Raw genomic sequence first — 53,417 nt, forward strand, 5'->3', positions numbered from 1 at the left:
AAGTAAATGGACTTGCATTTGTATAGCTCCTTTCTAGGGTACCACCTGCCCATCATACTAAACTAATTCACATTCACACCAATGTGGAACAATTTGGGGCTCAGTGCTCAAGGACACTTCGACATGGACTGGAGTAGCCGGGGATCGAACCACTGATCTTTTGATTTGACTCTAATTTTGAGCAACATAAAAGAAGAATAAAATATCTGAAGATTAAACAAATAAGAGAAGAACAGACTTTAAAAGAAAGTAGTTTTTCTCTCATAGCAAAGAAGTTGTTTTTGCAAGTTTTTGATATGGCATTTGTCATATTCAAAACACTTTATTGTCCAGGATGATAGTTTTCGTAATTATATAGATATTTTGTCGAGTCGTTAGTCACGGGAATCGCGATTTTTTCCTAAACCCAACTCAGTGGTTTTGTTGCCTAAACCTAACTTCCTGTGACGACGGAAGTTTATTTTGACAAGGCACTATGATTGTAACAAGTGGAAACTGTTACACGCCTTCCATGCCACATCCAAAAATTACACTAGAGCGGATCAAGTCATAGTTTGAAGATTAGGGCCAATGACCAAAGCAGCAGTATTTGACGAGTTGGGAGTAAGAATTTGTTGTGTAATACAGTGTGGCGGCACTCCTCTGTGCATCTTTCAAATATCAAATACTCACTGATCATAAGCTTATTGATATAAATTATCATCAATTGGCAACCTGTAAGTTAAATTTGTAGCAAAAACAATCCATTTTTGAATACTGATATGTTCCCATATCTCAGTAAGCAACCCAGTCTCTGAGAAATGTCTATACTGTATATACAAAAATTGTTTTGTAAAATATATTTAGAAAGAAACGTAATTAATGCCTGGATGATAGTCACTTGCAGAAAAGGCAACATTTCTGTTTCACATGCAAGTTTTGAGGAAGTGGTTAAGGTGGAGGGTGCTGGAGACGGGCTCCACATCATCAGTGGTTAGGCTCAGGCAACCAAACCAAACCGTTAATGGACACATTCTGTTTTGTGCTTCAAGTAAGTGTTTTTTACGGAATTCAAAACAAATTCTTACGTTAACAGTGTTGTGAAAATGGGTAAAGAATATACACATTTTGTCATGTGACTCGTGTACTTCAGTAACGGCAGTCCGGAAGTTATTTTTACCCAAACCACAATCACTAAACCTTACCTAGTACCTTGTAGCCTTAACCTAACAGTTTCCTGTGAAGAACGTATGCATGCTGCATGTCATGGGACAACACACAAAGAATGAGGTGTAACTTTTCTGAAGAAATCATATGAACTGTTGTATGAGTATACATTGTGCTTTACACTCCATTCTATTATATGTGCTCCTTCAGTAATGCCTTGTAGGTCAAACACTTCATTGGACGATCACAGTCATCCCCGTGAAGATTTTTCTTAAGTGTGTAATTTGGAGGGTTGGGGTGAGTTGGGTGGGGGGCAGGAAGATTGGTAGGTTACCTTTCACAATTCACTAATTTGAATGATGCAGATGTCCCATGCTTGTATACATTATAAATTCCATTATATGCTGCAAGCAAATGTATGGAATGTTAAATGAAAAATCAATAAAAATTGCTAAACAAGAAAAGACAACAGACGAAGGCAATGGTTGTATTATTGCATTGCATTTTAAGGTATAGAAATAAGAAACTATGGAGTTTAAAAACGCTGTATAGCATTTTGGAAAATAACATTTGGTTTCATCTACTGTAAAAATATATGTAATAGTATTATTAGAAACTTCCTAAAGCTTTGTTTTTAAAGTCTAATGAGGAACAGCGTTAATCAAGATCCTGTTTATGATGAATCCCACTTTGTGTTTTAAACAAACTTAGTTTCTACAAGGCTCCATTGAAAGTATTGACTTTGGATAAGAACATTTTAAGAACTCAGCAGTGGAGCTGTTTGGCATTCAAGTTAGCTTAAATCAATAAGGTTCAGCATTGTTTATGATCCATGAACTGGATCTGGAAAACTGGCTCAGTTCAGCCGGGATTGATTTGGGTTTACAGTGGTCATCATGTTAATGCTAACAAATAGACACTATTACTGAGACTACTCTTCTCATAGGATCGATGGTCCAGTGAGGCAGACCAAAGGTGGTGCAAGCAGTTGGAACAAGGGTTGAATTGCTTCAAGAAAGACAAAGGTGTGGACTGAAAATCAATGTCCCCATGCCACTGTTGGATGCATCCAAATTTCCTACAGCAGCTTCATGGCTAGAACCGCTTCATAAGCAGCTCTAGTACCTCTGAAAACAGCTCTGCACAGCTCTGCAGTTCTGAATGGGGCTCAGTTGATGGATGATCCATCCAAAAGCTCTGGAACTGATTTACACCTGCTAAAAGTAGAAGTTGACTCAGAAAGGAAGCAAGAAAATACTTCAGAAAACTGCTTATATTAGCATGTATTCAGATGAGCTGACCTGGAGGAGAGCTGATTAAAGGGTGAGGAGTGGTTTCTGGGCAATGGTCTGAAAAGCTGTTACTACACACGCAAAATAGCCTTCAGTATAGAGTGGGGAGGCATGATGGCTCCATATTTTGAAAACATATAAATATTTGTCAGTTAGCGTGCCAGAATATGCAAGTTGATCTACAATTTGCAAGCTATCTGTTTTTTGAACCATGTATATTGGAAGAGTTCTCTTGCGTGAGAATCATAGAGCTAAGCTTCCCTGCTAGTCCTCCCACCTGTAAAGACGCTTACTCTAGAATCTCACAATTGTAAAATTCCCATCTGTATCACTTTGTGATATTCATTTAAATTTAAATTGTAGCTAAACGAAATGTTCAAAGGTAGCTTTAAGATTTGCGAGTTGATTGAATTTTCAGGTTTGGTGTGTAGGATTTGGTGGCATCTAGTGGTGTGGTTTAAAATTACAACCAGCTGAATACTCCTCCTCTCACTCCTCCCTTTATCAGACTGCAGTTACATGAGCTGTCGAGTGTAAAACCGTGGATATGCCGTTCCCCTGAGTCAGAGGTTATCCTTACCACAACAACACTACTTTAGCAGCAACGGAAGTCAGATGGCCTGTAAACCTTATTTTGTGAAAGCATGGTTTGAATTAAATAGCATTGCGACAAATGACAAATTAAGAATGCGAGTGCACAGATCAATATGTTTTTATTACCAGTGGATCATATGACTATGTTGTGAATAGGTACATTTGACTTAATAGGTCTTTAAAATGGGTGTCAATCCCCTTGAAAGCCTATCTGGTGACAATCATTTCATGTAGACAAAAGTGAGATTCTATTTCTTTTTGTCTGCCGTAGAATAAAAATAAATGTTCCGAAAGAAATAAGTAGTTTGACCCACACAGCTAATAAACCTGCTGTACACTACTTGTCCATCACTGAACAGCAGACATACTTGCTGGTACACACTGTTCTGGAGCCTGTCCTGGAGCCTGCGAAAGTCTACAAGCGGCAGAGCAAGTGGCAGCAGCAAGCGCAAGTGCTCTGCCGGAAAATTTCAAACCAGTCATGAAACACAGAAAAGTCACAAGATTGACGACTTGTAAAGGCTGGGAACTCATCCCCGATCTGGAGCGTCTGCCGGATCACTATCAAATTGGCCCCCTTGTACAAAGGCCCTTACATAGTGGATCAATTGATGTCAGACTTCAATTACAAATTTCCCTCAGACTAATCTAATGCTGGAGTTTACCATGAGCTCAGCCTCCTAGCCTTCTTCACATTGGGAGGTGATGCACAATCTTCACAAAATCCTTCACTAACAGCTGTTGAGTCAAGTGGCAGAATGGATGATGAGAAAGGAAAACATATATTTCACTCCTTTGGCAGTGAGGGAGACATTGAGGAGAGTGAGGAACCCATGGCAGCACCGGAGCAGTCTGGGATCCTTTGTGTCTCCCCAGGCAGCGACAGAGCCAGAGGAGCCAACACACTCGCTCCTCCTGATTCTCATTCAGGCCAAAACGTGCAATAAAGTGACCTCTAACTGGGCCTCTACTCATTGGTGCCACCCTCATTTTACAATTTTTTTGAGTTAAGGGCCTGTTCTTTCCTGTTTTTACATGGGTTCTTGTGTTTAGTTTGAATTAACTTCTACCGAGGAGCTCTACCTCGTCTCTATACTATGTCAACAAAGAGAAACTCTGATAACCAAACATACAGAGGAAGAGACTTCATTATCTGCTCATGAAACCATTACTTCACTATATCTTTACAGTTCAAATAATTGTTTGATGCTATATTAAGGCTCAGAATTTCAAAATGTTTAACCTTTAACAGATTAAAATGCCTTTTGCAACCACCTGATATAAAGCGAGAACAATGCCTTATTGAGGTTAATAAGTCCTTCATCTTGCAGTATGCACTTCATTATGTACACACTAATGCAACTAAGTTGAGTTGCATGGTAAAAAGGCCTCTGCAATGCACTTCAAACTCACCAGCAACAGTTGCAAAACTCTCAACTTAGTGAAACTAGTTTCACGCCACAGCCAATCAAAATGCCTATTACGTGTCAGATGATGATCCTTTTTAGGGGTGTTTAACTGATATTTGTATGACTTGAAGCCCTTTCTGGACAATACCAGAACCACCACTGAACACTTTATTTTACATATTTTATATCCATATCATTTTATGGGAGGAAGAGGGCAAACAGGATCACAGGGACATCAGTTCCAACAGTGTTCCAAGTACCAGTGACTCCAGCTTGACAACCCCTGAAGCACCAACACCAAAACAAAGAAGAAGAGCAGATAATAATAATAGAGAAAATGATGACACCACGAATGAAATGTATAGTAGCATACTCAGTTGTCTAGAGCAGCCAACAGTAGTATATCCAGCTGATACCTTTGACAAATATGTTGTTGAAACTCTGAGGTGAATGGCATTTTGGAACAGGAAATGTTGAAACATCTTTTTAATGACTTGGTTATGAGTGAAAGGTAAAGTTGACTGAGTAGAGCAGAAAACTCATCCAGGACCTCATCTGTCTCCCCTTCTGGAACACTAATAGGTTGCATGATCTCTGAGATCATTTGTTCTAATTTAACACTTTGTATTCTACTTTATTTATTAAATCATAATTTTTCCCAAATTCTGAATTATTTTTTTATTATTTTCCCTCCAACTGTGTTACCTGCATCCAATTATCAGCATAGCAAGTACTGACACAATTACACATTAATACAGCAAGAATTGTGAAAATTACAAAAAAATGATTGATTTTGAAAGTGCAACAATGCATTCCAAGGTTGACAGAGATTTTGTTAAAGTGGGTTAGTGTTAAAGGTTGGCAGGAGTCAACATCTATAATGAGAGATCAATATTCTCCACTAGTTTAATCTAAAAGTTATTGAGAAAGTCCTCACATCCCTCTGGAGCTGAATTAAACCTGAACATCTGAACATCAGACTTGGCAAGCGCATTCCTGGGATGTCTGTGAGTCCAAATACATCACTCGTCTCACTTCATTATCCACAATTCGTTGCAATAAGAACTTAATGTTGTATTTATTTTCAATTGCAGACTTATTATGAATGTGTAAAACAAGTACTTTATTAAAACATTTCTTGGATAATTTAGGCCAGTCATAATAATCAAACACATCATGACACAGAAGTAATCAAAATGAGTGAAACAGACTTGAGGGCTGTCTATCAGCAGCGTATATAGTCAAGAGTCTGGCGTCCTTGCAGATTTCACATGAAAACCCAATAAAAAGAAAAACCTGAATAAAAATAACGGAATATTTAAAATCCTGACTTGATCACTTGGGGCCCTGAGGGCCTCTTTTGTTATATATGCCTGTCTGCATTATAGGAAATTAGAATTATATATACTTTATCTATACATCTGTTCAACAAGCATGAACATGTAAACAAAAGAGAAACCTAATTCAGTCAGCTCTGTACCAAGTCTGTCATCCCCTGCCGCTATATTTACAGAAGAAGAGCTTGCACGATTGGCAAATAGCGAATTACAAACAAGCTTAAACAAAAGCTATCTGTCTATAGTCTAACTGTTTATCTTAGTTTGTTCTTGTAAACTTCTCTGCTGGCTGAGATAAAGCAGCCAGGAGGACAGAAGGAGAGAGGACTGAGGATAGAGGACAGGAGGTTAAAAGACAGAGGGCAGGATGAATGACTGATACTGACTGATGTCTGTTCTTCATTCTTTATTAACTTTACTCAGAAATAAAACAATTTTTTAACATTTTTGGGAATGAGATATTAATTACTTTATATAGAGACTTTGCTATTGTAAACATCACTGTTGGTGCTCTAGAAGCAATATTTAGTTATATATAAAATATAACTACATTCTTAACCTGTTCTGAATTTATTTGGTTTTTTTTGGAACTGAGTGCAATCCCATGAATGTCTGTGATGACTTCAACTCCATTACTTAGCCCTCTAAGGATAATCGGAACCTTTAGCTTTACATGTTGTGTACATGATTATTATTTTTTTTAAATTCTATATATGTTTTAAACCAATTATTTAGTTATAAAGAAGAACAGAGTATATATAAGAGTAGCTCCTAGTAGTAATATATTCCTAAAGTTAACTATCCCTTGCTGAAGACCTCCGTAAGTCTCTGATATGCTTGAAAAAGAGAGAGGTAAGCAGAGGGGTGTTTAGTTTGTAGTAAGCTTCAAATTCACCACTAAATGCCGCTAAATATGACACATAAACATTCAAATATAACAGTCAAATTAACAAATTAATTTGGGGAAAATAGAAGAAATTAGAAATACAAAAAACATGTTCTCTATTGTAGCTACATCTAGGTGTTAATGATATTCACCTTGAAAAAAATATGTTCATGGCACCCTAAGATTAGCAGCAGTTGCAGCGCAATACCCAACACTCAGTGAGCTACTGCTACTACATCTGGGGACTTTGCATCATGACCCTTTAACCTTTTTTACTCAAGGGATTTATATCAGAGTGACACGGACCAAGATACTGTATACTATCTTCAGCTTTTTTATCTGTTTTGACATGCATACTATTCTTAGTAAACTAAGCAACAGTGCTTGTGATACCTTTTAAGCGCAAAGAACAGAAAAAGAGATTGATTGTTACTGACACATCCTGCAGCATCTTGACTCAAGTCCACACTTACACACCTTAATATGACCCCTGTGGGTGCCTAACAGCATGTTCCATGGTGTGGCACCCATCCCACTCAATAGCTGGGTTTACAGAAACACTGAGGGATCTGAATGTCATATCTTCCCTGTAGGCAAACCTAAATATGGACGGTGGTCGCTCTCTGGGCCTAATGATCAGAGGTGGTGCGGAGTATGGACTGGGTATCTACATCACTGGAGTGGACCCTGGATCTGCTGCAGATGCTGGTGCACTAAAGGTAGGTTAATCGCATTGCTACATTACACCACAAAACCTTTCCCCATGTCCAATGTATGAGAATGCTTCATCTTTGAGATGGTGGCAAAACATCATTACCTAAGGTTATAAGATATCTATAAGAATAAGTGTTTCTAGGTTTCACTCAAGTCATTACTGTCTCCACCAGCATGTTTGGTCAGAACATTCCTACATCATCTAAAATTTTCAAATAGCTTAACTGATCAGTGCTTCCTGGGGTGTTGCATCACTGTAGAATGCTCCCTTGTATTTCATTAAACTACATTTAGTCAAAGTGCCGTGTTTTGATTCCTTGGGAAGTGGCATTCATTCTAAAGTTATGGACTCACGATAAAACATATTAGTGACTAATGCTGACTTGGACCCAAATCATAGGTATGATCAGAATCATTGGCCAAGTGTGTGTAAACATACAAGGAATAAGACTCGTTTTTTACTTTCTCTTTTGCCCTGTTCCAAGAACAATTTACAAGAATATATAAATAAACATACTGCTGCAAACAAGGACAACAAAGCAAATGCAATCAGAGAGGGATAGCTAAATACTGAGTACAACAGAAGCTGCCATCTGCTGCGCCATCTTAGTTACAAAAGATACTACTAAGCCTTCAGATTTTAACAACACTACCACCATGTCCACGCAAGAGGCATTAACATTAGCAGCATGTTAGCAAGTGGGCCCAAGCTTCAGTACTCGGTCTGTGTGAAAAAGCAGTTTCTGTTGTTGTGTAGCATTTACAGTAATGTATCCAACCTTTGGGATATTAATGTGTTAGCATGCAAAAATGTTAGGAAAATTTAAACTAAACACAAAGTACAGTGGAGTGCAGCTGATTGGGAATATCACACTGGTATTTAGAGATAATCCCAATGATGGACAACTTGAAATTTTGAATTGATGATGGTGCTTGATAAAAAATCCAAGAATTACTAATTTATCCAATTTATCCTCTGGGGACCAATAATATGTACATTTATAGTAATCCAACCAACTGTTTTTGGGTGATTCCAGTCTGATTTACAGACTGCCTCATATGCTATAGCCTTGTGGGGCTAAAATCTAAAGCTTCAGGGTGACAGGCCAATCCACCTATGCATTGCAATTTAGTTTTAACAAAAATATTGTAATAATCTTATCAGTGGATTGGCTGGTTACACCTAATTCATTTATGATTTTGTCATCATTTTTTTATATCAGTGATATCTGCCCAAGAGCTCGTCTCTTTCTGCCTAGAATGGAATCCAGCCTTCAACTTCTAAATGCCGTCAGAAGTGAAGTCAGTCTAGCCTTCGGATTCACAGCCAGTGTTGTCAGAAGAAAATACATGAAGTTAAGCTTTCAACTGTTAGTTCCCAACAGACAGAGGCAGAAAGAAAAACTCTATACATGAAGTGATGAATCGACAGAACAAACATAGTGTGTTTGAGGACACCTGCCAAGCATGAAATTGTATTTAATGTATCTTTACCTGAACCTCATTCAATATCTCATGCTCTTCCCAGCCGGTTAGGTGTCAGATCTGTAAAAGCTCTGAAAGACAGATGCTCTCTGTGAAACCAAGTTTTATACTCTTAATAGGCTTCGAGGAAAAATATCCACCACACTCTTCTTACTAATTTTATTTTTGAATGCTACAAACCATCATCTACTCTTCAAACAAAGTGTTTTACACTGTGATATGGTTTGCCTTCTTTTAATCAACCATTTGTTTTTGGATGAACTGGGAAACATCCCAATGAATATTACGCCTGCTATCTTTGTCTTCAAAGCTGCATTACTGCTGAATGGTAATGCAATTTGTAAGTGCAGACTGATTTTGAAATGTCTAAAAAACACTATCTAAAATATAAGAAGCAATGTAAGGTAATAAAACAACCTGAAACCTTAACAAACTCGTTGATGGCCCTTTAAATCTTAGTCCTAGATTTCATGAGTTGTTGAAGGGAAGATTTCTGGCTATATGCTAACATCTGATTCTGATGAACCTGGTAACATTCTAAAGCTGTTATCACTGCTAACATCTGCTACCTGCCTAACAGCTTAATTCAGGCAGCTGAATTCACTGGCATGGCAGGTCTACAGAAATGCTTTATTAGCCATGCTAAATCTCTGCTGCGTGCTTTCAGGTCAGCTTTCTGCCTCAACAAGCAGGCCACTCTCACTCTGTGCTATTTTCTTCAAACTGCCTGAGGGAAGAAGAACAGAAGCCTGTGTTTCCTATCTGTTAACAATATGACTGAAACTTCAATATGGCTTTCATGATAATATCACAATGTGTCCTACTTGGAGATGAAAATAAAACATCCAATTTATGGTTTGATTTCTTACCAAACCCATTGGGACACCTGGAAAAAAAATAGCCTTACATAGAGAGAAAAAAGATCAAAAAAGGCAAAACTTAAAAGGCATTCTACAAATTCAAATGTTGTCCCTTGACAGGTACCTTTTTACCTGAGAGAGATGAATAAGTACTTTTTTTAACCTGGAGGATTGGCTGGTCATGCTGCAGAGCTGGAGCTTTTGATCTGCTATGGAATAAATTCGGAAAGCAGGAACAATGGAGAAAGCAGAGATGGTGAAAGGTGCATATAAAAATAAACATACCGGATCTCCAAGTGTCATAGATATGCTTTCATTCACTGGTTGTGTGCAGCCATTCATTGTTTGTGGAAGAAAGCTGCTGTCCATGTGTACTTTGTGTGTGTGTTAGCTGGAGGTATCTGCCAGTGGAGCACACAGGAGAAGTTTGCCCTCAGGGCTTTCTGGCAGAAAGCCCACCCCTTTCATTCAGTAGCCAATAGAATCAAAAAGGCTTCAGTCAATGACGTGCAGTTTTGAAGTTTCGCTATGCTCTGGAGATCTTGGCTCCAACCTGTATCTGACCAACAATCCAGAGCTTGCTTCATTCATAAGTATTTAAATAATTGACGGTATATTTATCAGTCATCTAAAAAATACTTATTGCTCACTGTGTAGCTAAGCTACTATATCTGTTGATGCTTGAGAGAATCCAAAATCTGATATTAAGATTTAAAGTTAACAAGCTGGCTTACAAACTTCTCCCCGTTTGCTTGGGTAGCTCAAACTCGTTGTTATTGTAGCTAGAGGCAATAATTCAGGGCACCGCACAGAAAGCTTTCATTCACATGCCCCTTCCTGTGCACATGGGGAAAGATTGCCTCCAGGGCTTTCTGCCAAAAATATCTTTAGGCAACACACCTGCTTAGGTTAGGTTTGGCAAAATATCACGGTTTGTGATAAAATAAATCCTTTCTGGCAGAAAGTCCCGAAGGCAAACTTCGACCATGTGTGTGTGGTGGCAGTATGATGGAGGGTTGGCTAGACGCTGCAGCAGCTGATCACAACAAGGTAAAAGTAATGTATTTTTCATATAAATACATTACAGTTGGAGACCACTTAGCTTATTAGTTGTAATATCAAGTCATGTCTTAAGGATTTTCTATAATGGAAGTGAAGGGAGTAAGACCAACTTTGATTCAATGAACATTTTCAAAGATTCCATATTTATTTTGAACTAACATTCTGATACTGCTCTTTTCTGTTCGTTTACTATTAACTATAATACCAACCGTGTCTGAAATCAGAATGTGTAACTTTCTTAAACAGACAAAGATAATCCTTCCCACTCTATGCACTTCTTTTCCAGTTTAGTGGAGGTGTGAAAGAAGGTTGGTTTTAAACTTCTCTGACAAGTTTCTTTTCTTTTCTTTTTTAAAGGATAAGTTCAGTCACTTATAGCGTGTACAAGTGAATGCAAAACTATGAATTTGAATTATGAAGGCATGCGTTTTGACCCAACTTTGAGCATCGCCAGTTTGAACACGTATGAAGACCTTTGATTGAAATGTAGCAAGATCTTTAGGATGGTGATATTGGTTGGACAATAAATCAATTAGTCAATGCTGCTCCAGCCAGATGCCATTGAAATGTTGTGGAAATTCATGGTCCCAAAAAGATTATTCTGAATGTTTTTGTGACCCCCCCTGTCCTCCTGTCCTTATAATGCTACTGTTGGGCGGAACTCCTGCTTGTTCAAAAGAAATGCTGATAAATTTAATGGCCAGATTGCCTCAGGAATTTACTGAGCACGATGATGTTTCCCAGAGGTTGACCCCTTTTATATCTGGACACTACTTGTCATCTAGCACCACCTATAGGCCAAAAGGCCAAAACTACTAGTATACCGTATTTTCCGCACTATAGGGCGCACTGGATTATAAGGCGCACTGTCAATGAATGGTCTATTTTCGATCTTTTTTCATATATAAGGCGCACCGGACTATAAGGCGCATTAATCCAAACAAAACAGTCAGTCAGTCAAACTTCCTCCACTTCCGTACCATTGATTCATTAACGTTAAATTCTCTCGCAGCTCTATTCCCATGTTCTACTGCGTGACTGATAGCCTTGAGTTTGAAGTCCGCTGTCGTTAGCGTGTCTCTTGACAGGAGCCATGTAGTTTTAACATTTTTTTAAGCGAGAATGTAGGTCCTTATACACACACACTGTAATATTATGGTGAAGCACAGTATGTATTACTCCGCTGACAGCAGCCTGACTACGGTGGCTCGTCCAGATGCTGCTGCTCCGGTGCGTGGTTGTGGTTGCAGATTACTAAGTCTACTAAAACATGTTGACAGAAAAAAGCGGGTTGTGTTTTATATCAAAACCGCTTTAGGTCAGTAAGCACAACCAGAATTAATCCATATATAAGGCACTCCGGATTATAAGGCGCACTGTCGTTTTTTCCAGAAAATTAAAGGCTTTTAAGTGCGCCTTATAGTGCGGAAAATACGGTAGTCTGTATATAAGTCCAGTGGACAAAGTCATTGAGACTTTGAGTTTGTCATCTGACAGGCGCCATCTTGTTTATTGCAACCAGACGTGACACGAGAGGGTGGAGCTCAACAAAACGCTGAATACAAAGTTTTTAGGCGACCAAACAGTTATCAATTAACCTCTGATGTACTGAAAACGCACTGTGAAACGGTTAAAGTAGTAAGATGAAAACACGGACAACTTCCAGACCGGGCAACGCCTTGGTGGCGACCTGTCAATCAAGGTAGCCCCGCCCTAAAGCATACCCTGCTTTATGGTCTAATTGACTCTAAAGGGACCATAATTTACTAAATGAACATCATGCTGTATTGAAGAAGATAAAATGACTTGTTAAAAAAATTATTTGTTAAAATTCATAGTTTTGCTGTTATCAAAGCAGAAGTGTACACAGTTTGAAATGGTGACGTTTAATATTCCTGAACTCAGCATTGCTGGGAGACTAGCATCCATCATTTCAGCCGTATATAATTCGGCACAGCTCAAAGTCATATTTCTTATTTATGTCTGTGCAACACAGTGCCACTTGGTGTTGCCCATTCATTACTGAAAGAAAGTGAAACACTCCATATCCATTAAAAAGTGACATAAATCTGCTCTAAATCCATTCAATTAGAGGCTTTCAAACCGAATGAATATTATACTTCAATATTGCTTAAATTCTGCCTATCCTTTAGTGATTACCTAACTTTTTTGTATGTCTATATGTGCGTTTGCGTGTACCCCATCCCAGTATCTGATGCTACGACTTGATCTTAATAAGTGTTGGTCCACTAAGTAAGCATAAATTTGGCCCTAATGTCCCATGCACTGGAATTTTTTATTGGCAGGCAACTGAGCAGAGAAGGCTTCTTTGTCCATAAAAAAGCAAATTGAGCGGGGCAATCCAAATTGCAGGTGTGAGATTCGACCGATTACATGAAACTTTGATGAGATGAGATTGAGCTAACAGTTGTCCCATGATGCCTTTTCATATTGTCAAAAATACTATGGTTGTATTTGTCGATATCGACAGTGATATCTGCGTCTTTAACTACAACAGTATAAATACACTGAACACACACACTTTATTTCTATCAAAAAATATTTACAGCAGGGAAAGGTCAAAGTAGAAGACTTTCAGTTGCAGAGAATAATATATAGCCCTGATCTAAGATGTCTATTGAGAGCAAAGGAAGGACACTTGCTATTTCTTAGCATGTGTCTGTTATAATTTACTTGTACTTACTTCTACGTGTTTGTCCATTGTTTGTATCGAAGCTAATTTAAGCCAAAGATAAAAAATAGACAATGGCTTGCGTCCCTATAGACATTATTTTACTTGCATGTCCCCGTTTGTGAATAATCATGTACACAACATGTAAAGCTAAAGGTTCCTATTATCCTTAGAGGGCTAAGTAATGGAGTTGAAGTCATCACAGACCAATTGAAATTGACACAAGTAATACTGTGTAGAATGAGAAAAGAGAGATCAAATTTAAACTTGCCTGCGTTTTCACCTCCAGACATCAGACTACCAATCAATGCGTGGCGGTTGCTGGGTTGTCAGTTGAAGAAAATTTAAAAAACAATGTTGGTTTCCAAACAGAATTCATTGTAATAACTTTGGTGATGTCTTGACTCAACACTATCATCATGTGTCAAACACTAGGGTTTATGACAGAATACCTGCTAAATTAATACCATTCCCATCAGCCTTAGCTGTACTTTGTATTTGGGCTAATTAGTGAAAGTTAGCATTCACACATTCTGAATTAAGAGAGGGAACATGGTAAACAGAGCAGTGGCTGTAGATTCAATCTCCCCCTGGGGACCATGAATATCCATACTTTTTTGTGTAAATATAGACAGTAGTTGATAGCCCCAGACCAAAGTGTTGAAATCACTGACAGAGGGTCTGGCTGATATTGCTTTTCATACTATTTATTAGTTGCTGAATTTAAATTTGACCACCACAATCAGCAAAATTGCACTTAATGTAAAGTTTCATCTCTCCAAGCAAGATGCAAATACTATAGATGAATGTAACTTGTGTTGTAACATACTAAAAGCTTGTAAAGTCAGTACAAGTTCCTGGTGAAAGCGACTTAATGAGACTCAGTGTTGTTTGTAATGCAACACGAGACCGAATGACTACAACAGCGGAGAGTGAGACACTTAACTTAAATGTAACACTGGAACTGCATTAGTGTCACCACTAGAACATTACAGGAATGCTAGTTAGTTAATTGTATGTGAATCATCATGGTAATATTGGCCTTGGTGTAACTTTACACACACTAGCCAGCAGGCCACTACAGCTTTGGGCTTTGAGGAGTTAGGGCCTGGGTGCTAATCAAAGTTACACAATATTGCCAAGAAAAAAGGCTTCGCTGTTACTGAAATTCCTTACAGCTTGACCGTTTGTAACAGTATTACATTCACTTCAACAGACTAACCTGCAAAACAATAAACATGGCAAGACTTCAGCTTCCAAATTGTTTCCATGCTGTCCATGACAGCCGGTAGCGATCCGTCCCTGAACTTCAGTTTCAAAGTGAATCCTGCTTTGTGATTTGTTGCTGCTTTTTATTTTTCTGTAAAAGGTTCAGTAGTGAATGTGAGAGGATTTGTTTGTGTGTGGAAGTGAATTTGTTGAACATGTGTGAGCATATACACAGTATATAACATTATTGTTGGTATTTTTATTTGTCTTTGTGAGGTCATTTAGAATTTTGGCCCGTACAGCACTTCATATACAACCACTACCTATAAACTAAAAATGCTGCAAAGCCCGAATCAGTGCAAATGCCTCTCTCTTTCTCTCTTAAGCTAGAAGTAACTGACTTGCCTCTCAATAGCAGACGCATCCTGTTGTAACGACACAGCATCGGCACAAGTATTGCAGACGTCCACTTTTAGTAGAAATTGCTGTCTTTCTGATGACGAACTGACCACTGAAACCAGTTCAGACAAAGGAGGAACTACTACTGAGAAATTTCCCCAAAACCCTTGGTAATAACCCACCATTCCAAAAAAACAAGTAAGCTCCCTCTTTTTGACAGGAGTCAGAAACTTTTCCACAGCCTCCACTTTTATGGAACTCACACTTTGCCAAGTTTTTGGTAAAGATTCAAACAGGGCCTGGATGTGCTGCAAATTTTTCTTGCCACGTGTCACTTTACACAACTACGTCATCTAAATACATGGCACACCCTTGCAACATAGAAACCATCCGCTTCTTTAACCTTTTAAAAACACACATATTTTTTATGCCTCTGCTCGAAAATTGCATATTTACCGGAAAAATAAACCTTTCACGACAAAACAGCTAAGATAAGAGAGAATTTACAACTATCGTTTGATGAAGCAATTTCTGTTTTTGGTTCACATGTTGTAGAGGGGATTTGATGTATATGTCCGGAATCTGTGGACTGTCTGCTTTCTTTTGATATATTGTTTGTGTGTACTGCATAAAGTGCCATAGCGGTAGAGGCAGAAATGTGGCGAGTGGGTTGACTAAGTGGCGCTTTATGGATTTTGATATTTGGTAATTCATTTAGTTGGTGTTTGAGTTGTGTTTGCATGTGAAAAGGCTTATATATTCTTGTAGCCCAGGTTCTGCTGTTTAATTTGATGTGCAACATCACTATATTCTATTGTGATTAGTGCATTGTCTACACTGTGTTTTGCTAAGTCTTCTCCCTGGCCTCAAACCAAGTGGCATGACAAAGGATGCTAATTCTCTAGCCTGTGACATCATTGGTAGTAGCCAGTAACCTTTACGGAGATCAAATTTACTAACACATTTTACTTAACCCACTTCATCTAGCAATACTCCATCCTAGGAAGGGAATATCTGTCTGGGTTGTTTATTGCATTCACTTTGTAAAAGTCAGCACAAAGCCTTTACAAATGAAGAACATGGTGAGGCCCAGCTAAATTGTGAGGGTTCTGTAATTTCCTTTTCTACCATGAATTTAATTTCTGACTCTAAATGAAACTTAGCAGAAGTTCAGTCAGTACGACTGTCTCTATACTCTCATTCATTCACAAATGCCTTCTCTCTTTCTTTGATCAGCTGATTGTGGGCATTCACTCTAAAGTTAACCAACCATGTTCTCCCATGGTCTCCTAAGCCAATCACATAGTTGCTGTAAAGTTTCAAAGTGCTCCAATCACTAAAGACTCTTCACTATTACATTTTTTTATGCATGTGCAATAAATTATTGTTTCACTCTATTGAAGTCTCTACTGATTGAACTGCTCACGTTTTTCAGGGAGTTTCTGTAGAATTTCAGTTTTATAGGTGCAGCATCTCCCACATCAAAGGCATGTTGCACCAGATTCATCTGTGAGGGAACATCAGAGAAAAGGGGGGGTTGACCTGATCAGGGACCACCGACTCGGGAACTGGCGGGACGTCTACTAGGACCACTGGCTCGGGAACTGGAGAGATGTCCGCTCGGACCACCGGCTCGGGAACTGGAGAGACATCCGCTCGGTCCACAGACTCGGGAACTGGCAGAACGTCCGCTCGGACCACCGACTCTGGAACTGGTGGAAGTCTGCTCGGACCACCGGCTTGGGAACTGGCGAGACGTCGGCTCGGACCACCGACTCGGGAACTGGAGAGACGTCCACGTCTGGGTAGCTGTGCAGTTTGGGGAACCGACCTCTCTTTCTGCCCTGCCTCCTTCCTGGTTTGGCTTACTGGATACCCTGAGGCCCTCAAAAGTCCAGGCGGGTTCCAAGGAACGCGTTAGGGCCCTGGGCAGGCTGAGAGGTGGGCTGTGGTGCGGGCTGAGGAGCAGGCTTAGGAGCAGGCTTAGGAGCAGGCTGATGGCTAGGTGGCTGATGGCTAGGTGGCTGAGATGCATGTTGGGTAACAGGAGCGTTAAAAATGATTTAGCCCAGTGAGGTAAAGAAGTCCTGAGCCATGGCATGGACGACTAGCCCGGGAACCTGGGCCCCTCTCGCTGTGAAGCGACAGTGCTAGCCACCACACCAACGTGCAGCATATCATTAATTAATGTCTGTCAATTAAATTTATCGATTGAAGTTTATACATTCAATAGAGTTGAAAAAAAATGTATGCACCAATCAGCAGTTGAGGGTTTGAGAAGCACCAGGAAGATTGTGAAGCAATTTTGTACTAGTTGTAATTTTGTAACTTTAGGTCTAAAGCTTATAGATCTGTTTTATTTATTTTTCTATCGAAGAATATTTTATTATCTGACCTAAATGTATTTGGCATAGAAACATCAACCCCGTTGAAAGGGAAACGCTTTTTTCCGTTTCTCACTCAATTACAGTTGGTTCAGCTTCGTCTGGTTTCTTCAGACCTGGTCGTCTCCTTTCTTGAGGTTCGGCTTGAACCGTTATTCCTCGTCTCCATCCTTCACTCAGCGGGATGCTGATCTTCTTATCACCACCCTTTGTAGCTGCAGGGGTCATTATGTATGTTTGCTAGTTTCAAAATGTCTTTCATTTTAGAGTCTTTTCTTTTAAAGACTCTTTCTCTCAGTAGTTGCTGGAATAAATCTTCAGCATGTTGGTGCATCGCAGGTTTGACTGCAGGGCACATTAGGTGGCACAGGATGGCCGGAACACAAGGCCAGAACAAGAAGCAGAACCGGCAGAGCCAATGGTGAGAGATCTGGTGCGAGTTATCAATCATATATTCATGTATTTCACAATCATGTATTAGAAAGGGAGGCACTTCTTCAGGTTCTTGATTATCATGTTGGCTTGATGTCCTATCAACCTGTGGAGATGTCTTGGCTCACAGTGGGCCTACAAGCTTGTAGACGGAAAAACCTCCTGCTATGTGTGTGGAGATCACCCTTCACGAGGCCCAGAGTAGAAGTGTAGAAGAGACCTGTCTTCTGACATCTTCTTGCTTTATCTTCTTGAGAAGGGGGTGCAGTATGTGGAACAGCAAACCAGTCCCATCCTAACAACTATCTTAATTGTTTCATTTTAACTTATTTCACAGAATTAATACTAGTTACTTACATAGTCTATTTAATTCTTCCATATTTGAAATCTTGGCTATCCAAGCGACCGAACGGAACCAGACAGTTTAATATAAATCACTGGTGGTCGGTGCTTTGCTTGAGAGGGAACATTCAGTATATATGGCTGGAAACTAAAATTCTTGAAAACAGAGTTTGTTATCAAAGACGTAACTATATTTAATTTATATGAACTTAGATGTTTTCACTTTTTGAGATTTGTTAAACTTCAAACTTGCCCAAGCCTGAACAGGATACGCACCTAAAGATAATGGATGGATTGATGTACTTACCACATTTCAGTTTTTTTATCTTTCCGTCGACGTTCACTACAGCACCCTCAACCAATCCTTCCCACTGAATGAATCTTATGGGTGAAGGTGTACTAATCAGACTCAGGTGCCATGTTATGAAAGTAGTTTGTTTAAGTTGAATGCATACTGCCTGCAACAGTACGTACTTTGTAAGGGCAGCTGCTGTATCTACTAAAATTAAAAAGAAAAAGTCTGCAGCAGTCTTTTAATGCAGATGGCCAGGCGGTACAGGTGACTCTCTGATGACCCTGGCCTTCCTTCTGCCTACAGGCTCTCTGGAACATAACCTGAATAAGTAAACAGGCACACACACACCAAACAAAGTACAACCCCTAGGGTTGCCACAGTCCTAATTGGATATAGAAAAGAAGATACAAAAAAGCACTACTTATGGTTGTCATCCATTCAGACATGAAGTTACAGGCAAATCTTTCATGCCCTACCCTGATCTATCTGTCTGTCTACAGTTGGGCAAGATAGGCAGGACTCCAGACTAACTTTTCCACTGGTAGCACTGGTGAGCTACGCATTTGCAACTGCTCTGCACTCATTCGTCAAGTTGACTTTGTAGGTGGGGGTAGAATAGACAGTGGTTCATGTCTCCGCTTTTGGCAGGGGCACCACTGATCATTATCATCATTCACTTCCATGAATGCAATCACAAGAAAATTTAGCTCGCACACTCACCAAAAAATATTACGTATGCAACCATTTTGGTCAAAGCCTGGAGCCCTGAGAGGGAAGATGAGCATGTAGTGCTTCTCTTTAATTACAGTGGTCTGTTGCAGGTGGGTGACCAGATCCTGGAAGTCAACAGTCAGAGCTTTCTCACCATCTCCCATGATGAGGCAGTACAAATCCTCAAAACAGGACGCCACCTGCTGATGAAGGTGAGGGATGTTGGTCGTCTGCCTCATGCACGCACAGTGGTGGATGAAACCAAATGGATCTGCGGTCAGGCCATAGCTGAAACCAATGCTACAGCTAATCCAAGTTCTGTCACCAACCCCACTGTCAACGCTGGCACCCAAGGTAGTGCCAGTACCTGCAGTTCAAGGTGAGTGCATTATACTAATTTAGAATGACTATTTGCCAATTAATAACTGATCTGTGTTTTTTTGTTTCCTCTTGTGGTTTATAAAACTGGGAAAATATATTTAGAAATTGTATTAAGTAGGGTTGGTTGTGGGTTCAGTTTACGAACAAACTAAACTTTAAATCCTCGAGTGTAATGAATTATCACAGTTACTAAACAAATCAGTAGCTTTTTGCATAAGAGCATCCCTCACTGGTTACTAGTAGGCCAACTAGTTTTGTCTGGAACAAAACTAAACAACTCGAACCAGCAGGAACTGAACTGAAGCAATGCCGTTTGTCACAGTGTTATGAACAGTGATCTGATTGCTTAGTTTTAATAAAAAGAACAAACCACACAGTCGATTACTATGACTCAGATGTATAATCTCTGGTCTAAAGTGTGTTGGTATGCTTACTAGTTTTTTATTTTATTTGAATCAGACCAGCCTAAAGGTCCATTGAAACATTTAGGGGTATGTATTGTTATTCTGGTTCTCGAATGAATGAATTGAATGAATCAATTTGGAATCTGTGGAGAAGGGAAACAAATTAACAGGGGATCATTTAATTAATTCTGTTCATTTAAAACTTAATCATTAACTACAGAATCAACATATGGTCATAACAAAACCTCATTAAATGGTCCATCACTGGGGGGTCCAGGATGTGAAAACCTTTCCCTGCAGTGGAGGATTGTGTTTGACAGCTCCATTGTGTGTGACAGCAAAACCATGTGTGGAGAGTCCCCTCTCCTCCTCACCCATCTGTCTCCCAGCCCTAATGGAGCTGCCCTGCTTGAGAATTTAGGGAGGTACATTTTTCTGCCTTCTGCTGCTGCCATGGAAGTCATACAAGATGACTCTCTGCTCCACACTTCATTAAGCTCACATTGCTTCAGTCCTGGGTTGGGCTACGGCGTGATGTTGATGTCTTTAACATTGTAAATGCATAGAGGTTAAAAGGCTTACAGGTATTTATGTTCATGCTTTTACTTTTATGTGTTTCTCTTAATTCAACTTGTTTGTAGGAAGAGTAAAGAAAAATTCTCAAACATGCTAAGCATTGCTTTCTTCTTTTTTGCAGGCCATCCTCAGCCAAAGTTACACCTGTTTTAGGAAAGGTAAGAATGGAAGCCATGCATTACTGCCCTGTACATACATATTACCTCTCTTCAAACTGTATGTATGGTACTGATTCTACACTCCAACACACTGTACACATCATAACATTTATTTTTTTTCTTTATCTGACCCCTGAACAGAGTTGGGACTTTATTGATTCAAGTCATTGCTGTAACGCCTTTGGGCTAGACAAAATCAAAATAGACCTGCGACTTTAGTTTGACTTTACCATTAATACCTTGTGACTTGTACTTAACCCTTTTAACTTGGGATGACTTGATATCTTCACCATTTAAAAAAAACGTTATAATGCATTAAGCAACATGTTGTAGCATAAATTCAAATTAGTGAGTGATGTGACTGGGGTCTATGCGATACCAGTACCATAAATGCTTAATTAACTGCTAAATTGCTATACAGCTGCTTTGACTTGCTAGCCTCAACTCAGAAACTGATTATCATCTATAGCTCATCAGTGCTGCGTTCCATAATAGATTTTGTCTGCTTCAAAGCCATGAACCTTGGGATTACAGTTGAGAACCTGCTGCATAGCTGATTGTAAATCCAAACTCAATACTAAAACAGACTGCTAACCCCAGGTGTATTGTTGCTATAGATATATTAATCTCAGTGTATTGCATATATAGTCTTGTTTATTAACACTCATGGTCTGAAAATCGGGTCCTTTTGGCCCCTGTGACACACAGCTGAAATAATCTAAAACCACTGCAGGACTCTGAACAACAACAACAGTACAAATGTAACTGTTCCTTTTGTTCTCATAAGTTTCAGCTACTGCTAACCGCATTGCTTAGTTTAAAGTTGATGTTTTAACATTGATTGTAGGCTACATCCATTTCAACTACTATGATCCTGACATGGTGTTTACAAGTGCAAACAGCAGCTGTTTAATATATAAGAACATTCTCTTCCATTAAGCACTATCTTGCTGTATTACATGTGGTCATACAGATAGACAGGAGCCTGTTTGTGTGTATGAAATGTATATTAGTCAGTCATACATATAGTAAATGTCACTCTTTATTTGTATAGTAATTTCCGTTCATCATTTGTAGTGCTTCACACTGAAATATATAAAGAAAATAGGTCAAATTTCTGCGCCCAAGGCAGTCGAGCTATAATGAGCTTTGTATTTTAAGATCAGATGAGTGGCCATGTTGATTTAATGCATATCTAACAAGCATTTCAGCAACCACTGGGTAGCCATTAATGTTGCTCTGAAAACTGAATGGGTTCTAAGGACAGGACTTAGTATTCAGTGCCTCTATCAAAGTGACTCAAATGGGGATAGTTATCAAAATCTAGCCTTTTAAAGATAACAGTGTGGACTTCATCAGTCAGGGCCCTGTTAAGAACATGACTGCTTACACGCCATCATTTGAGGACGTCTGAGACTATTTAAAGGTCCAGTATTTATGATTTTGGGGGATCTATCATCAAACACGTAATATAATATTCCTAACTTTGATGTGTAATCATGTGAAACTAGGATTAGTTGTGTTAATTACCATTACACCTTAGAATGAGCCCTTCATATTAACATAAGGAGCAGGCCCTCTTCACGGAGTCCACCATGTTACACCGCCATGTTTCTACAGTAGCCCAGAACGGAAAAACCAGACAACGGCTCTAGTATAAACAGTTTCAGAGATAGCTAATAGATGGTTGCTGCATACAATCACGAGAAACACGTAGGCACCGGTGAATATTTGGGTTGAGTCAGGTTTAATCTGTCGCTCAACCAATTAAACATAAATTACTGTTACTAAACAAAACAACCTACCGCTATCCATTTGAGTCAGCTTTGCATTTCAACTAGTGGCTGGCAAACCTGCACACACAATCAGCTGGAAAAAAAGCCATCCTCAGTGGTTACGTGCTACAGGGACTAATGCTGAATGCTGCCGGGCCGGTATAAAACAAAGCTGCTTCCAATTGTAGCGACAGCTAGCGATAGCTAAGGGAAATAGGTCTCTTAAAAAACCTTGTGTCCACACATGGTTTCGGGCCCCACACTGTTGCATGGGAATTAAATCTGTCTTTGACCTTGTGTCCATCCAACATCTCCCTCCCGTCGCCACAACCCCTCAGGAAATGAATACAAATCTACTCTTGACTAGGGGCTGAGAGCGTCATCTCTTGCTGCCTTCACTTGCACTCGGACAGTTTCTCTCTTGTCAATTTCAAACCAGCCACAACCTTTCATATATATTTTTAATTCGATAGCGCATCACTTGGCAGACATCTAGGGAGGCTTTTTTTAGTAGATCTGCCCCTGCATCTTCCTCACCACTCACTGCATCTAGGCAGAACAACATAGACATATGATTCTTAAGCCCTGGTCACACCACAACTTCATCCCCATGTCCTCACAAAATATGTTTCTAGATGCCTTTTGATGTAATGGCACTAGGGCTAGTTGATGAGCTATTATATCAGATGGGCAGCTCAAAAGACAAACAGACCTCAAAATATACACAAAAAATCCTATTTGGTCTGCTGTCTTTTCTTGTAATAGAAAAAGTTAGACAATATAGTTCCATGGTTACCGGTCTTAAAAGGCCCCTTTGCCACTTCTAATTGGTTTGTATCCACATTGGTCAGGATCTGTTTCATAAATTTAACCCTGACCTTAAAATAAAATAACCCCTCATAATCAGACAAATACACTGATTTTCATGCAAATCAGCTTCTCTAAAGAGTATTTTATTATCCCTCTGCCTCCCCTCTGGTTGTGTTATCGTTGATTCTTCAGTAAAACCATTTGGATGTTTATTTAAGTTGTTCCTGCATTTATGAGGACTTGATGTCCTTCACATATTTTTATTTTACCTCATCCAGATGGGGTTTAGATGACCAAAACAATGGCAGGAAACACCTGACTCTGAATCTCAGATAACTTCCCCCTCAGAATGTGCAATGCAACTTCTAATTCAGCAAAGATTTATCCCCATCAATATACGATATGGCGACAGCTCATAGAATCTCAATTTAGTCTATGCCCACCTGTGACACCAGTTACCAAAACTTAAAAGCCATGCCTAATAAGGCAGGGAGGCACCTGCTGAGCCACAGTTGACACCATGTCAGCCCTGTTATGAGAAAAAAAGGGACAAGTGATGTAACACTGTCTTCACACAACACAGCTGCTGCAGAAGAGTGGGATGTTGATTATGAACCATAATGGTCCCCATGTAGCCCACTAATCTCTGATGTTCAACACTCTGTTAACTTGTTAGGCTAGTTAAAAGTTAGTAAAAACTGTTGTTTATTTTAAAGCAAAGATTAGTTTTATTCTAATATAAACTCGTAACTTTGGACATGGGTTCCCAGAGAAATGTATAGTAGGTAAGAGGTTATAGCAGGTTGTGTGTTATTTATTTAACATTAAACAGAAGTTAAAAGACAAAACAGGAAATGAAATGAGCAAACAAACAAAAAATGTGAAGGCTGCAAATTGGTGAAGCTAAAGTAAGGGTGTGAAGGTTCTTGCTTTTGACTTTCATCTGTGTCCATCAGGGAAAGAGCATTATATTTTACAGAAGTAGAAGTACAATTACCTGCATGAAACTGTGCTCAAGTAAAGGCAAAAAGTATATCATGTATTACATTTTTGAAAAGGGCAGAGAAAATCAATGATAATAAATCAAAGAACACTTTCAGCCTGTGAAATAAAACATAATCAATACATGCACTGGTGAAAAACATCACGTCTCAGAGCTACGACGTCCTGACCAATGAGCAAGAATAAGCTTTGTCTGTAGCTATTGATTGAGGCTTTGAATTCGATATCAGTTAGTCTAACACTTGATTAGATTGCTCCAAAAGGTCATAAGGAGACATTACATCCAACAAGAAGAAGACAAGCTAGAAGTATTTGGACCACAGATTGTAAAATTCCCCCAGATTATCCTTCTGTAGTCTGGGTTAATGTTTCAACCCAGACTACTCTCTAACCCTGAGCTATAAAGTGATCCATTCCTTTTATGAAATAAATACACATAAAGTCAATCCTATAACTTGACAGAGAGACGTTGACTGTCAAATTCAATTTACAGGCTTTTGTAAAATATTGATTTTCCAACCCAACAAACTACAGTAAGCCTCTCTTTATCCCTGAATTGCCTTCACCTCTTCAGATTCTGTCCGTTGTGTCTCTCCGTATGCCTCTAAGCATGCCAACCTTCATTTATGCATATATTTGAACCTTAAGTACAAAGAAAGGCTTTCTCATCGATGGCCTTTTCCAGTCATCTTTATTTTTTCATGTTTTACTTGAGCTCTATCATCACAAAGTTGTTTAGTTCTCAACATCGAAACGCAACAAGGCTTTTAAACATTTCATTTCCACCATCTAATGAGCTGTTATTTGTTTTTGCCCCATTCACAGCAAAAAGTGTGTGGGAGGAAAGAATTCCAGCAGCTTTCACCCTTTGCATTTATCGATTTATTTCATACTGTACAACAGTTTTCACTTATTCCATTTACTATCAGTGAGAAGAGCTGTGTGCAAGTCAAGCAGCTTAGAAAGATAACAATGATGGAGTCCTAGAGGCAAACTGCAGTCTGACTTTCCCTGCAGCTTTCAGGTGGTGATAGGAAGGGGTGATGGAAGGTCTGCTCACATCTGAATACTTTCTATCTGCATGCTACTGGGCCTGAAAAGTGAGATAACGTCTTATCCTGTCCTGGGACCCTCGTTTTTCTCTCTCTTCATTTGTCTTTTCATCTTTTGACCTTTCTGTTCCTCCAGCCAGCAGTTCACAGAGGTGTGGGCCCACCAGGTGCTCAGGTGTCTCTGGAGCAGCAGGCCTACATGCTGCTAACGGAGCCAGAGAGGCAGACCATGGCCTACTACCTGCAGGAGTACCAGGAGGGACACATAGAAGTGGAGCCACTGGCTATGGCTCTGTTTGAGCTCTTTAACACACATGCAAAGGTACAGTGGATCGCAGCAACAGCTTGCTGATAATAAGACCAACTCATATGTCTTGAACAAGGTTTTTTTGGAACAAAGTTTTGGTACCACTTTCTGATAAGGCCCCCTTTAGTAATGGTGTGTAAGCTGTAATGTATAGCTCTAATGATGGTTTATAAACATCAGTTATAGGCCATTCATTGTTATAATATTACACTTGCTGCCGGCCCGGCACACTTTTTTAAAGTAACACTTTATAATAACTGCACGCTATGAAGCATTAGTTAAGTATTAATAAACACTTAATTCATTATTAATAAAGCATTGTTCCTACATTAATACTCATTAGTATGCAATTAACAAACACATTTATTATTGTTTTAGTCTTGATAAATAAGCTCATTTATAATGTGATTATTCTATTTTCATACTTTATAAATGATCTATTCCCCATTTCTAAATACATTTTTATATCAATTACAAACCAATTTTTCAGGAGTTGTTAATGGTTCATAAGATCATTTATAAACACTAAGTTAATAATTAAGATATTATTTAGAAATACATTTATGCATTCATTTATAGATATAATGATTTAGACGTGCACTAATGGTTATGGGGAGGTAAAAAGACGTTTTATAAACGTGTATTAATACTACAATTCATGATTCATTTAGGTAGTTACTAGACGTTGGTAAAGTATTCTGTGTGACCTCATCTAAAGTGAGGACCATTTACAACTCCTGATTAATTGGTTTGTAATTGATATAAAACTTAATTTAGAATTGGGCAATACATCATTTATTAAGTATGAAAATAGAACATTTGATCACATTATAGATGAGCTTATAATATTCATAAACAGTTGTTAAAGGTGCAATATACAGGAGTTTGAGCAGTTATATCTCTTTAAACAACTATTGTCTTGTAAATATAACGATCATCTTCTCTTTGATTTGCTGACATAGTCAAATAGACTGGGTAAAATTAGATACTTTTGAATAGCGCCTTTGTAATCTTCTGCCGACTCAAAGCCCCTTAAACTACATGCCAACATTCACCTTCTCAATATCCATTAACCCACTGATGGCACAGCCTTCGGAGGCAGTTTGGGGTTCAGTGTCTTGCCCAAGGACACTTTGACATGCCGACTGGAGGAACCTGGGACCAAGATGCTGTTAGTGCATGTGAGCGTGTCCCACTGGATGGCTCACAGTGTCTGCTCTGCACTGCTCTCATAAAGCGGTTAAAGCTGATAACACCGCCCTGACCGATAGCAGACGCAGAGCACTCACCCTTGGGTACCCCCTCAGGTGAACCCTGTTATCTGTGTGTGCACTTTTGCTGTAGTTTGCACTGTTAGCACTGTGAGCTGTGAGCTGCCAGTTCCTTTGAGCTGTTGAGAGGCAGTAGAAATTATCCCAACATTGTCTATAGCACCTCTAAATGAAATAATCTCGGTCCAAAACAAATCACCTTGAACGCCCCATATTTAAAAAATGGTACCAGAGCTGACAAATCCTCACACGAACACCTTGAAGCGTGGCTAACAACCATCAATATGGGCTCATGTCTACCATAAGGGCCATCCATATTTTTTTTCAAGTGGACCAAATCTCTAAAGTTTTACCAAAATTATTTTCAAATTGTATGTAAGAAATTACCTCTCTGCTTAAAATATTTCCAGTCACTGTTATGAATATGTTTATGGCATTAATAAGAAGAACTTTTGGTTCACCAGGTTGTGGAATACCCTCCTCTGGCATGACACTTGTGTTGCCTTCTTAGCTAGCCCTTCAAATATCATGAATGGTAAATGGACTTGTTGTTTGTTGTCATCCAACCATTCGTAGCGCTTAGCACTACATGTTTGTTTTTTATTTATTTATTGCAAGACAAAAGACAATTAAACATATACATTTTCAGGTGATTTGTGTGTGTCTGTTTGTGTGTGTACATTACGCAATATATCAATGATAATAATGTACATTAATAATAATACAAACATAATCCACAACAATAAAAAGGTCCTGCCACATCACATCTGGTTGTACCATTTTTTTTGTTAATAACATAAAATTCTATTTGTTTGTTCATTTTCATTTGGGTTGCCCCATCCCCTTTTTATAGGGGGGTGGGGCATTGCAGTTACCCTCTTACCCTCTCGGTGCCAGGTGACAGGGCGGGCATGGCCCTGACAAAGGATGAATCCATACAAAACAATAAAAAAAATAATAATAATACAATTACTTTTTTATATATATAAATATCAGCGTGGGTTCTCTCCGGGTTCTCCGGCTTCCTCCCACAGTCCAAAGACATGCAGGTTAGGTTAATTGATGACTCTAAATTGCCCGTAGGTATGAATGTGAGCGTGAATGGTTGTCTGTCTCTATATGTCAGCCCTGTGATAGGCTGGCGACCTGTCCAGGGTGTACCCTGCCTTCGCCCATTGACAGCTGGGATCGGCTCCAGCACCCCCGCGACCCTTAACTGGATAAGCGGTTACGGAAGATGGATGGATGGATGGATATATATAAATATACAAATTACATCGTGTGAGCTCATTACCTGAGGCACAATGTGTAGGATTTGAAAGATGCTTTTATCACATATTTAACCTACATAGTAACTTCTAAACAGCCTGACCTAAGAAACCCTCTGCTCTTTCCCCCATTTATGCTCTTATCTAAGCTTTGCTTTCTCTTCTCCAATCCTGCAGTTGTCCATGTTGTCTGAGGTGAGGAGTCTGGTGGCTCTCCACGACCTGGAGTTGTACGACAGGCTGGTGTTGCACCGTGAGAGGGAGGCCCACAAGGCCTGGCATGGAGGCCTGGGGGTGCTTTATCCACAGGGCCACTGCAACCACCCTGCCTCTGTGATCCATGATGCAGACCACACCGTCCCTGCTACGGTAGATCCCGTATCTACTCTCCACAAAATTGTGACATCCATTGTTAAATTGTGTGCATACTTTGCAGTAGCTGTTTAGATGATCAAAACATGATACATGTGTGGGGCATGATGGGGAACTGAGGAATGGGGTAATGCCGTTTGTAGGCATGAGCACAGTGTATATGTTCTGTTCTCATTATGTTTCAGCTTTGCTCATGTCTTGCTCTGCATTATCTATATCTTTTTACAAGATCCACATAGATTACATTACATTACATTACATTACATTACATTACAGTCATTTAGCAGACGCTTTTATCCAAAGCGACTTACAGGAAGTGTATTCAACATAGGTATTCAAGAGAACTACTAGTCACCAGAAGTCATAAGTGCATCTCCTTTCTTAAACAAGCATCTCAAAGCATAAGCCAGAGCAAAAGTATAGTGCAGAGGCAAGTTACTACGAAAACAATAATTGCAACAGACTAATCCGAATATAGTAAGTGCTACAAACTACTACGAATAGGATAAGTGCAGTAAACAAATACAAATTCAATAAGTGCAGCGAACTGATACGAATACAGTAAGTGCAACAACTAATACGAGTGCAATAAGTGCTACGAGGAAGGCTCAGGGTAGTACTTCTTGAAGAGGTGAGTTTTCAGCCTGCGCCTAAAGATGGGCAGCGACTCTGCTGTCCTGACGTCGGTGGGGAGTTCATTCCACCACTGAGGGGCCAGGACAGAAAAAAGCTGTGACCGGGTGGATCGGCCGGAGGGACCTCTGAGCGACGGGGAAACCAATCGCCCCGAGGCAGCAGAGCGAAGTGGTCGGGCAGGGGTGTAGGGCTTGACCAAGGCCTGGAGATAGGAAGGAGCTGTTCCTTTCACTGCCCTGTAGGCTAGCACCAGAGTCTTAAACTGGATGCGAGCTCTTACAGGGAGCCAGTGTAGAGAACGGAGAAGGGAAGTTGTGTGAGAGAACTTGGGGCGATTGAACACCAGACGTGCTGCAGCTTTCTGGACAAGCTCCAGGGGTCTGATGGCCGACGCCGGGGCTCCAGCAAGTAGTGAGTTGCAGTAGTCCAGGCGGGAGATGACCAGAGCCTGGATGAGCACCTGCGCCGTCTCCTCAGTGAGGAAGGGGCGAATCCTCCTGATGTTGTAGAGGAGGAATCTGCAGGAGCGTGTGACCGATGCAATGTTTGCTGAGAACGACAGTTGGTCGTCCAGGGTCACACCCAGATTCCTCACAGTCCGAGTTGGCGTCACCACGGCATCATCAATGGTGATGGACAGGTCTCGGTGCGGGCAACCCTTCCCCGGGAGGAAGAGTAGCTCGGTTTTGTCCAGGTTCAGCTTCAGGTGGTGTGTCGCCATCCACTTCGAGATGTCAGCCAAGCACGCAGCAATGCGTGCCTCCACTTGGGTGTCACCGGGAGGAAATGACAAGACCAGCTGGGTGTCATCGGCATAACAATGGTAAGAGAAGTCATGCGAGCGAATAACAGAACCCAGAGATGTTGTGTAGAGCGAGAAGAGAAGGGGGCCCAGAACTGAGCCTTGTGGAACCCCCGTAGACAGCGTGCGTGGTTCTGACACGGCCCCCTCCATGTCACCTGGTAGGATCGGCCTGTCAGGTAGGATGCAAGCAGGGAGAGTGCAGAGCCTGAGACGCCCATCCCCTCGAGGGTGGAGAGGAGGATCTGGTGGTTCACCGTGTCAAACGCCGCTGACAGGTCCAGGAGAATCAGGACAGAGGAGAGAGAGTTCGCTCTCGCAGCGTGAAGCGACTCTGTCACCGCAAGGAGGGCCGTCTCTGACGAGTGACCCACCTTGAACCCGGACTGGTGGGGGTCCAAGAGATCACTGCAAGTGTGTATGTGTGTTTGTGTGTGTGTGTGTGTGTGTGTGTGTGTGTGTGTGTGTGTGTGTGTGTTTGTGTGTGTGTGTGTGTGTGTGTGTGTGTGTGTGTGTGTGTGCCACATCACATAACATCTCTTCCCCTATCCCCCAGTCTCTGCCTGCTGGCATCAGTCTTTGACACAGAGCGACTTGTCTTTGTGGCAGGTCAGCGACTATGTGGTATTGATGTTTCACTGTGGCCAACATCAATCCACAGAGACCTCATTGTGTCAGAGTACAGTCTGCTTCTGATCTACTTGCTAGTTTTTTAATATCATTCTGTAGCTTACCAGTGTTCCATATGTATTCAATCCAAACAACGGGTTCTGCCCCAGCTGCAGTATGCACCAACAACCACCAGGTAGCACATGTGAGCAGTTCAGACGGTGCTCTGGAATGCTTATGTAGCCACACATGACTGTTCAGAGCAGCATGGCTAGTCTCTGTTGTATTAATGCTGATAAGTTAAATAAACTATATACAGACAATATATGATGCTTCAAAACTGCTACTCCCCCTGCTGTCAGGCGTAATGTAACCATTCAAAAGTTGTCAGTTTAACCAGTCATATGTAGCCTGATGAAGAGACACATAAAAGTAGAGACCGAATAATACACATAAAAAAATGAAATTTCTTTTACTTCTCGTGCACTTAACTGATATGAAGTTTCAACTACAGGTGGTCTTCCTCAGGTCAAAGTGAAGAAGTGAACACACCTGTATTTAATAGGTAATTAATGATGAAACATCACAACATTATCTCCTGATTAGCTTCAATGAGTCTACTGATACATTGGAGACATTTTCAGAAAGATAAGAGACTGATTTATCCACTTCTTTAATCTTATTGTCTCCATGTGATCAGAGAGACCAGGTTGTTCAAATGAATCATCAATACAGTAAGTGAAATAGGCCTACTCACTGCACCTTATTAAGTTTTGAATTAGTGTTGTCATATTTTACAATTTCATTTCCCTAAACAAATTGCAATTTATGTTGCTGTTGTTTGACTAGACCACCTCATTTCTTGAAAGGCTAAATGCCAACAAATATGGATTGAAGAAGATTATAAATTAGACAAAACATAAGAGAGTTGTGTTGCTTGTGTGTGTGTGTGTGTGTGTGTGTGTGTGTGTGTGTGTGTGTGTGTGTGTGTGTGTGTGTGTGTGTGTGTGTGTGTGTGAGAGAGAGAGAGAATCAAGGTGGCGTATTGCACAAAATATTTTGTAAGTAATTAATAAAAAATTATTAGAATGTCAACGTTATGAATGAAGCTTCAAACTCTTCGGTATTGTCCTAATTCTCACACTTCAATACTTTCACATAAACATTCTTTACACTTTTTTTACCGTTTACTTTTCAAATGCAGTCAAGTGACCTAGTTATTGTACAATCCATAAAAACATTCCCAGTTAACAACATGCGGTGCATTGATATACATTATTATCTATGCAGAAACCTTGGGGACAAATCACGCGGTTAAAAGTTAAATTGCTTGGAGACCTTAAACTTTTAATTACTCTCAAAAATATAGAAACACGCTGCATTTAGCTCTTGGGATTACCCCTTGACACTTGTAATGGCTTTCTTTTTTTTCGTTGTATACAGTAGGTTATAAGCTGTACAGCATATTTTGTTACCAGTCCTCGTACACATAGGAAGCCTACACAAAGCCTAACTAAGAATAAATACACAAATACATATTCTTATTATACCATTTTCCGGTTCCATGGCAGAGAAACAGCTGATTTAATGTAAGGAACAAACCTACTGAAGGCCAAAGTGTATTTTTTTTTTAGTTTATCTTCTGTAGCAAAGTGGGACTAAAAACATAGTTTTGCTGTGCAACCCTGTGTTGACAATAAAAGAAACCTTGAAAATATCCTTATTCATAGTCAGTCACTGTATTACCGACATTAACTTAGATTGCAGGCAGCAGAAACAAGACAGGAGTACCAGCAATGTACTGCTGTGGACTCCACATTACTTCAAACAAACCATCCTTTAGAGGCAGCAGAAGACCAGAAACCCCTGTGTTCTGCAAATGAGTTTTGTTAAGTAGTCTGGTGGCTTTGAAAGGATTTACTATATGCTTCAGTTACCTATCATAAAGGGGCTGTCTGATGGCATGATAAAGCAGTTAAAATAATATAATCTACTACTGTGGGTACTATTTTGACAATGGATAACTACGTCATACAACACAACTTCTCAAAAACCTAACTGCTTCGTTAAGCTTGCTGTTGTATCCTAAGGCACTGCTTTTTGCTAACAGCTGAGTGAGCATTTACATTTGAAAAAAAAGAACAGAAACATTTGCACACTCACCTGCGTGCTGCCTGAAAACACTGTTGGAAATTGTCAAATAGAAGTGGACACGGAGTGAGAAAAATCAATACGTTTTTATTATTCCTTCTTTCCGGCACACAGCTGACTTCGCTTGACAATGCTTGATCGGCAAATCGTTAGTCCCTCCTCTGCGCTTATTGGTGGATTGCTTTTTAATCGTGAAACCACTGTTTCAAGTCATAATGCCAGACAAATCAGTCGACTCAAACTCGGTTTCTTAATCACTTTGTACTAACTGTCTTAACTTCCTCTCACTCATTGTGTTGCCCTGTCGTGCAAATCCCATCCATCTGGCATCTGCATTAATAGGCTAAAGTAAACCATACTAAGTTTGTATTTCAGATTTGGTCCTGTAGTACTACAATGCCTCATATTGTTTCTTTTAGACTGATGGCACAGTTGGTGGATGGACAGAAAAACACCAGGATGGGAACACTAATGCCTTACAAGACATTGAAATGGTATGTGTCAGTTTTTGTTTAATCTGCCATAAAAAAAATGCATATCAGGGGATAACTTTTTGTGTCTGTGAATGATTTCCATATATGTCCATCTTTAAAAATGTAACATTTTCAAACCAGAAAAGACAACCAAGACCAGCAGGGCCATTGTGGCTCAAATCTTGTCATGGTATTTTGCTAATGTACTGGTCTGCCTCCGTAAAGGAGTGATAGCTGTTACAGAGGTAGCTACTGAGCAGCCAGCCAGTAGAATGTTGCACCTTGCATGGTAGCCCCTGTCATCAGAGTATGAATGGGGGTGAATGGGTGAATGGGTGAACGATGACATGTAGTGTTGAAGCGCTTTGAGTGGTCGGAAGACTACTCAAGTACAAGTCCATTTATCACCCATTTACCTTGTTGTATATCATTCCTCAGAGCATTCAAATGACATGTTAATAGTGTTACGTAGTGCAGCAACAGCACTAACAAGGACTGCACGAACAAGCAAAGACAGATTGAATTGGACTTTGTGCCATGAAATATAATGAAGATTTTTTTTTCAAATTAAACCAAAAATACATGAATACAGCACAATACCCTATGGATCATTGGTCAGTGACATTTTTGCAACCTATGGTGGTGTATCATATGAAGCTTATAGAGCCTACATAATGGAATGCTTAATGGATGCATTCAAATTTATATTTTGTCTTTATTAATGTAAACTAATACATGATGACCGGAAATGGTGTTGAAGAAAATGTTGGGTGGATAGTTATACATTATGAACGTGCATGAACTATAACCGAGTGTCATGGAGAAACAAAGAGAATCAAAACATGAAAAGGTTTAATGCTTTAACATGTACCCTCTAAGGAGTGTATTCTGTGAAAGAACTGGTCTGCCCATCACTACCATGTTCAAGCTCATGGATATAGGAGTATTGTACCTTTAACAACAGGTGCACTGATGTTGTCTGATTTCTGTGATGGAGGTGAGCATGAAAAAATGTTAAGGCTTGCTGAAATCACTTTTCTGGATGTCTTTTTGGATTACTGAAAGTTTTTGTGGGTCTGCCCAAGGACACTTCAACATGCGGACTGGAGGAGCAGGGGACTGAAGTGCAAATCTCCGCTCAGTGGAAGATTAACCACCCACTCGACATTTGAGGAAATCCAAACAAATCTGGGATAGCAAGTAGTTAGTAAAGAAGAGTTCTCCCCCACTTTGTCACACACCTTATACAATATCAATGCGCGTCATAAGCTCTTTCTAGGTATTCACAGAAGGCTCATTCTTTTTGAGGGGAATGAAGAAGGTCCATCTGTGTCCTCCAATTCTGGTGATCTTGTACTGCTGCACCATTGACACCAACCTCACCGACTGCTTCACAATATAGTGTGGAATCTGCTCTGTCTCAGACTAGAAAACGCTGCAAAGGATGGAGAAATCCACCCAATGAATTGCCGGTGCTCCACTCCACACAGAGGCTGTCCATGTCATGGCTGGTGGCACAGGACAACAGGGATGGTCACTAATGTAGGCTGATGAGGCAGTAGAATGACATCTTCTTTTTATTGTAGATCAAGCTTACATACTTGAAGAGTCAGTATAGCAGCAGGCAGGTTACAAATGAACAGGTTGCATGTAGCAGGCAGTTAACAGGTAATAAGAACTGCATTGTAATTATGACGAAGTGGCAAGGAGCAAATGAACTGGGCTGGCATTTGAAGATTTGGATGTAATCAGAGGGAATGGGAAGCAGGTGGGGGATGCAGGTGAGGAGGTGGAAAGGGAAGAGGAAAGTGGAAACAGTTTTGTAGATGGATATACAAGTGAGGTGATGGGGGGTGATGCATTTCGTTGTCTTGGTACTTGTACAAATACAATAAAATGATGAGATACCGTCTTTTTTGCCTCCACCCCAATACGATGAAGGACAATGGAATTGTGTTAATGCTGCTCACAGCAATTTGAAAAGACAATAATAATAATTTGAGCTGACCCTGACCCCAGATAATTGTATTTTATCATTGTTTAAAGCATTTATTATAGTCTCCACTTGGTTAGGATGTGAAAGCCGAGGAAAACAACTGGCCTGACTCTGTCTTATGTAAAAACATCCAATATAGCTCAATAATAGAAACTTTTTATGTTATTTTAAACCTATGTATAAACTTAAATTAAAAAACGCAATTAACCGAGTTGCGGGATGAGCCATCACCGAATACACTGCAGATGTATTGGGTGGATAAACTTCTAGCCTCTAAACAACAGCTGTGTACAGCTTTAAGGGTGTTGGCCAGGCTAGCTGTTTCCTCCTTCCAATCTTAATGCTAGGCTATCTACATCCTGAATCCAGCTTTGTATTTAAAGTATATACAGTAGCTACAGGTGTTGCTACGTCAATCAGGACTAACACCTTAAAAATTCTAATGTCATTTTTTTTTTCTTTTGTAATTTATAAGGCTGCGGGAGAGGAGCTATACCCTCCATGTGGGATTAATGTACACTGTTGCCTTATTTTCATTGACAGGATGAAATGCAGGCTTCAGATGAATCTTCTCCATTCTTCAGGACTGCCCATCTCCAGGCTCAGAGCAAGCCGTCTCAGGAGAAGGAGCATAGCCAGAAGCCTTCTGCTCGGCGGTTGCAGCCCCGTTCCAGCTTGCTCTTCACTGGCCCCACCTGGCTACTCCAGGAGTGCCTCCACAAGTCGCTCAAAGCCCTCCCCACCACCCATCAGCCCTCACCAGTCTCTGCACACCACACATGCGCTGGTGTGAGCCACCACACGTCACTCAATGCACTCCATCACACCTGTCAGAGTTCCCGTCAACTCTCTAAATCTGAACACCAGAACCATCCCCACTTTGCTCATCAGTTCCACCACCATGCTGCCCACCACAGCCAGCCCAGTTCAGGACACCACACCTGCCCAGGCTTCCTGCACCACCGGGACTCCTCCAACTCTGCTAAGCCAGAGGCATCTGTCAAACTCCCTTCCAGATCCAGCTCCTATGAGAGGTCCTCCTACTTGTCAAAGTCTGGGTCCTCATCCAGGGCAGCATCTCCCATGCCATCCCCTCATCCATCACCCCATCTCTCGCAACGTCCCTCCCCCTGTCCCTCCCCTTGCCCCTCTCTCATCACACCTACTGCTCCGCCCTGTAGTCCCGACCGGCCCTGCTCACCTGCCCTCATCCAGAAAATCATCATAACAGACATGAACCGGCTGTCTGCAGACTCCAGACAACAGCATAGAGGTACACAAGTTCTGTCTCTGTGAGTGTGTTTGTCTTTGTCTGTGACTCCCTGTGCATAAATACATCTTGTGTATGCTTCAACATAAGATACAATTATTGGGGCAAAATTGTTATTTGGTACCAATACCAACAACAGCATTGCTTGGGATGGTACTAAAAGGATACATACATATATACATACTTTTCCTCCTATCTGAAGTGCTATTTAGCAATCTATATTGTTTTGGTTTGATTTACCTAGTTTTGCAGATATCAGCTGTCTTCGTTCTCTCATATAAAATGACCGTATTTGGCACAAGGTTCGTAGTGCTAATATCCCCCAAAATATACATTTGAAAACTTAACAGCAATGTCTCTTTTTAGAAATCATGAGGCAGTTGTTCATGATAATCCACTGACCTTTTTCTGAGCTGTTGAGGTTTTTCGTATTGTAACCCGGCTCTTTGATGTTAAATCTTTTCATTCCGATGCAGTCCATAACGTCCTTGTTATTTATTTAGGCTGCATAGAGAACAACTAAAACGCGAGAGAAATAAAGTTACAATGTTGTAACCCTAGTAATATAAGGACAGGTGGAGCCCTCTACTGGACTCTATGGGTAATACCCTCCTCCAATCCCGAGAACACAATTGCCTGAGGGGCACGCATAAGCGTAGCTGGCCAATCAGGATGTGCCTTCCCAAAATATGTGTGGACCCCATAGTATGTAAGGCAGTACACCCTGCTGCTTAAGTAGCCTATGCCCTCTTTCACGAGCGGCAGGGCCCCCTTAAAAGAGTTGTCTGTCTGTGCTTATAAAACCAGGATTACACTAACATTGACAAAACTGAACAAAGCACCGACACTGTCACGCTGCATGTAGAGTGTTTGTGGACCACCGTTGAAGGGTCTCCTCCTCCCTGCCTATAGGCTTGGAAGATGCACTGAAAAAAGCCTTGATAGGGCTTTACTAGCCACACAATCCCGAAGCACACAAATAGCTGTTCAGTGGGTCCGATTGGGGCACTGTGTTCATCACAAGAATCCACCGTACAAACTGCTCAAAGCAGATGTAACTTTGGCTCTATTTACCCCGTATGGGGTGGTAGACAAAAAGCATCCAGCTGTATAACCCTCTACCTGAAATAACTCTTTGGAACAAAAGAAGCACTTGGTCTGAGGGTAACCCCGATGCAAATAATGTGAAGCAACAAGCATATGGGATGCACTAGCAAGGTGGCTGGTTCGAACACTCTCTTAGCTGAGGTCAATGCAGGCAGCAAAGCTGTTTTGTATGAGAATGCCCTCATTGAAGAGAGCTCCCGAGGCTCAAAGGGACCCCTTACCAATTGAACACCAATGGCAGTCCCCACTATAGAGAGGAGGCATGCATCACGGAGCACTGTCTCCTGACCCCCCAACAAGAATCACTTCACAAGAAGCCCAAAGACCGGTCTGTTGCCCAAACCCTCGTGTCAAGGGGAAATGGATGCTGCATACACTTCAAAAGTGGCATGAGACTGCCGTCAGCCCATCAAACACTTGTTGACACGTGTTCTCGTAGGCACGTATTGATTGGCCACCACGTTTATTTTTTTCAGTGGGAGAACGTGTGCTCATGATTGGAGGAGATTATTATCCAAAGAGTCCAGTAGAAGTAGGAGCCTGTAAAATAAATAAGAAATGAAATAAAAACGATTAATACAAAGTTGTGTTTGTTACAATTCACCGTACTGAAAAACCTCTCCCTTTTCATTACTTTAAGTTCAGTAAAAATTATATATAAACAAAAGACACACTGTTTGTTACATATACCACCACATATTAATGTAAATCAAATTAAAACCATGTTCGACCTGTAGGGCATACAGCAAACACAAGCCGGGCGGCTATCACTTCCACACAACAATAAAACTTCACATTCACACATTATACCGCGAGCCCAGTGTTCTTAATTCCACTTAAATAGTCCGATGATGAGATAAGATGTGATAAGGCCAAAATTAATATTAATAACAGTTGGAAGCTTGGCAAGATGCTGCTGTTCAATAAGTTGTAGAAGACACAATCTCATCACAGTCTGCTCAGATGGTGTGTCTTGTCCTGCAGTCACAAGTAAAGTTAACCAGCGTATAATCCACATTGTCTGGTCATAATTCTTAGTTGGAGAGCGACCCGTGTTAGGTTTAAGAAAGTGGGGGTGACCGTATCCAGACCAGATCCCCCCCTGCAAAATGTACATCTCTGAGTCTTATGTTATGGCACCTGGTTTGTCTGGCTTTTGCCATAACAACCTCTTTCAACCTCCTTCAGCAGCTGTGTAATATGCGGTAGATGTGTTGGGTGTAGGGGTCTTGAGTAAGAGACGCTCAAGTGAACCTTTGAGATTGCAAACCAGTGCCAACACTGCAGGGTTAACACCAGTGATCTCATGAACTACTATGTTGATAGCCAAACAGAATTCAGGCAGCCACCGGTCCTATTCTTGATAGTGGTCCTCCAATTCTGGGCTTTGCTGAGCGAGATTAGCACCATGAAGTCCACTCCTATCAACTCCCCTGGTGATTTGAGCTGGCTTGTCATTAGAGCCTTTGTATTGTTGAAAAGTATGGCATGCACCAACATGACTCTCAGACCCACAGCGCTAGAAAACCAAGGTATGGCCTTGGCTCACCTCGAACAGGTGGTGACTGCAACAAGCCCTTAAGGTTTTCAAAGGGAGCCTTACAATGAGAAGACAATCTAGGGCTGATAGTCTGTGTGCAAGAAAACATTCAGTCATTTAATGGTCTGAGGATAAGAAAATTCTCACACTGCTTAATGAAATCCATGACATCAGTCTCTCCCAAAGGCTATATATGAATTATTCATAAGAGCGCAATGCAACTTCACTCCATAAATGATATATAGAAACAAAAGAGACACTGTTTCTTACGTAAACCACCATATTAATGTAAATTTGATACATTGCATCAAATCAAACTTTTTCCTTTGTTCAATAAGCTGTAGGTCTTGTGTTGCAGTAGCCAAGTATTTTCACAACATATAATCCACAAAGTTTGGTTATAATACTTTGTTGGAGGGTCACCTGGAAATCTCAGAACGGCGACGGCCTCCCCTGTCTGCGCGCTCCATGCTCCGGTTTTGCACTTAACAAATGCCCCATTTATTACTCATGAGGGACAAAAAAGACTTATAACAATAGTGAAAGTTCATATTCATATCCTATGTTTACATACCAGGCCACTGATAACGCTAACAAGTACAGAAATTTAAATATGGGAAAGAAAATAACACACAAATAATATGTTCACCATCACAACTGTCAAACAGAAAGGTGGGCTCAATCGACCATTACAATCTGAACAATATATTAGTACCAATACCTTTTGAAGGAATTGTTCTAATATTTTTGCAAAAGTCATCACGCATTGTGCGGCTATATTGTACACAACTGACTATTCAGCATATAGAATGTATTATGGAAATTTCACTGACATTTTCATTCTATATTAGTGAAATCCAGTCAACAGGTTAATATAGAGATTGAGTATGCATTAAAATAAACAACATCAACAACCACAAGAACAGATCAGAAAACAGTGTATATTATCATTCAAAAATATAATTAATAATGATGATGAAATGATACGAGGATTATGAGATATAAAGCCTGTCTCTAAAATAAGCCTCTTTTGAATAGAGGTTCTCTCTTCAGTTGAGATAAATAAAGTCCACTATCCAAGATAAGACGCTACCCATATTGCTGTATGTATTGAATGTTTGTATATCGTAAACATAATAGTGTCTCATCCAGGGGCCACCCTGTCCCAGCTGTCAGACAGTGGCCAGACTCTGAGTGAGGACAGCGGGGTGGATATAGCCGAGGCAGGAGGCCTCAGTAAGGACGGCAGCCCTCGACCCAGCAAGAACCAGCAGGCCAATCTGGAACAGCCAGGGACCCATGCACTTCTTCCAGGAACCAGACAAGTGAGGGCTTCATATTGTCATAAATAACCACCTCAACAAATCATTAGATTCACCCTGTTGGTCGTAGCTTCCATTCAACCCACTCATCTGTGTACAGATTGTAAAGAAAATTTGTAATTTGTGATTCTGGGCTATACAAAATAAACTGAATTGAATTGAATTGAATTCATCCAATCAAACAAACAGATGAACTCTCTCAACTAATTTGCATAAAATAATAAGTTGATGTATGGCGCAACACACTCTGGACACATTTCATACACAAACAATTGTACATTTATATTTTGGCACCAACAGACTTCAAACTAAAAACCTTGCAGGTAAGTAGTCTCTGCATTGATTTTTGGGCATTTCCTTTGACATAGTCGCCCTGCTGAGACAACCCATTTTTACTCCTAGTGCGTCAAATAATGCAGCTTGGTCAGTGCTCATCGGCCTCTGACACGATGCACATTTAGCATGTGTATGCTACACATCCACCCGCGTTATTGAGGTCAGGGCAACTGAAAAGTATAAATGTGAGATTGTCCACATTGTGCAGGCAGGAAGAGTTGTTGATATGTCAAACAAACACAAGACTGCTGTTCGGGTCGCTGTTTTTGTGTGCAAGCTATAAGTAAAATTAACACTTTGTCACGTAAGGTGATTTATTTGGCACTTGTTAGTCATTTGAGTCGTTAGTCTGTCAAGTTAATGTCAATGTCTGTTATTGCCTCAGCCTTTTATTTTGAAAAGACACTGATACTGACGCAAAACTGATGCTACGGGGGTACGTAGAGCGTCATAGTTAATGCTTAGTGCAACTGACCAAGCTGCTCTATCCAACACGTTGTAGTGAGAATGGGTTGTGGAGAGCAGGACAAACAGTCTGTCTATCTGTGTGAGTGCACTCATTTAATCTTTCAAGGTTGTCCTTGTCAGGAAATACACAACACTGTTCATCCACACAATATAACTACTGCAGGATTTGAAAATAATTCTCGGCAAACCATGAGCTAATTTGATGAACAGATTGGATGGTATTTTCTAAATGGCAGATTTCAGATGGCAAAAAATGACCTTCAAACAGTAATAAAGTTTGCACTCAGGCACATTACAGGTGCTTCAAGTAAGAAATACATTACTTACAATACACAATTTACAAGCGCTATTTGATCTTGCAGGCCTGCAAAATCCACTGGGAAGAAAAAAATCATTTTGACATCTATTGTAAATAAAGCATTGGCTGCAGTCTGAGATAAAGAAAGAGAAAAGATCAAAACTATGCTGAGCTTTTTAGTTTTTTAACTTAAAGCTGTGGTTGGTATGTTGCAAACAGTTAAAAGAACATAACAGTGGCACAACCCCTGTCAACACATTCACCCTTATGAGCAGACATACGGCATGTCCCAAATCCATCCTACATACAAATTCTAAGCATGTTTTTAGTATAGTGTATTCACATTGGAAAGTGACAAAATAAAGTGTACTCAAACCAGACCATATGCACACTGACAGAAGTTTAACTGGCAGCTATATTCTAATGTCGCAGTTGATGGACATCTGACGTTGCGCATATTGTATCAGTTTGTGTTTGTGTTTTTTTGTATTTTAAGTAACAATAACCTATGGCAATTGGTGTGTAGTACTGTAAATAATAAGTATGTAGTATGGATTAAGGACACAGCTATAGACCTGAGTTATTTAGTCCAACTGTATTATGTTGTGCCAATGCCACTTCTCTCCTTCTCTCTGCACTCCAGTGAAACTATCATTTTAGTGAACAAACACTGATGCATCGCAAATAACAGCATACACCATGCAGACAGGCAAAGGTAGCAAATGTGACAAATTTGCTGCTTTTCCTAGATTTATTCATCAATAACACACCACTGATATAGGATTTTACCTTCCTTAGCATCGGTCTCCCCCTCTCCCTCTTTCTTATATGAATAGAATCCCCTCTACCCTGTCTTTTACCACCTGCCCCTCAGATGTCCCCACTGTGTTTCTGCCTTACCCTGTGCACCTGCACCTAATTTCCTGATTAGCCATTTAGTATATAGCATACTAGCTCCTTCTCACTAGCTCTTAGCTACATCATCTTTGCTCCTTTTCAGTCATACGGCGTTTTTGGACCAAACAATAGAGGGGAGAGCCTTTTTTAATAATATAAGAATAAATAAAAAACTCTGTTACCTGTTGCGACTTCAGTCAGCACCAGTTTCTTCACTTCAGTTGGTGTGATTTGTGCCACTTGGTTAACATTTGTTCTAATGTTCCTGGATTGCGATTGTGCTACTGGGTTGGATCGCTGAGCAGCGGCTCCCAATAGACCTTTGGCCCAGTCTGTGTATGTTAATGAAGAGTTCATTTCTGAATCTCCCAGTTCCATCTCTATTTCCTCTTTTTTTTGTATGAACTATTGTTTGTGTTTTGTGATTGTCCTTTCTTCACACGGCTCACATGTTTTTTAAAATGGCGGTCACTGGTGCTGCAATGGCTCAGGTGTACCACCAATCAAAGTACACTTATACGTCACTCATTGATCTGCTTGTGCTGGGAGAGTACCTACTCTGAAATAGGAGCTAGAAAAGTCACAATAAATTAAGGGGGTTCGTAAAACAAACTTTTAGAACTATGGAAAAGTTTCACTGGTCTAAAAACGGCAACAGGATTCTCGTCATCCTGTTCCCTGGTACTTGCTTTCATTCTGCTACCTGTGTTTTGACCATATGGCTGTAACCTGCCTTCTTGCCATAGCTCTAGACTGTTATGCCCTATATTCTAACTTGTTGTGTGTAGGTCCTCTTCCTATTAAACGATAAAAGAAAACAATACACATCTATGTTTCTACATGCATAACACGCTGGGAGCTACAATGCCTTGTGAATGTTTGGGTTCTATGGAAAATGAACAGTGGCAAACTTTGCTTTGTACCATGTACAGATGTTGCTGTTACTGGGAAAAATGAACTAAAGTCGGCTCACTTCAACATTCACTTTATCTGGACCAAGTAAGGTTATTGTCAATTTGTTCAACCCAACATTTCTAGTGACGGCAGCTGAAGACAAATAAAGGCTTACATCAGTTTGCATTACTGGCTGAGTATGGGAAGGGTTGGTTAATCAGAACCTTGGGGTTTCACTGTTCATGTACAAAGTTTCATTTAAACCACATCTCATCTACAGCCACACTCAAAGGTGGGGCCAAATGAGTGTGAGGCACAATTAATTGTACAAATGGGGATAACGTCACACACGTATTTTTGTACTCAAAGTCTTTCAGTGTGTTGTAGTCAGTTGAACACATGTAAGGTGACCGAAGTAGTGTGAAGAATAAAGCTCAAACCATTCCTATTTTTACACCTTGATTTGTCAGATAGTCGGCTCAGAATAGTTACAAAAATTGTTGTCGGTAACTCCCCGATTTCCAATTTTGCCAAAAGGTTATGAGTTTGCAGGTCTGATCTACATCTTCAAAGTTTTGCAATGGTGACAATGTGAGGTTCAACCGTTCTCTCAATTGCTCTTGCTTCTGACCATTCTTTTGTTTGTGTCCCAGCAGACTGGCTCCCCGGTCCCAGTTCCCACAGCTACCTTGGTACGAGTAGTGAAAAATGCCAACACCCTTGGCATTGCTATAGAGGGGGGAGCCAACACACGCCAACCATTACCGCGCATAGTCACTATTCAGGTGAGGAAGTGATGAAATAGGGTTTGGCTGATTCATGGTTCCAAGCCGTTTTGTTCCAATGTTCAGAGTCTTGATACTGTAAATTACTTGAAACGAAAATAATGCAGAAAAAAGATTCACTCCGAAGCATTAACATTTTTGTTTTTGCTTTAGTATAAAATCTGTCTTCATTCAGCATCTGATTAGAAGCTTTTATTTGTTTTGCGCAGAGATCCTCCTCTTGATATTTCTCTCCAACACCTTTCACATTGTGTACCAAGAAGGCAAAGAATAGTCATAGGACAGTCATTTAGCAACTTGTCCATAAAACTGCACAGCCTCCCCTGGAAAGTTTATTCCAGGGTGCTGGAAACAAGGCTTCAACTTCAAACCTGAGAAAAAGGAGGAACAATGAGAATTCTGTCCTGGCCTTGGAACATTGGACCAGCGCTTTACCCTTGCAGGGCTGTTGGAGAGATCTTGGGAGTTAGCCCATCCAGTGTTTTGTGAACCTGGAGAAGGCTCATGACCGTGTTCCCCGGGAAGTCCTGTGGGGGGTACTGCAGGGACATGAGGTACCGGGGTAATTGCTACAAGCCATTACAGTTCCTGTGAAAGCAGAGGGAGAGCTTTGTCCGTGTCAAACACTTTCACAGTCTGTGTTGACTCAGCCAGGGTTGTCCCTTGTCACCTAATCTGTTTGTGCTTTCTATGGACAATATCTCAAGGCACCTGGAGGGAAGGATAGAGAGGCAGATTGCAACACCTTTGGAGACACAAAAGGCTTTCTACAAAGTGTTTTCACATCCAATACGTTCCAAATGTGACATGTATGGTGCTAGAAGTTTAGTGAAGTAGTGGGCTCGAAGTAGGGCTTGTATGTGAAATGCTGTATCTTGCAAGCTAACTGCTAACAGATTAGTCAGCTGAGAATGTACAATCAAATCAGCACATTAAACAGCTTAAAATATAGCTGATACTGTTGGCATCAGACAGTTGATATGCTAAATGTTTCTGGTCCTTGTTCTTCAACACCACTATTAAAAATGTATGTATGTTTACACTGTGTCTCGGTTGCCCTTAAATAGGCTAGAAGCTACTCTATTGCTTGTTTCAGTTACTGAGTTTCTGGGCTCATTCAGTCCATCTGTTTTTGTTTTGATTTAATATGACAATAGCGAAACACAGAAAATATGCATGCCTACTTAAGAACACTGTGTGGTATAGTGTGGGATCAGGCATGGTTTTGCCTGGATGTAGTTTTGCATAGCCAACCCTTACTGCACAGCGCTGTGTCAGCACATAATATCATAATCAAAATCCTCTTGGGCAAGCAGAATGCAGCTATGGTGCCCTTGCAAAATAGATAGCACAGAAAGCAGAAGGGGAGGAAAACAGTGCCTGAAAGAGGCTGTCAATGGAAGGCTTATACCCACAGTCTGGTGAGTTGGACTGGCTTTGCTGGAGCCGCTGGTCGGTTCTGTAAGCATCCTCAGCATTGACGAGTGGTTTGATGCTTGACCAAAAAGTGTCTGTGTCTGGAAATCTAATATGTTTGGCATCAAAATGTGTGCCAGTTTCCTAGACTCACATGTACATACATGAGGTGACCAATCCTTCCTTTTCCAATTCCTTTGAAATATGTCATAGATGTCAGGTACTAGCGTAACCTCAAAGTCCCCTCAAAGTCTACAAACTGGTCTTGGGCATGACTTGGTCTCAGATTAGGTGGTCTTGACTACAACAATGCTGTCTACAGCTTCCTTTGACTCCACTAAACTTTTAGTTTTTTCAAGAAAACCCCAACTGATACCATTTCAGTAAATTTCCATCACTTTATGAAACTTTAAAAGAATCTATCAATTTATCCTCACTCCATTCTGACAGTATTCCTACGGTTAGGTCTGTGCGTTGCAACACTCTCCAAGGTGCCGGATAACTCCAAAGCTGCTTCCTAAAGAAGGATCAGGACTTTGGAGAGCGCGATGTCGTACATACAAATACAAAATACAGGCCAGGATGAATGTCCAATAGCCTCAGAAAGGCTAAATAACAACATAAGGCAACTTTTTAAAGAATTTATTCATTAGAGCACTCAAAAAACCCCATCCAAAATCAGCAGGGGAGGCGCTTTGAAAAACCATGGAGTTGAAACATGGTTGATACAGATTCAAAAACTGCCAACTTGTTAAAGCACAGCCACCTATGGCATAGTGTCTGTGGAGTACTCTATTTGAGTTACTTAACCATGCTCACACGTAACAGCACATTTTGGTCAATGCCTCCACTATGCATAGTAGATAATACACTAGTAGTGTAACGGGTGTGGTGTGGACCCAAAAGCAGTACGACTGAGACAGAGTAATGTTCAGAAGCTTTATATAAAGCGGAACACACAGCAGACAAGAAGGCAGGATCAGACTCAGGTAGTGGATTCCTATCAGCAGAGCGCCGAGCCCTCAGGGAAACAGGCAGACGGAAACCAGAGGAAGCGGAGACTAAACTCGTGGTTGGGGACAGAGGGCTAAGGCAGCTAACCGGGGCAAAGGCAAGGTAGGAATCTGGTGGTCGGGGACAGAAGGCTGAGTCGTTAACCGGGGCAGGAGCAAGGCAGGGAAGTCCAAACAGGCAGGGTCGGCAACGGGAAATCAGTCCAAGGGAAATTGCTGGAAGGTCTGGCATGAATGCGGCAAACGATCTGGCCGAGAGTGTTTGTGAGACAGAGGTTTAAATACTAGGTGAGCAGGTGAGAGTGATTGTGCTGATGAGGTTGGTGTGGCAGACAGGTGCACTGAATGAGCTGATTATGTGAGTGAGAGATAGAGCGTCAGGATGGAGGGGGCTGAGTAGTGACAGGCTGGTGAGGTGGGAGTGGCTGAGAGGTGAGTGAGAGACTGAGTGACAGGAGTGTATGGGAGCAGAACTGTGACAAGTAGTAATGTAGGTATAAATGGCAAATGTAAAGAAGTAAAAAGCTAGGCAAAGTACAGTTATACAAGTTTGCACATGTGCAAGGCTCACTACAGTTGTTGAAACTGCAATTCCCAAAGACACTAGCATGTCCTCAGTGACTAGCATCTGTTTGGTACCTTTGGCCAACAGGTGGGGCATCATGTTCAAAAGAAAAAAAAAAGGAAGAATGTTTTCCAAGGAAGTAATTGAAATCACTGGTAAACCTTCAACCCTTGTTTAAAACTGTAGGGAAGTTCCTTTATCCTCTAAGCATGACGGCAAAGACACAGGGTTTCTAGTGACTATTCACACATTATTTATTGTCATGTCATTGAATGGTGCTATCTTCCTGAATATGTCAAATTAATGTTATCCTTTTCTCCTTCCTTCCCTTTATGTCCCTGTTGACAGAAAGGAGGCTCCGCTCATAACTGTGGTCAGCTGAAGGTGGGTCAGGTCATCCTGGAGGTCAATGGCATTTCTCTGAGAGGTCGGGAGCACAAGGATGCTGCCCAGATCATAGCTGAGGCATTCAAGACCAAAGAGAAGGACCAAATCGAGTTCCTGGTGGTTGAGCCAGGACTCTAGCATGAGGACTTTGCACTTTATGGAGCTGAAGAAGAAAGACACTGTTTTGCAATGCTTTGAGGGAACCGTATCAACTCCACATGATCCAATCATCATGGCCCTCATTTTAATTGAATAGGTGAAAAGATATTTGATTATTGCACTCTTCACAAATATTTGCACAAGATAAATTTAGTAAAAGGATATAACATTAATATTTGCCATAACAGTGATATGTGAATCAAATGCCGTTTTCTTCTGTTTCACTAGTTTTCAAACCCTGATTATGTTTGTATCACCAGATGGACTAGATTAGTACCGATACTGTGGGTGTCACACCAAATCATTTTAAAAACAGACAATTTTCTTACAGTCAGTAAAGTCAGTCTTCAAGTGTCTTATATTTGTTGATCTTGAGACAGTATATTTGGGCCAGAGCTGCTCACCATTATCTTGACCTGTAACATTTATTTTGGTGTCACCATATTCTGAAAATATTTAGACCTCTGGTTAACATGTAAATACAAATATCAAGCAGGTTTGCTTACTAGCCAAGCTATATGGTAAAAAGACAAAAGTGTGCCTACTGTATCTACTTGTCAAGTTACTAAAAGTATAAGATTTCATAATGTGAGCTTCCCTCTGTACTGCTCACTTTTTTATTGAGCTTCAGTCAAATGCAAATCAGACAAGATGACTGGCAGTTTGACTGCAGGTTTCATTAGAACAGAACATGTTCTTCCCCCTGCCTCTGATGGGTTCACATGGAAGTGAAATTCTGAAACCTGACTGACCAACTATTACATTTCCCTGGTGAGTTAGAACAAACACTGTTCCATATATCATTACTATATCTCAACCAGCATATCATGGCAAAATGCATTGACAAAACTACAGTTTGTCCCATTATTCAGTCTTAAAAGAAGAGTTTATTAAGAGGATCTACAGAATTAAAGCCATGTTATTCTTTAATTGACTACTAACTAATCCACTACTCACTTTTGGAAATCAAAGCGATTTGTACATAAGCAGCTCCTTTACAGTTTTAGCAAGATTGCTATATTAACTTCAATAGCTATAACACAACAGTTCATGATGTCATGAAGCTTGTATGTAATGTAGATTAATATTACTCAACATATTTTTTGTAATATCAAATAGTTTACAGTAGAATATAATTAATATTTCCAAAAATAAAATGACTTCATACTCATATTTTATGTCATGTCTTCCCCAGATAGCTTGAAGTGAAGGATGTGTCTTCTTCTGTGTGGTGCTGATGAGGACTGAGACTCTAAGTCTGCACAACTATGAGCAACAGAGGCAGAAAGTCAGGCTCTCATTCAGATGTATCCAGAAGACATGCTTGAGTCTTTATATCTTAACCTATGGCCATATTATGCTTTCCATGTAAACATGTAACATCAACAACAAATCAGCTAAATAGAAAATGAAACACTTAAATGAAAAGGAACTTAAATAGAAAAAATGTTCCATGCAGTCAACACAGAACAAAAACACGGTATTCAAGCAGTTAAACTTAACAACATACTGATAGGTAGAGGATTCCGAGAGACCAAGGTAAAAAGTAAAAAAAACATTTCACACAGGCAGGAATTCAAGCATATAAAGTAAATTATTAATACCACACTATGAAAACAGTCCACAAAAAGTAAAAGGCCTGCATTGAAAACCTTACTGAAGAAAAATAATGTAAATGTTTCAGCAAAAGAATGAAAAGTATCAAAAGAAAAAGTACTCATTGTGCAGTAAAATATACCGCCATTGTATTACTATTATATATGATGATTCTGTATTAATTTTGCTGTTGCATTAATGTACATGTGAACTCCTTCATATACTGATTGGTAGTTTAATCTACAGAAAAGCATTATATTCTATAAAATCATGTCCTGTGAAAACCACATATCACTAAAAAGTCAATTTTTCACGAGCTCAGCTATTTGCGAAGATGCATTTTACAGCTGATCCAAGAGGCTTCCAAGAGTTAATTTAACAATTTAAAAAAAAGTATGTGTTGAGAATTTTCACCGGACAGAGAGGGTATGAACAATTTTAATCTGAATAGTAAAAAGTAGCTGTCAAATAAATGAACTAAAGCTTTTCAGATTTGTTCAAGAGCTGAAGCTACAATAGTTGCACTCACATTATACGCAAAGGATTAACAATCTTGAAAACTGGAGTGCAAAGATTTGTTGATTTGTAGATGCAGAACACTGATGTGTGTATAATTTTCAGTGTTGCAGTTGTACATAGGAAAATATCAATTACAGTAATGGGGCAGTCCAACAGTTTCACACTATGCTTTCTATTAGTAAAAACAGTTGAATAAGCTTTGTCAAGTCTGAGAAAATAATAAATATAGGATGTGTATCTGGAGCTTTAGCCATACTAAGGAATTAAACTCAGGATATCTTAATCTCTGCTGCAACAATATGAAGGAGTGGGTCAAACCAATTGTTTCTTCAGCATTTATTTCATAATCAATTTACAACTACTCACTCATTCAGCTTTTTCGTATGATACCTTACGAATAGTTACTCCTCATGTTTGTATGTTTTTCTACAGAAGTCCAGCAACACATGCCAATTTCCATTTGTTACATACAAAATACGTCTTTTAAAATAAACTGGTTAGGATTAGGAAAAGATTGTGAAATACTTAGTTAGGTTAAGGCAACAAAACTACTTAGTTAGATGAAGGAAAAAAAAAGTTGTTTGGGTTAAATAACTAAGTACGAAAGTTACGGGATAAATAAATCAACGTTGACTTCTTGTTTCACAAAGGGCACAAACAGCATTCTGCTGGGTGAAAGCCAGTTTTTTTTTACATCTTCAACTGTCAGCTACTCTGACCATCTTATGACACACATGGGCTAACAATGGATTAATATGAAAGCTCAGTGCAGCGAGTTGGGAGTGGGCCTGGTTGAACAGTCACATGACATTTGGCTTTTATTTGGTCCATTCCGACAAAAAGCTCACGCTTGTTTGACAGGGATAAGAACTATTTTAGTAACTATTCTTTTCGTTACTTTATCTATGATCCACAGTAGAGCCAAGTTAGTTGGGAAAATAGTAGTACATGTTTACAAAAATGTAAACTGGGCAGATTCTATTTACAATGGTCATACTATATTTTTGTAATCTAATGACATAATCCCACTTCAGTGAGATAATTGTGATTATTTGAGACATGTGGGAATTTAGTGATAAAATTGATTAGTAATGCAACATTAAGAGTCTGGATTCAAGGATGAAGGGTTGGTGAGAATATTAAATGATGTGTAAATGTTCAAAAATTATATATATTTTACGGAAACATATTTATAGAGATGTTCTGTGTATATAGTTAATGCTGAGAGGTTAGAGCATCATGTTAAACACAATTATGTAACCCCTTTGTGACCGATGTAGCCTGACTGCTAACATCTCTTGTGTGTTTCCATTCCCATATCCTATCACAGCTATCTCATCACAAAAATATCCCCCTGAACAAGTCACTTATTCTTGTACTGATTCGTGCCATGTTTTCTTTTTTTCACACGGCAAAAGAGTGAAATACTTCCAAATATCCCTCAAACTGATTTCCTGAAGACACAATAAAGAAGTCTGATAAAACGAATACATGTCATGTTGCATGTTTGTCAAAAAGAAATTAACTGGCAAGGAGTTTGGAGTATTTTTTACCTTGTTTGAATACTTTTTTAGGTATGTAACTTCACATGACTTATGCAGCAACACTAGAGAAACCCTGGACACCAGATTTGTTAAGCTATGAAAAGCCCCAAAAAAGGAAAGAACAAGCATGGATTTCTTTTCGACATGCCGCACAATAGTGTCCAAAAATTCTAACTTTACATTTGTTGATGGGTTGATGGGTTAATCCTTTAACATGTTGCTTTTTTTGAACGCATTTAAAAATAAAAATAATAAATCTGGTGATATTCTCCATTTTTTTCCTCATTGACAACAAATCCCTTGTTCAGATGCAGTAATACATGTATCTACTTAAAAGTAATGTCTACCCAGAGCCTGATATAGCCTAAAAAACTATTAAAACACAACATGAGCCTCACTATTGTACTAAATTACATGTTCTTTCACTATCATGAAAACTCACAGTGTAGTTTATTTTGATTTAATCCCGCACACACTGTTCTGCTGCCACAAATACTCACTAGAGCAACACGTGGATTAAAACGCTGCTGAAAATAATCCCAAATAAAAACACTATTTCCTGCTGTTATAACATTTGATTTAAAAAAAATTGTTAAATAAAAAAAAGTTTGACAGTTTAATTTTTAAACAGCTGCAGCTGTAAATTGAACTGTATATCTTAAAGCTGTTTTTCATGTGATTTTTGTTGACAAGAATAACACCTGCCTTTTCCTTTAAGTGGCCATCTTATGCTTTTTACTTTTTCCCTCTCCTTTAGTGTATTTTTGTACATGTAAAAGGTCCGTAGAGTGTAAAACCTGAAGTCCACGCCTAAAAGGAGTTACCCTCCCCCTCAGAAGCTCCTGAGCTGCCCGAAACGACTCCATTTAATTCTCTCCTTCACTTCCGTAACTTTATGATGTGGTTACGTAAAACTCCTTCCGGCTAGTTTGGCCCGCCCTCAACCAACAAAAGAGAGACACCTGGGGCCGGTATTTCAAAACTTGTAATCCAGATCAGAATGATCCGGATAACCACCCCTGTCCTCAGCCACGGATCAACCTGATCTATCCCGGTATTTCAAAACTTTGCTGGATTGGATCAGAGTGATCCTGATACCGGCAGATTGGGATGTCCAAATCCGTCCCGCCCCCTGGATCACAGACAGGAAACAGGAAATGGAGCCAACATTTTACAGAAAAAGGAGAAGCTAGCTCAACTATTGTCTCTGAATTAAAGTATAATCTTAGCCAGTGTTGATGCGTCCTCAGACTAGATGAAAGGCAATCATTATATTGAGTTAACCAATTATGTAAATCAGCACAAAGTTGAAAGAAGAGCTCGGCGATCTCTAATTAAGCAGAGTTCGCGCTAATGCGAGCTAACGCTGCTCCATTGACTCCTGTGTTAAGGAGCTAACAAGCTAGTAAATAGGCTAGCGTCTGTATGTCGCGGTCCACAGTCCATTTGAATGCATTCACTCGCAAGGCATTGTGTGTAGATTTTAAAATGTGTTGTACATATCTTTTTAGGAAACAGTTGTTAACAAAGGGGACAGCCCTAAAACCTTAATATTAGATTTTCTTTACAGATGTCTGTGGGAAGAGACTTGCACAGACTTGCTCCAAATGGCATTACTTTTTGAGCTTTGGCTATGAAAATTAAGTGTGTGTGCTGAATGCATGTGAATAAAAACATTTGACAGAGTTTCAGTGGAGGCCTTTATCAGTGGGTAACTTAACAAAAAAACTGTTACTTAAATAAGGCATTCATATTCAAACTTAAACATACAAATCGAAGTTTTGTTAAACAAAAGCACCAGACCTTATCAATGAGGATCAAGAGAAATACAAATTAACCATGGCATTTCGAACTGCTCTTCCTGCTGGTTCATCTGCTTGATGTGGTGGTGGTGGTGGTGGTGGTGGTGGCTGCAGCTGTGGTACTTCTGCCTCAAGTGGTGGTCTGTCCAGGATGTCTTCATTCAGAGGAACTCTTCTCAATTGGGCAATGTTATGAAGAACAATGCA

General features: G+C 40.1%; 1 protein-coding gene across 1 annotated transcript; it reads left to right on the forward strand.

The window, feature by feature from the left end:
* The first annotated feature begins 7,147 nt into the window (after window positions 1–7,147).
* On the forward strand, window positions 7,148–47,728 carry whrnb (whirlin b). The gene is made up of 11 exons (XM_054611841.1): window positions 7,148–7,156; window positions 7,258–7,383; window positions 19,360–19,612; window positions 20,048–20,054; window positions 24,263–24,275; window positions 25,544–25,729; window positions 28,431–28,622; window positions 35,836–36,565; window positions 40,362–40,534; window positions 44,078–44,209; window positions 47,552–47,728. The coding sequence occupies exons 1-11, from the start codon at window positions 7,148–7,150 to the stop codon at window positions 47,726–47,728; spliced, it is 1,998 nt and encodes a 665-aa protein (XP_054467816.1).
* The last annotated feature ends 5,689 nt before the right edge of the window (window positions 47,729–53,417 follow it).

Source organism: Anoplopoma fimbria, chromosome 13 (genome assembly GCF_027596085.1).
Source record: "Anoplopoma fimbria isolate UVic2021 breed Golden Eagle Sablefish chromosome 13, Afim_UVic_2022, whole genome shotgun sequence".
In the NCBI taxonomy this organism is placed as follows: Eukaryota; Metazoa; Chordata; class Actinopteri; order Perciformes; family Anoplopomatidae; genus Anoplopoma; species Anoplopoma fimbria.

Excerpts from the sequence above, each read along its gene's own strand:
- whrnb (XM_054611841.1), top strand. Across the intron at positions 7,384-19,359 it reads CAGATGCTGGTGCACTAAAG|GTGGGTGACCAGATCCTGGA; the intron begins GTAGGTTAATCG and ends GGTCTGTTGCAG. Across the intron at positions 44,210-47,551 it reads CGCGCATAGTCACTATTCAG|AAAGGAGGCTCCGCTCATAA; the intron begins GTGAGGAAGTGA and ends CCCTGTTGACAG.